Below are 72,089 nucleotides of genomic sequence, written 5' to 3'. Positions count from 1 at the left end.
TCATCTGAATCTATATGGCCTTGAACATATCTCCACTTGCCCAGTGTCTAACAGCTCCTTTCTTCTCACTATCAATACCTGTGATTTCCCCTACAGGCTAGATTAGAATTTTCATACACATTTATTCAAGTTGACTTCCTAATGTCTAACCCTCTGGGCTGCACTAGATAAGGATTAACTATTGGGAGAGCAAATAAGGAATTTATAAATGCTCGTCACTGGGCCAAAATCTCTCTCATGCTCTTTTATGTCTTTTTACCTAGCACCATGAGTTTTCACACAAGAGAGAAACATCTGTTTCCTGGGCTCATGGTTTTCTCTCCTGGCACCTCCCTTCACTCATTTATCAATAACTCATGCCTCAAGGTTTGCAACTCCCCAATAATATCACACTCATGGATTTTTAGCACTCATAAAATTATATTTAAGGGAATTTGATCAATCAAGGTTTAATTAAATTTGTTAAAGTCATATGAAAGACAAGGTGCTGACTACTGATTCCAAAAATCTATTCCATATCAAAGTTTCTACACATTGTTATAAACAAAACATATCAGGCAAATAGTTTCCAATACCGGATCTTCAACTTAACACATTGCTATTAATTTATGATAGTGTTGTCATTTGTTCTGGGGGTAAAGTGTACATCATCCAGAGAGTCTTCAAGAAAACATATTCATCCCCTCTGCATAATTCTTCCTTTCTGAAGCAACTTATACTTAATTAGTTCAACATTTGAACTCCTTGGAAGACAAGGGAGAGAGACAAATATGAATAAGACATGATCTCTGGATTCAAAGACTAGAAAATACATGTAAACAAATACTAGCAAGAGAGATTAATGGGTACCGGATTAGTCTTTTCTTGACAGTAAATGGGAATGTGGTAGGTAAAGAGAAGCAGATAGAAAACTTCTAATCTGAATGCATAACAGGTGACTTATATTATTCACAAGTACAGGAGCTATCTTCCCAACCATCCCATAGGCAGACTTATTAGACTTGTTTTGCAAAACTGAGGCTCAGACAAGGGTTTAGCTTAGTTAGTGTTAGTAAGTGATAAAGCTGGGATTCAAACCTATATCTGTTTGACTCTAAAACATATACTTTCATCCATATATTAGCCTATAATTTAGTGATTATAATTTGGATTGTTAATTTGTTTAGTTTAATACGCACCTAGTTCTTATGCTACATTTATAGTTAGTGACTCTTAACTAATTAGTTTGTTGTCTTCTTTGCCTTGAATTAAAGACCTCAGTCCGAAGTTTTTAGGGTTAAATATTTTACCTGAGAATCTGTGCCTATTTCAATCAAGTTATTATTGCCCAAATGGATAAAACCATATGGGGCATTATTTAATTTAATAGGGTTTCTTCCATCTCTCGTGCTGCATTCTATATATTTAGTACAAAATGTAATAAATATATATATAATCGATACACTGCTTAAAGGAAAAAAAATTTTCATGCAGTTCCTCACATAATTGGAAGAAATAGGCAACCCTTATAAAGCAATAGAGAACAGATTTTATAACAAAGTTTAAAATTGAGTTGCAAAACAAGGATGATAGCCAGAGTTGACAGAGAAGCACTAATGTTGGGAGAGGACTGAAAAATCCTGAAGCCCAGGTAGTGGGAAGAGCTTTCTGATTTTAAAAATGATCTCATTAAAGACACAAAGATACAAATAAGCAAGCCAAACCCATGGAACAGGAAAGAGACCAGGCATTCTCAAGCAGGAAGGTACATTTAGGGAATAAAGCAGGATTTCCCAACCTTGGCACTATGGACATTTGGTTGCAGGGAATGGTGTTTTGTGCTTGGTTGTATGTTTAGCAGCATACAGCTGTGAATAACAAAATTATCTCCGGACATTTCTAAATGTCCTCTGGTGGACAAAATCACCCTGGTTGAGAACTACTGGAATAGGGTGAAATAGAGCCTTTAAATGTGTATGCTTACTCAGTTCTCTACATTGGTTTTGATGTCATAATTGTACTGTTTGCAACCCACAATGCCTAACATTCTCCCCAAAATCTATATTTTAAGTAATGTATAGATGTTTGATAGGCATGAATATAAAGTAAACCAATTGCATAATTGAGTTTTTTTTTTTTAACTACCCACTCAGTCAAAAAAGAGAACTACCTGTTACTCCAGTCATATATCCTTGTGCTCACAGAAAGCAGATGAGGGGACCAACTGAATAAACTCGCTGGCTTGGTGTGATTTGATTCCGTTGCTGGGCCCCCAGAATCAGAAATATTTCCATAATTAAGGACTTATCTGAGAGTATGTGTTTCTATTTATAGAAGTAGGGAATTTAGAATTGTCGAAGTGTTTCAAATTTTTTTCTTTGAGATTGTTAGCCATTTTTTCTGAGTCACTTATTTTTTATTTTTGAGGTATTTAGGTTTAGCTCTTTATCAAATGAAGATTTATCTTATTACCCTAGGAAATTTTCATTCAAATTAGACAAATTAGCCTGGTACAAAGAGGTTCCTGACTGTGATTGAACTTTGCCTACCATCTTTGTGAATGAGAATGGCTAGAAAAATCTCTCTGCCAGTATTTAATCTTCTTGCCCAGAAACACCAGTTTGAACGTCTGTTATTCTTTATCAGAAACAAAATTTAATAGGTCAATAACATGCTTCTATATTGTTTTAGTGAATTTCTGTAAATTTCTGCATGATTACATCAATATTTCAGTCAAATAAGATATTTAAACACTCAAATATTTGTAGTTAACATTTTCCTAAAATGACTTTTAAAAGACACCTTTTCCTTAGTGGAGTTTACAATGATGTCATATTCTGAATAATAGTCTAACCTTTGTTGCAAATTAATATTGATGTCATTAAATTGGCTGTACTGCTGACTGTGAAGCAGAATTACTAATTATTACAGAAGAAGGGAATGCAAATGCAAATAAGAGGAAGTGTTTGATCTCAGCTAGTAAAATTCAAAATAATCTAGCAACAAATAATACTGCATTGGCAGCTGTTAGATATGGAGATTTGGGGCTTACACTGAAAGCATATTTTGAAATTTCTTGCATATAGTTCCTAGGACTGCTAAAGTCCTTTGCGTTGAAAGACATAATGAGCTTTTTATTTTGATTCTCCAGCATTTTGAAATTAAAACTGTATTTCCTGCTGAGTCTACATAAATGGGCTGTTATGCTTTAAAAAAAAAAAAAAAGAAGAAGAAGTAGAGATATACGAAAAGCATTTGGCAGAGATAGGTGTTATGTTATTTTTAAGGCAGATGAAAATTCATGTCTGTTGCAATTAACCCTTTATCTCTCAGTTTACCCCATAGAAAATATTAGCCCTCTCCCATGCAATGGAAAATGAAGTCTCACTGAAACAAATCATCTAGAAAGAGCAAGTTCCCTGTGCATGTTCTGAAATGACTAACTTTGAATCCTGTTCCTTAAGATGATTACCAAGAAATATTTGATATATTTGATTACCAATGACATCATGGAAAAAAATAGCATATTTAATGATCACGATTATGTTCTTCAACTATTCATGGAAAAAAAAATTCATATGCCAAAAAATATGAAAAACTATCCAAACTCTAAATGAGCAAAGAAGGGGAATTAAAATTTCTCACCTATCAAAGTGAATAACACTTTAAATAATCATACTAAATGATGTGAAGTATGTGGTGAGAATGGCACTTTTATTCATTGCCACTGCAAACTGCACAAGCTTTCTGGCCTGGAATATTATTTCAAATCAATTCTAAGAAAATAATCAGAGATTTAGACAAAGATTTTTGTAATAGATGATCAGAATAGAATTATTAACCCAAATATCAAATTATATTTTGGCTTACATATTTTGTAATATATTATTCATACATTAAAATAATAAATTCAAAGTATATTTATTCTTATGGGAAAATGTTAAGGATTAATTTTAGGTGACCAAAACATGAATAAATGCCTTTGTCCCAAGAAGAAAGAAAATTCACTAATATTTTATAGACTAAGAGAAAAAAGAACGTCCATATTTGATAAATGAGTTAGATGATTTTTCATTTTTGTACTTTATTTCTTAAGATTTAGATAAATGATTTAATATTTATAAAAGTTAAAGTAAACATTTCAATAAGAAAATAAATGTATGTTTAAATGAAAGTCTGTTTTTTACTAGGCAATCTCCAGGCAGGGTTTAAACCTGAATTTAAGATTTAAAAGTCTTTGCAGAATTGAAGGCAGAGTCCCGGTAGGAATAATTTGTATCCTTATAAAAATAAACAAACAAAAAATATCCTACAATATGTACCTTTAGGGTACACCTTAGGAATAAGTATGGGGTTTCGTTGTCTGTGATATTTCTACGTCTAATGTTTTTATACTGTTTGACTAAAATTTATCTGTATTCTGTTTCTAATTTTTGTAAATGTAAGTACTAAGGAATTCAGTTTATAGAAATATACAGTTGAAAACAGAACATGTATTCTTACACTATTATCATTCAATTATTTAGAACACTTTTTTAATTGCATGCCAAAAATCACAAACTGATTTGCCATCAAAAAACTATTTTTAGAGGGCAGGCAGTGTTGTCTCAGTCACCTGCCACACCAGAGGCCCAGGTTCAAATCCCAGTGCCTACCCCTGCAAAAATATATATATATATTAAATAGATAAAACAAGTACTTTTAGAGATCTATCACCTACTAATTTGAAGGGGTCTTTTCTCAATATTGTTGAAAGCAGAGTATTGGAAACCAACTGAAATAATACCAAGCATTAGACTATCAAATTGGACTTATGTGAATCAGAGATCTAGCCAGTCTTAAACTTTCTTAATAATTTCAAGACTACTTCCCTAGCACAAAACAGGGGAGTAGCCCCAGATCCCGAAGTGATTCCCCAGATTCCTTCTGCACCTGACATTCTGTGTACCAAAATAACATAGGAGGTTTATAGGAAGGATTAATAGTCACTTTGCTTACACTGAAATAATCATTTGGTTTTTACAATTCCCTTTATGCTCAGATAGTACATGTTTATGTGAAAATTTTCCAGAGCCTTGTCCCATAAAGCCATAGATTCCAGATTTCTTTGCCATAAGAACTCCTAGACAACCAGGCACATTTTGCTAAAAGCATTTTGTTGTTAAGACTTCTACTAACAACATATATCTAGTTTATCTGTTGATTTATTTATAAAGAAATCAGAGTGGGTTACCTAACTTTTCATCTTTCTCAGGGCTCATCCACCTCACCCCTATAAAGAGAATACATTCTGCTTTAGTCATATTTTCCTTTGTTTAGCATCTGGCCTTGGTCAGTAGCTTCTTGCAACATAAATTTCAGACATCTTTTATTTTTTTGTCCTTCAGTATTTATAATGAAATATTTCCTTCAGTATTTATAATGAAAGTATAAGCCTCCTAAGACCGTGATGATTACCAGGATTTGAGTCATCCAATGAAGATCATGAATTCCCTCTACAAAGCATTACTTTCAACTGTATCCCTTCACAGGTTTTGACTGTCTTTTACCAGCTGAAATACTCTTTTTCCTCTATCATCTGCAGTTATTTGAAATTTGTAAATTGTGTGATGGAGGAATTTAATTGAGTGTAAAACTTTTTTAAGGCCAAATTCACTTCTTTTTCTGGCCAAAAGGCTTTTATCAATTAGAGGTTTCAAATCACCTTCCAAAAATATTTTTTTCACTTGGCACTCCATTGTCTTGTTTATATTTAATTCTACCAATGCACATACAAACGCATGCATATACTACACAGCAGTGGTAGAGGAATTAATGTATTGTTTTTTATACAATACTTTAGCTAAAATTACTCTGCCTTCCTAATTTCCAGCCCAACTCTTTTCCCGTTTACCACATATTCCTAGTGAGTAGGGATGACTAAAGACCAATTTTGAGTAAATTTTGGATTACACCTGGTTATGTGAATGACCACATCCCTAATTTCACACAATTTCTATAAACATCAGCTTCCAGGTATCATTATGTAACACTGCTTCTACTCTCCATAAGGACAACATGGTATTGTCCATTATCCACTAAATCCTGTGATAGTTAATTTCATATGCCAACTTGGCTAGGATATGGTGTCTATTTGCTTTGCTGAGCAACACAATCTTCAAGGGAAACTGCCCTCAGGAATTAGGGGAGTCCTTCATCCAATCAGTTGGAGGCTTTATAGCCAGAACTGAGGATTTCAGAAGTTGGACAGAAGAATTACTCTCTCTATTTCAGCCATCCCACTTCTCCCAAGGAATTCAATTTCACCTACATCAGCGTTTACAAATTGTGGCCTACCCTACAATATTCAGGCCTGCCAATCCATACAGTCACATGAGCCAATTCCCTTCATATATATACATACATATATATGAAATGTATATATACACACACAGAGAGTCATGTACATGTATGTATACGTGTGTGTGTGATTCTGTTGGTTCTGTTTCTCTGGAGAACCCTAACAAAAATTCTAACAAAATTCCCAGCCAACTCTGCTGCAAGAAAGATGAATTACCTTTTAATCTGTTTTTTCTAGTCTGTCGAAAACCAAAGATAAAAGCTACACAGTTCAGATATCCTATCATAACTTATGCTTCCACAGTGTTTCCAGACATAGCCTAACTTGCTAGCAGTCCTGGCCACCAATACTAAAGATAGCAAATTCCACAGAGATTAGAATGTCCAATAATCTTTCCTGTGTGAAGAGCAAGTCCCTTCCCAACACTGTTGATGGTATAATGTTTCATTTGATTGATTACTCATTTAGTCTATTCATATATGTCTAAGTTCTTCCTCCAAGATGATTTCCAGATATGAAAGAAAGTTCCTCCTATATATCTATTGGGGTTGGCAAGTTCATTTTCACTATGATAACAAATGCCAAGGAAGATAATTTCAGCCTTGTACTTCAAGAGTAGCTCATAAAATGCCTGCAAAACAAGCACACAGAGCCAGTGCTAATCAAACCGCCATATATGATTTGGTCATTGTACATTCCTCAAATTTATATTGTTTAAAATAATGATCGAACTTCTGGTAGACTACCTTGGTGGTATGAGACATGCCAGGGTGTCATTCTCCAAGTGACTCTTTGAATGGCTAGCAAAACTGGCAGAGCCATCTTCTTCAGAGTCCAGAAAACATTTAAAGGGCTTCAGAAAATGGATGAGTACCAAATTAAAAAAACACAACTTCTCAAACAAAAGGAGAAACTCTTGTCACTTTTGTCAACTTCTTCTGCACCCATCCCCCTTGAGGAGCCAGCCTACTCTCCCATCATGGGTAGCTGGCCCTGTTACAGAGGGAGTAGACTAATTCCTATACACAAACTGAGGTATTTGCATGTTGGTACCAATCTACTAGGTGGCAGCTTGAAAGACTGAGCCAGGAAAGTAATCTCTGGTTTGCCCTCCCAGAACTTACCCTGCAGACAGAAGCAGCTGTGGACAGCTAAAGCAATGTCGAGAAACAATGAAGTCAAAACGGCCTGGGCAAAGGATTACTAGCTTTGAGACATATGATGCTGCACCTAGGAATTGGGAGAAAGTCTATATCATAGGGAATAGAAGAGACATTGGGATTCCTGTAAAACAAGATGTTGATATTGAATCATGTGACCCACAAAATGTATGTTCAGGTTCCAATTAGATGTCCGAAGATGGTTAAGATGTGCCCAAATTAAAAAACAACCAATAAAGAAGAGTAGACTCTGGACATACAGGTCAAAGATACAAAATAACAATCCTCAGTATGCTCAAGGAGATAAAGGGAAATATGGAACAAGAAATAAAGGATATCAGAAAAACAACGAATGAACAATAAGAGAATCTCAATAGAGAAAAATTGTAAAAAGGAACAAAACAGAAGTACTGGAGTGAAAGATAATAACTGTCATGAAAAATTCCCTATAGAGTTTCAAAAGCAGATTGGAGTTAGCAGAAAAAAGAATCAGTGTACTTGAGGATAAGAAAATTTAAATGATTCAGGCGTAGGAACAGAAAGGAAAAAGAACTTTAAAAATTGTACATGGCCTAAGAGACCTCTGGGATACCAAAATACATAGGAGTCTCAAAAGGAGAAAGAAGAAAGAAAGGGGTAGAAGGATAGTGAAAGAAATAATGACAGAAACTTCCCAAATTAAAAAAAAAGACACGAATTTGTATACATTTAAGAAACAGTGCTGGGAAAATTGGGTATCCATGTGCAAAAGAATGAAGGTGGACCTCAACCTCACACCTTATGCAAAAATTACCTCAAAATATATGAGACCTAAATTTAAGAGTCAAAACTATAAAATTCCTAGAAGAAAACCTAGGATAGCATTTTCAGGACCTTGTGTTAGGCACAGCCTCTTAGACTTCCTACCAAGTGCATAAGCAACAATAGGAAAAATGGATGAATAGAATGTAATCAAAATTTAAAGCTTTTATGCATCAAAGGACTTAATCATGAAAGTGAAAAATAACCTAGAGAATGGGAAAGAACATTTGGAAAGCACACATCTGATAGGTGTTTAATAGCCAAAAAGAAAAAGGAAAGAAAGAAATCCTACAACCCAAAAGGAAAAGCACAAAAATCCAATTAAAAGATAGGCAAAAAGATTTGAGTAAACATTTTTCCAAAGAAAATATATAAATAGCCAAAAAGCACACATAAAGATGCACATCGTCACTAGCCATTAGAGAAATGCAAATCAAAACTACAATACAGGGCAGGCCATGATGGTTCAGCAGGTAGAGTCCTCGCTTGCCATGCCAGAGACCTGGGTTTGTTTTCCAGTGCCTGCCCAAGCAAAAAAAAAAAAACTACAATAAGATACGATTTCATACACACTAAAATGGCTGCTATTTTAAAAAAAAACAACAATGTTGGAGAGTGTTCTAGTTTGCTAGCTGCCAGAATGCAATACACCAGAAACAGAAGGCTTTTAAAAAAGAGAATTTAGTAAATTGCAAGTTCACACACAGTTTATAGGCCGTGGAAATGTCCCAATTAAAGCAAGTCTATAGAAATGTCCGGTCTAAGGCATCCAGGAAAAGATACCTTGGTTCAAGAAGGCCAATGAAGTTCAGGGTTTCTCTCTCATGTGGAAAGGCACATGGTGAACACAGTCAGGGTTCCTCTCTCATCTGGGAGGGCACGTGGTAAACACGGCATCATTTGCTAGCTTCCTCTCCTGGCTTTCTGTTTCATGAAGCTCCCTGGGAAGCATTTTCCTTCTTCATCTCCAAAGGTCACTGTCTGGTAGACTTTCTGCTTCTCTTGGCTATGTCATTCGGCTCTCTCAGAATCTCCCACTTTCTCCAAAATGTTCTCTCTTTTATAAGGTTCCAGTAAACTAATTAAGACCTACCCAAATGGGTAGAGACACATCTCTACCTAATCCAGTTTAACAACCACTCTTGATTGAATTACATCTCCAGAGAGATGATCTAATTATAGTTTCAAACATACAATACTGAATAGGGATTAGAAGAAATGGTTGCTTTTACAAAATGGGATTAAGAGTAAAACATGGCTTTTCTAGGGTACATATATCCTTTCAAAACAGCACAGAAAGCATGTGGAGAAATAGAACTACTCATTCATTGTTGCTGAAAATGCAAATTGGTGCAAATTCTGTGGAAATCAGTTTGGCAGGTTCTCAAACATTAAGTATAAAATCACTATGTAATCCCGCAATCCCATTTCCAGGGATATACCCCAAAGAATTGAACGGGACTTGACAGACATTTGCACACTGATGTTCAGAGCAGCATTATTCACAATTACCAAAAGATGGAAGCAACTGAACTGTTCATCAACTGATGACTGGATAAACAAATGTAGTATAAACATGCAACAGAGTATTATTCATCCATAAAAATGGAATGAATTTTTTAAAACATGGATGCTTCTTTTACACATCATTTTGAGTGAAGTAAGCCAGACACAAAAGGTCAAATATTGTACTGATATTGAATAAGCAAATTCATAGGGTCAGAAACTAGGATACAGGTTACAGGGACCCCAGGGTGGTGGTAGGTAATGGGGAGTTAATGCTTAATTGGTTCAGAGTTTCTGTTTGAGCTAGTGGGAATATTCTGTTAATGTATGTAGCAGATTATTGTGAATGTAAATAACACCACTGAATTATATATTTGATTGCGTTTAAGATGGGGAAAGTTTAGGTCATATATGTTATTAGAATAAAGACATTTTAAAGTCCACGGAACCTTACAACACAGTGAATCCTATTGTAAACTATGAATTATAGTTGATAATATAACTGTAACAATATTGTTTCAACAATTATAACACAATACCACACCAATGCAAAGTGTTAATAACAAGGGAAAACTATGAGTAAGGGAGAATAGTATATGGGAACTCTGCATTTTCTGCATGTTTTCCTGTAAACCTACACCTTTTGTAATAAAATAAATGAATAAATAAAATAATGGTCTACATGAAAATATCACAAGCCCCATTCAATTGTTATTTGGGTATATTCTACCTCTCCATATAGTTCTCTCTGTTATACCTGTAACTTCCCATAAACATCTTTCACCTACCTCTGTAAAACTTAGTATTTACAACATCTGGCCACCAAATCACACCCAAATATGTCTCCTTCATGGCTGTCTGGTTGCCATTTCCACTTATTTAAATAAATTCTGCCCACGTGGATAATTTCATACTTCCAGAGAAGAAGATCAAGCTGTGATATATAAAGCAGGGAAACATACCCTTTTTCAATTTTATCCAAGCAGCTTTCTTAGCAATGTATCATTTTGAGTTATGGTAACAAAGAAGGCAGAAACTCTCTGCTGGTTGAATATCCTCCATCCTATACAACGTATTGGTAGTATTTTTCTCAGATCGTCTGAGAAATAACCAGAATACTAAACCATTAACCAAGTGATGGCTATAGTTGGCAATTCCTAAATAAAGTCATGGGAGAATGCTATTCTAATGCTTTTCTCCAGATTATCCAGAAGTTGTTAGATGGGGTGTATATATCAACAGATGTCCAACTTCTCATTTTTTGGAGAAAAAGGTCTGGAGGTTTTTAACCTATCCCAGCCATTAATGAACAACAGAAATGAAAGAGATAGCTAAGAGTATTATTCTCTTGCTCCAAGGTACTCTTATGAAAAAAACATGATTCCATTCCTGCATGCAATTGTTATCTACTTATGAGCATCCTTCAGTTTGATATGATATCTCTGTGTGAATTTATTATATAATCTCTCCCATTGTCAGGTTTCCTGGCTCAGCAGATAAAGTATTTACTCAAAGGGTTGGTGATAACAGCAGCCTTATTAATGTTTCTCCCTAGCCTTACCTCCAAGCTGAAGTCAAAATATTTGACAGGTAAAGGATTGCAGGATCAGAGATAAAATGTGCAAAATGTTAGCCTAATTTTGATACATGGAATAAAATTATAACCCACCCCACAGTGGTTTTAGGAATAGGAACCATCAAACTTTATAGTATTATTATAATTTCCTTTGTGCTTATATCACAATCCTTGCGTACAATCCTGGGTCTGGAACCACCAGATCAAGCAAAATGAAAGAAAAATTATTTGAGTTGTGAGAGGTATAAAGTTGTTTTATTGTATCTCCCCTTCTTTCTCAAAACTATCTCCTAATCCTGAGACCTTTCCAGAGAACACTTTCCTTATTTCCTTTCAAACTCCAATTGACTAAACCAACCCTTAAATGCTTTTTTACAAATGGACCTTTAATAGTAAAATTCTGGAAAGGATGCCATCCCACCCTAACAATAGGAATAAAAAATCCAAGTAATTTACAAAATTATATGTTCTCCAGAACCCATCAGAGAGTTGAGGTCACAAGGAAGCCTGAACCTTAAATGGAAGGAAAGCTAGGTCCCTCCAAGCAGATATGGGACCTGAGTTCATCTATGGTAGAGAATGAGAAGAAGCTGCCATCAAAAGAGCAGGTAAGTTCAGTTTCTTTTCACATCTTACATGACAGTATAGAACTTCTGGGAGGGCAGCATATATTCATCTACCACCAAGATGCATGTGAAGACCTATTCATTGCTGCTGGGGGAAGGAAAACATGATAAAATAAAACCCTCTACTACTGGAAGAGGTACAGAAAACTGACTGGACCCAGGCCATTTAGAGTTCTTCAACTTCTACAGAGCGGCAGAATAATGAGTAAGTGCCACCTTCGTGACTAAGGTTTCCTTTGGCCGGGAAAGTAGACAATGCCGCCACCACACAACCCACAAGCTCTGAAAATAAGGGGTAGCACTCCACCACTAAGGGGAGGCAAGAGTGTGGGGAGACACTTTTGTAAGCCTCAGGTCCAGAAAGGAAAGGCCTAAAGTTGAGGGTGGAACTGTTTAAAACCCTGCTTGCAAAAATAATAAATGGCTACCTGACTTTTTCCTTTCAAAAAGGAGAGGATAGATTGAAAACCTCCTCAACCATTTACTTTCCATTACCTGATTTGGAAAATGATTTGTTCTCTACTGAGTGAAGACATTTACTTTCTTAATTTCTGAGGTTAAACCAAAATGGTCTACTAAGTGTCGCCAAATATGGTATTCTTTCACTTTAGAAACACCTTGTTTAACTATATATACTGAGACAAGACAGGAAATAAAAATATGAAATGTTTTTTCCTTTTGATGTATTTCTGCTGACAAATCACAGACTAGACAAAGACCAACACAGCTTGTGTGTGTGTGTATCTGTGTGTGTGCGCGTGAGTGTGTGTGTGTGTAAAATGGAGTCTATTAACTTCTCAGGGAAGGGAAAACATATCAGTAAAGGAATTCATTGAAAAGTTCACTGAAAGGGAAAAATAAGGGGAATTTAAGTAGTAGAAAGAGAATACTTATGGTGTTTATACTAATTAATAACATTAAAATCTAGTGCTCTGGATAGAGCAGAATGAGTTCAGGTCTACATGCAAGGAATTAAAATAAACAAACAGCAACGACAAAAAAAATCTTTCTTCTTGATTGGCCAAAAGAATTAGATGAAATCTCTAGTAGGGAATCCAGTGCCTCTCAAAGTTTATGGTCCCTTACCAGCTAAAGCTAGTTAGAACCACATATGATGAAATACAACAATCACTTTTGGTTTCCATAGTTGAAAGTTACTGATTTAGCACACTCAATAAATAGAAAATGTCTGAAAAAATTTAATTGGCAAGGCCAGTCGTCATTCTCAAAAGAATAACTCAAATTATTCTTTCAGAAAATGTGTGATTTACTTTGTCTGTTAAAGTAAATTAATATTTACATATTAATAGCATTCATCTTGCCCCCATCTCGCCTCCACATGCACATTATATGGATGCATGTTTAAAGCCATGTGCTTTAATGTATTTACCATTTTAAGGCAATGTCCAAAACTCCTGTTAACCTGGACTCAAAATTTTTTTGTAACTAAAGATTTCTAAGATTGTAACAAGGCTGCTTTGGGCTTAGTCATTGTGGCATCCTGGTTTTTAAAGATAAAACATCCAGTTTTGAAAATCCCCTCAAAAATTTTATTCCTAGGAGGCATGTTAAAGTAAAAATCAAATTAGAATTGATAATCTCTGTGCTGGAATAGTGCAAAAAAAAGTTTGAGTGTGACTGGAAATGCTCGTAAAAAGGTATGCACTAAGGGAGTATGATAGGAAATACTCATGGACTTATTAAACTAAAACATCTGTATTTTGTACCTTCAAATTTGGCACAATCTGCTCTATAACTTGTAAGTCTTTATGTACTCCATAACATACAGTGGTGCCCTTGAGAGCATATGTATCAGAAAAAGGAAAAACATAACACTCTAACCTAGTTTTAGTACATAGATTATAAAAACTCAGCTGATACATATATTTCAATTCTTTTTTTTTCTGGTTTGAAATACTGGTTATACAATACTGGGAAATGGACCATAGAAAATATAAAGACTGAAGAGAGTGTCCCTTTCATTGGTATAATGGAAGATGCAAGACAGTGAAAGAGAAGAGAGAAAACAGGATTCTCAAGACACCTCCATCACAGGTGTTCACCAGGTGAAGAGTAGTTTTAAGAAAGATACACATGGAGGTTGATGTTAAAAAACTATTCACAACAACATATTCTATTATATGTGCTGTGTTAAGTCCAATGACAGCTGAAAATCACTGAGTTAAAGCATTATCTAATTAAGGGTTTTAAAATATAAGTGTCTGACTGGATAATGCATGACCAACAATCAACATCTTGACTCAAATCTCTCTGAGCAGAGAACAGCGTTCTAAGGGAGTTGTAGCCTGGGTCTGGCTCTCTGCTATACAGAAAGGGCCGACACCTAGGAAAAAGGCAAGGGCGAGAAACAGTGACTGAAATGAAGGTACATGGCCTAAATGCCAAATTTACTCTACTCAATGTATTTCTGTTAGGAGACTAAAGCTAGCTAAGAATTTAAGGCACGGGTTTCCAAAGCTTTCTGATTAAAAAGAATGACATTAAATCTTGGAGTCTTAATCTTAGTATCTGATATCACACAACATAAAAGAACAGCACCGAATTTTTTATTACTAGCCCCAAGTTCAATAAACAAGGCCCATTAGAAATGTACAAAATTCTTTTACATACTCTTCGTTGGTATGAAAGTGTTGTACCCCAAAAAAGCCATATCCTTTCATCTTGATTCAATATTGTAAGGTAGAAACCTCTGATTAGATTGTTTCCATGGAGATTTGACCCTCCCAATTGTGAGTGTGGCCTTTTGATTAGATGGAGATCTGATTCTGCCCATTCCATGTGTGTTGATTAATTTACTGGAGTCCTTGAAAAGGGGTAACATTTTGGAGAAAACACAGTGGATTCAGAGCCCACAGAAACGCAGGTGTTTGGAAATGCAGAAGCCCCAGGAAAATCAGGAGCTGAGAGAGCTGACAGAAGCCAGACAGGAGTCAGAGCCCAGCAGACATCGCCATGTGCCATCCCAGGAGATGTTAAGCAAACCAGAACCCAGAGGTGTGTCCCAGAGGAACTACGTGAAGTCCCGCAGACGCTCGGAGAAGAAACCACAGGCATCAGAAGGTGAAAGCAATGGAACCTGGAACAAGGACCAGCAGACGACAGCATTATTCCTTTCCATGTGACAGATAGCAGCCTTTCTTGAACCAAGGTACCTTTCTCTGAATGCCTTACTGTGGACATTTTTACAGCCTTAGAACTATACACTTGTAATTTAATAATCCCTTTTTCAAAAGCTGTTCCATTTCCGGTATATCGCATTCCAGCAGCATTTAACAAATTAAAACATATTCCATGGACCATTTCTAGATATTACGATCTATTTTCATTGCCAGTGCGACTTCAGTACTTATTTCAATTAGAAAGTTTTTTTGTTTTTTGTTTTTGCCCAGTTTCCTCTTCTTCCAAAAAGAGATTGTATTTTTGGATGTATAAAAATAATTAATATGGAATATTTTCTACTTCTTGCTATCACGATTAGGCCAATGTTAAAATATGTGTTCTGACAACTTTAATTTGAGAAGTGATCACATATGAATTCAAGCTATCCGAATTGTTGCTCACTTGAAACAATTTATTTTTATACTGCTTCCTACAGAGAATAAATTTTTAAAAATGTTTAAAGAAGGCAAATTTCTACTCTTTAATGCTATTGATCTTTATTTTCCTTCAGAAAGAATACTGAAAAAATATTTGTTTTCCACAATTTTGAAGGATTGTGATACTTTTCTACAAGTAAAAGGAAGGATTTTGTGTTCAGAATCATTCACTAAAAAGGTTCTGGCTCTGCTTTCTTCAGATTAATCTTACGAGTAGTTATTTCCTTGAGCAGCCATCAAATACATAGTATTAGCATAAAACCATAATTTTGCTTTTCACTTTTGCCATTATTAAGATTGTGCTCCCGTCTGAATCATAGGCAGGTTTATATGCATCCATCCTGTCAAATATATTTTAAATTCTAAAAAATTACTCATCAGCTTTTTATTAACTCCTACATCATGTATATTCAGACTCATGGACACGTGGTAAAGACAGGCTGTGTTTAATCTCACAGGAACATGGCTTGTTTACACAGAACTTGTGTAAGATTTATAATATTTAGAACCTGGATATAGGAGTAAATACAATACTAAAAAGAAAAGAAAATATGGCCAGAGGATAAGGAAACATCAATGCTTTTTTGCAGATTACAAAGTTAATATGTGATAACATTTGAAGTAAAATAATTTAATTGATGGGGAGAATAGACATGTAAATATTTATTCTATGCACCTAATAGGAGAGGAGGAAAATCATTTAGCAGAGGTCTTCTGAAACCTGACAGCATTTTAACCTTCCCCAAAACTATGAGGTTGTTTCATTGCCTTTCGCTAATAATAAAAGTATGATGATAACTTCCACTTCTGAATAACAATGTTTTGGTCTTAAATATATTATGGATAACAACATTATATTTTGTTATAGCTACTTTTAAAAAATAGTTATATTTTAAATAAATTAGGTAGACATATACCATAGTGAAGAGATCTACCTGATTTTAACTTTACTGATTTTGAAAAATTAGAATATGTGAAGGGATTAATTCATGCGGTGATTTGATAATATCTCCTGTGTTTACCAGGCCCTTTTCTAGAGAGTATAAAATGGGAAAGATTCAAACCACTTGATACTATACACCACTGGACAAGACAGACAATAAACAGATACGCAATTAATATACAATGAAACTTCAAGTAGTAATAAGTACTATAGGAAAAAAATAAAGAAAACAAGGACAGGGAGAATAAAGAGAAATTTTATTTCAAATAGGGGGTGTGGTATTTTGGAGCTGTTATGTACCCCAGATAAGGTCATGTTCTTTTAATCCATTCCTATGGGTACAGAACTATTGAAGTGGGGCCTTTGGTTAGTTATTTCAATTGAGATGTGACCCAGTTCATTCCAGGTGGGCCTTAATCCTTTACCGGAGCCCGTTTTGAAAGGATAAAAGATGGGAGAAGCTCAGAGATAGCTTAGAGAGAAAACCCCCAGAGGAGCTAAGAGAGGAAGCCACTGAAGCCAGGAGCTAAAAGAAATGAAACCCAGGAGAGAAGGGATGGCAGACACCAGCCATGTGCCTTCCCATGTGACAGAGATGTCCTGGATGCCATTGGCCTTTCTTGAGAAAGTATTGTCCTGTTGATGTCTTAATTTGGACAATTTCACAGCCTTAAGAACTGTAAGTTTGTAAGCTAATAAATCCCCATTGTAAAAGCCAACCCATTTCTGGTTGCTTTAGCAAACTGAAACAGGCAGTCAAGACCTCTGAAGAGGGCTAAAAGATAAAAGCTGAAGGAAGGCATGCTACTATTTGGGAAGACTTCCGTGAGGGAAAGCAGCAGAGGGCAAGTGTGTTTGAAGAACGGCAGGGACATCAGCATAATTGAAGCCCAGAGAAAGAAAGGCAGAAAGGAAGAAAATGAGGTGAGCCAAAGGTAAGGAGCTGTGAGGCACTGTAGGCCACAGGAAGGACTTTGAATTTAGAAAGTGATCCTAGGAAGATCTTAAAGTTTAAACAACATCTAAACTAATAACCAAATTAAAACTTTATGAAATAAAGTAAAATATCTATTTAGTGATAAATTTTCACTTAGTGTCCTACTCTTTCATGCAATGGATTTGATAGATTTTGATACCAGATTCATAATTATTTAATATCTGGAGATATGATATGAACAGATGTAATGGCCACTTCTTTTCAAATAAATAGAGAAGGTAAACAAAGGTCAAACTGAAAATTAATTGACAAAACCTAGAACTATTTTATGAAGATTAATCAATTGCTTTAAAATGACTTGATTAAGCAGAAAACTAAACAGTGAAAAAAGCAAGATAGAAGAGACATTCCATGATGAGAGAGAACAATTCCAAAATGCCTACCAATTTTTTTTAAATTACTGGGAACTTTAGAGAGAGTAATCAAATGAAATTAGTTATTCATAAAGGCAATCTATCAATTTTTTTAAAAATGACAACGTATTGTGCTGTGTTTTTTTTTATAAAATGCCAAAGGTTCTTAAGTAATAAATATTCAAAAATAAATGCATCTTGTAAACAATTAAAATGTAAATTTCATTGAAAATTAAAGGAGAGTTAGATGTTGAATGCAATACCAGAATGTGAGTGACCTATAGCAAATCTATTACCCCCAAAGCTACTAGCATTGACATGATTATACTGCATAAAAAAAGTCAAAGAATAATTAGCATCAAAACTGTATTTTGGTTCTAGAATACACAATGTAACTTCTACGTTTTAAACAAGTCCAAAACACAGTATAAACTGTTAAGTAAAAATAACTTTCCATTTTACACTATAAAAACTTTTAAAGTAAACATACATTATGACCCAATTAATAGTACATACAAGGTCACATGGCATGATTGGGACACAACTAAAGTTTCATTTATAAGTTTCATTGCAGTCTATGGTATCATGAGATATCCAATTGCTATTGTGCTTCTATCTCAACAATTAAATAAGATCATTTTCTATATGCTATTTTCATTGCAATTTGTTGCTTTTCTCCATCCTGTTTAACCTATTGAATACCCAAATCTGTTAGAAGACAACTGTGAAGATAGGTAATAGTAGCCAAAATTTATTGAGAAACCTAATGTGTGAAATGCACTGTCCTAAATACAGCCTAGCATTGTTTTATTCATTTCTCACCACTACCCTGTGATTTTTCATATTATTATTGTCTCCATTTAACAGAAATGAAAACTGAGGCTCAAGAGGGAAAGTAATTTGCTAATGGTCAGAATTATTAGTGGATAGATTGCACCTGAATACAAACCAGGGCATTCTGAACTCCAGAGCCAAAGTTTAGGATTGCCTTTTGTTCTAGTTTAAAAGCTGCTGGAATGTGATAAACCAGAAACAGAATGGCTTTTAAAAGGGGGATTTATTAAGTAGTTGCCAGTTTACAGTTCCAAGGCTGTGAAAATGTCCAAATTAAAGCAAGTCTATAAAAATGTCCAAATTAAGGCACCAACAAGAATCTACCTTCACTCAAGAAAGGGCGATGAAATTCAGGGTTTCTCTCTTAACTGGAAAGGCACATATGGTGAACGTGATGATGTCTACTAGCTTTCTCTCCAGGCTTCTTGTTTCAAGAGGCCCCCCTGCCTGGGGGCACTTTCCTTCTTCATCTCCAAAGGTCTCTGGCTGCGTGGGCTCTCATGGTTCTCTTCAAAATGTTTCTTCTTTTAAAGGATTCCAGTAAAGTAATCAAGACCCACCTGGAATGGGTGGAGTCACATCTCCCTCTAATCAAAGGTTCATATCCACAATTGGGTGTGTCACTTGTCAGTGTAGATAATCTAATCAAGTTTCCAACCTACAGTACTGAATAGGGATTAAAAGAAATGGATGCCTCCACAAGATGGATCAGGATTAAAACACGGCTTTTCTACAGACATAATCCTTTCAAACAGCACAATTTGCTAAGCCACCTGGCAAGGTCTTAGGGCATAGAGACCGAGTGGTAAAGCTGGCAGAGTTTTGTTTCGCCATCATGCCCACCAGTGGTTACTCTCAGTAGGCAACAAAATTTCTCCACGTAATGAATTAATTGATTTGATGATGAATTAGCTTAGACCTAACTAAGCTCATTACAATATAATTACAGTAAATTAATGGATTATAAAAAGAACAATGAGTGTTTATAGAAAGTTGAATATATTTTATTTGTATCAAAGGAATCAAGGGTTTTATTTCTATACAATAAGTGAAGATCAGCTTAAATACTTCACTGTTTATGAGGTTTAGTAGATTTAAAATAAGTATTTGGATCCAGAGTCATTACAGATAATGATTTGTTCATGCTTACCAGTGCTCTCCTCACACATTCATCCATAGTTAAAGATTAATATGTTTCTTCGTTTTGAAGAATCTCTCTCTAGAAGTATTCTATAGAAAATATGAAGGACATCTTCATAAAATTAATATCATTGAGGAACTGAAAACAAGGATAATTTAATGTACTTCATTCAACTGAAGCACCTCTTATTACACAGCTGGGTGCTATTAGGAAAGAGCTTTATATGTGAGCCCATTCACTCCTTGGTACACAACTTTAATTCTATTCTATTTAAACTCCAGTTGTGCAATGTGTTGAATGTTGATTGTGAAGAACTACTTTACTATTTAATCTCAAAAGTCTGCAATATTTATTTTAAAATGATAAAGATTATCAAAGGAAAACAAATCTGAGAAGATAAACACCATTTAGTCAGATTCAGCCCTATTACATCTAACTATATTGGTTATTTCAAAAAGCCAAGTGTTATGTTTAGGAGTAACATAATGATGAATTTCATACAACACAATGTTATGTGACAGAATCTCAGTGGCTTAAAATATAAGCAATTAATTCTTGTACATAGGTTCAGTTGATTTAGGCTGGGTTTGGTGACATTGCTTAGGCTTTGGAGCATTTAAGACTGTCCCCAAACCTTGCATTGGAATCATGGTTAGGACACAAGGTTGTATGAGCTCCATTGCTGTCTCTCTGTATCCTTTCACATATGGTCACCTGGGGCATGTTCTTCTCATGGAGAATGGCCCCAGTGCAACAGAACAAGCCAAAATAATCAGGCACATTAAAAACTTTTGCTTGCATCAAATCTGCTGGTGTTCTGTTAGCTAAGGTGCATTGGAAATAAAACTCTTAAATTGGCTACTTAAGTTAACCTGAGGTTGGACTTTACTGTATAGGCAAAAGGGCCACTTTTGAAGGTCCTTGCTTTTCTTTCTCTCAAACCACCTCTCCTACATTGGCTTCTGTTTTAAATGTCAAAAAAGAAAAATTATCAGTGCCCATTCTATGATACCAATTAAGTTACATTTACTGGTGGTAATTTGGTTAGACACTTGGTATGGCTCCCTCATGCACCATATCCTATCCAATTCAGCCTAGACACACCTTATTTTCTAAGATCCTTGTACCTTCCATTCTCCTATGGAAGGTTAAATTGACCTAGGAAGATCCTGCTCAAATAACAGGATATATGATGTCATTTATCCTCCCTTTTTCATTCACTGAATTTGTCCATGAATGGGGCCCAACAGCTGGCTAATGGGAAGATTTAAAAGTTGGATATTAGAGAAGAGCTCCTCCCTCCACAGGCAGATGCTGCATCAATATCAGAGAATCCAGGACTAAAATCTCAAGCACAATTCCAGACTGTAAAGCAATACTTTGTTACCATTTGCTGTTTCTTCTCCTGTATATAACTCTTTCAAGGAGATTATGAGGATAAAGCTAGATATATAAAATAAGATTTAGTTATTCCTGTACTTTCTGTCTATATGTTCATGTTAATACAAAATAAAACTCACCCTTTTCTTGAATTATTTTAAGTAGAGGAGAGGCAGGAGCTAATTTCTCTTTAAAACTATTGACATTAATAAATATAGGACAGTATAGAAAGTGGAGATTTGGGAGGCAAGTGGATCATTTGAAGTGTAAGAGAATTTGAACAAAAGTAGGAATAATGGATGGAAATAAAAGAACATATTTTTAAAATGTTTAAACTAATACCACTTGGAAAAAATGGCTGGACTGAGATATGAAGCATTCCAAATGTTAAATGAGGATGGCTAGGTCAAAGATTAACTCTTTTATATTTTTAACAGTAAAATATTTTGCAAAAGTCCATTGGGATTTGCTATCCAAAATGATGTTATCTTAAGGGTAAGAGGTACTCTTAGAGGTCACCAGCTGAATATCTCACCAATGCAGAAATTCATTCCATAATGTCAAGGACAGTCTTCTTTCTACTAAATGTTTTCTAACGATAGGACTATTTCCTCTTTAAATATTGCTTTCCAGTAATAGGTGGTTTAATATCTAATGATAAAATAACTATATGAAATGATCTGTTCTTTATATGATATGTTTTCTCAATCTACTTTTGCCACTTTTTTACATGTACACTCCAAGCTTTGCTTTTTGTTTGTTTGGTTTTCACCCCTACATTAAACTACCGATCTTAGCTTTATGTCAACTACCATTTTTCTATAATTTTTTACATAAAGAGAATTTTTTTCTCCAGAACCCAGCAAGAGGGTTCTTCTTACCCATTATTATGAGTGAATCTTTGTTTTGTTCTAAGATTCCAGTGATGTAGCCACTATGCCTCCTGAAGGTTTGGTCTTGTATTCTTTATGGGGAGCCTCACATTTGTTTAACTGCATGTTCAACTCTCTTCCTTCCCTTCCAGACTGTCCTATTAACGTTGCTGGCATCTCCGATTCCTTAAAAAGTCCATGGTATTTTAACTCCAGGTTTGTTTGTTTTATCCATCTTAGTTGTTAATTTTTCAATCTCTCTAGTAAGCCCAATGTAAAGTACTAGTTTTCAGATTCTATCATATTTTCTTTAGAAAAAGCGATGTCTTTAAATTTATGACACTTTTGCTTGTATACTAACAAACACCACAGATCCTGCAGCCTGTTCATATCAAGTATATATTTCTGAGGTTTTAAGATTAACTCAGTTTTTCCTTTTCCACCCTCTAAAGGATCACTTTCTTTTTTTTGCATGGGCAGGCTCCAGGAATCAAACCTGGGTCTCTAGCATGGCAGGCAAGCATTCTGCCACTGAGCCACCCTTGCATCGGCTTGACCACATTTTTGACAATGGGTTTTTTAGTTCTTTGAAGGCTTCTAAGAAAACCTCCTTTCATTAATTTACCCCTCTTTTCATTCACTCCAAGCATATTATGTACTAACAACAATGCTAGACACTGGCACAAAAAGCTAGTGATGCTCTGCCTTTACACTAAGGGAGCTCACATCTTAATAAGACACAAGACACAGGAACTTAAATGTATGATAGCAAAACAGGGTGGTCAGTTCTACAACAGAGAGATGTACAGACAAAAGGATCAACAAAGTCTTAGCAGAGGAGATGCTTACCTGTAAAAATAAGGAGTTTGTCAGACAGACAGAGGAAGAAAGAATATTCCAGGCAAGCTGACTAATTTGCATTTTCTAAGTCTTAGTCTCTTTTTTTCATGCAGCAAACTCCATCTCAACTTTTAAAATAATATTTTAAAGATCTCACTTTTTTCTTCCTATTTTGCCATACTGGCTCTGGCCCATTTTCCTATTTTCACAGTCATTATCTGTTTCTTATAAACAAATAATCAGAAATGTTGTATATTTTATTGAATTTATTCACTGTAGTTCACATCATCTAACTCATAATATCATAAGATATCTCTCATAACCAAAGGTATTCACGGAAAGATGTTTAATTTGGTTTGCATGAGAGAATCAACTTTACTTTGATTACATTTTTGGACAGGGTAATGGAAAGATATTAGGAAAAGTATATTAGCTCTCTTTCTGAAATAAATATCTCCAAAGACAGTGATTCTCCTCTTTAAAGTCTATGCTGACGTACACATTTTTAAATGTACTTATTTCTTTCTGGATGAATTATGACTGCGGAAGCTGAGTCTACTTAACTGACTTGCTCACGCATCATAATGAAGAAAGGAATGCCAGTTACCAGAACAAAAAAGCCTGCCTTTGAATGTTCATGACAAAACAAAAGCAACTAGAAAGCAACATCAGCAGAACATACAAAAGTAGCAAGAAAGAATTGCCAATCACTCCAAAACCTTACGAAAATTTACTCATTGAAAATAAAATGAAAATCCATCCTTCGTGCTGGCAGAAAAGAACAGTGCTCAAATTTGGTCCCCTATTGGAATGAATGCTTTCCTGACAGGGTAACAAATGAAAATTGGATCAGGGACATATTTTCAATGAAAAAGACATACTGCCAGATGGCTTCTTGGCAACGGAAAAGGAAAAGTTGATTAAACCGTCATGTGATAACTTCAAATTCAGCAAAGTACAGCTTAGTAACTTCTCCTTGAGAAGGATAAAGGAGCACATTCAGGTACTAGGTATGGTTTTGACATGATTAAGATTTAAGGTTACTTTGCAGTTCCCTTGTTTTTTTGCCATTGTTTTCAATAAGGTGAAACACAAAATTAATCTTCACCAAGAAAAAAAGTTCAGCTGAAGAACATTTCTCTAGACTAAATTTTGAAATTTTGGTGCCAAGCACACTCCTCATAAAACACATTTTACTTTTCAAGAAAAACATAATGTGTGTGTTCATTTACAGACTCTGCTATTTTGAGGTGATTTAGGATTTTGCACCCCTTATCATTTGTGATAGCAAGGAGAGGAGCTATACGACTTGTAACAAAATTCAAACATGTTCTCTAAAAAAACCTGCTGCCTTTGCCCAACTATTATCTCTTCTCTACTGGTAATAGATTACTATTTTACTTTCAAAACTGCATTGGCTTATTGAGGGAAGTTGTCAATTACGTAGTTCCCAACTCAACTGCCTTGGCAGATGAAACACAATATCTATATACTTGGATTCTGTGATTGGTCCTAAAGTGTTCATAGAACTCAACCAAAGCAGTTTGGGGAACTAGTATGGATGCTGGGAGAGGGTGTCTCTGCATCCCGTGCTCCTCGATCCTAAAGAGTATGTGAACCCATTGCTGCTAGATAGTTTGAAAGCATGCCAGAGACTGAGGCAAACTCAGGAAAGCAGAGAGAAAAGCAGGGGGAAGAGAGAGACAAAGCCCTGATAACATTTTTCCAGGATGGGATCCTGCCTTATTTAAAAGCACCTCTAAGCCTGTATTCTTCAATTATATAAGGCATTTATGATAGACAGATTTTTTTATATATAATTGTCGGGCTTTTGTCGTTTTAACTGAGAAGGGACCTAATAAATACATCAACAATCTGTGTTAGGAGGTGAACCACCGATGTCTCATGTAAAAGAAATAACATTCATGTTAAGCTAAGTAATTAACATCCTGGAACAATATCTCTAAAACAGCACCATCCAGAATTGTACGTATGTGGTCTGGAGAAACTAAAAGCTTTGAGGTAAGGGATTATATCATGCATAAATTCCATCTCTGAAAAGTGTAGGACTCCGTACCAGTTTGAATCTGTTACGTACCCCAGAAAAACCATGTCCTTTAATCCTCATTCAATATAGCTGGGTAGGAGCTTTTTGCTTACCCACGGAGATGTGACCCACTCAATTGTTGGTGGTAACTTTTGATCAAACAGTTTTCATTAGGTATGTCTCCATCCATTTAAGGTGGAATTACTTACTAGAGCCCTTTAAGAGGGAATCATTTTGAAAAAAGTTTCATAGCCATGAAGAGTCCATGCAGCAGTCAGAGAACTTTGGAGATGAAGAAGGAAAAACGCCTCTGGGAAGCTTCATGAAACAAGAAGCCTGGAAAGGAAGCTAGCAGATGTCATCATGTTTACCATGTAACTTTCCAGCTCAGACAGAAAACCTCAATGACATCGGCCTTCTTGAACCATCGTATCTTTCCCTGGATGCCTTAGATTGGATATTTCATAGCCTTGCTTTAATTTGGACATCTTCATGGCTTTAGAACATGTAAACTTGTAACTTAATAAATTCCCCCTTTTAAAAGCTGTCCTGTTTCTGGTATATCCCATTCTGGCACCTTGCAAACTAGAACAGACTGAAAGCTTTTTGAATATGATTGAACACTGTAAAATATTATATGCAGATTTATGGGGGAGCATTGTTTGTACCTATTATTAAGTCTCAAGAGTACTGTTTCTCATCCTCACTGTAGTTTTTTGTTTTTTAAATTTTGATGTTCTTGCTTGACTTCTCAGCAGTTGAAAAAATAACAATTAGAAATTCAATTAGGGAGTGTCCACAAGACGTAAATGCTTTCATTTGCACTCTTCCAGAGATGATTCAACACAAAACATAAATGAACATTTTATTCATAATTGTGATAATTCATGTTTGTCATCATTGTAATACTCTGCTCTCACTTTGCACCTTTTGCACCGCTTAAAGCCCTTTTTGCATATTATTTCATTTGCCCTCTGTACCTCTTTGCAAAGCACCTAATTGGTTTGTGAATAAAATCATTAGTTGAGCAAAACAGGGCCACAAAGTCACCCACAAATACACAATAATCGAAAAAAAATACTCTTGCAATTGTTGTTGCTTTGTTTCTTTATATTTTTCAGAAGTATAATTTGAAGCAAGTATTTTAAATAACAATATATTTGAAAGCAGCAGCTATGCCCTAAAGAATAGCGGGCCTCTGGGCATGGAGGCAATAACCTGTGCTATAGTGTACACTGCTAGGAAAACCATCGATCAGTTTTCCCAGTGGGACATGTGGGTTTGTGATCCACATCACATTTAAAGCAAGATTCGGTATTTATTTCCATTTATTATAAGGAATCCACTCATGACAAGGAATTACTGAACAATTTATTTTTAGTGAAGATTTCATAATGGAAATGGAAAGAAAATTTACATTATACAAAACTGACATTTTTTGACTAAGAAAAGCCCAGTGGACATCTTTTCTCAATTTTTAATTCTTTATTTTGAAACCACAGATCTCCTCTTTCTCCTCCCTTCACAGGACATGCTTTCCCTAATTCTTGTCTCACCATTCTTGTCTCTTCTCTGTCCCTTATTTATGCAGAGCAATTTAACTTTATTCCCACTCTAACTAAATCTTTCACCTCAATTAACAAAGCATCAACAGGGCTTAAAACAGCTCTTCTCTAAGTTTAATATGCATATGAATCACCTGGGAATCCTATTAAAATGCAGATTCTAATGTAGTGGGTTTGAAGAAAGAAACTACCTGGGATTCTGCCATTCTAAGAGCTCAGATAATACTAATGCTGTGTGTCTGGGTACCACCCTTTGAGTAGCAAGGCTTAGAAAACTGATGATGATCATTAATCACCAAAAACCTTTCTAATACCAGTTTTTATGAGTCTGTTTTCATGAGACATTATTTGCTTATCTATGAAATGAGAACAAGGATAATAATTTGTACACAATTGTGAAGTTTGAAAAATATTTTTTAGTGAAAGTGTTTTAGAAACTCTAATACATAAATATAAGGCTTTATGGTATTTGAATTCTATTTATGTATCCATGCATTCATTTAACAAACTGATAAAGAACTAATGGTGCAATACCCTGTGTTAGATGATGAAGGTACAGCAGCGTACGAACAAGACCATGCTTTTTCTCTTCTTAGAGAATTTAAATTGTGGTACAAAATCAAGATATTTAAAAAATAATGATTTAATTGGGAATTGGATTTGTTGTAACAAGAGAAACTGTATCAAAGCCCTTGACTGTGGCCCTTTACCTACTCCAGGAGTGGCATGCAAGCTGATCTCAAACAGCAAAGAGGATAGAAAGTATCTAGGGAGAGGAAACAGAATATGTAAGCATTCTGTAATAAGAAGACCCATAGCTTATTCACAGAACTATTGTTTTAGGTCCAACCTTCATGATCGGTCTTTCTTTCACATTTACTATTATATGTATTATGTAATGCATTTATCTATTCTTATTATTTTTTATTTTTCTAGGGAAGGGTAACTGTGAGGGGCAGAATGGTTCCCAAACCTTAATTTTTCACTGTGCACTATGATACAGCCTACAGTTTATTTTCTCAGGTCTCTTCTTTCAATGGAAGACTCAGTTTGAGACAATAAAAACTCACTGTACTGAAAGAGTCTTTGAAACACCTTTTTTTTTATCATGACTCTCAGCACCTAAGTTCAAAGTCCTTTCAAATTCATTTAGGTGCAAAAACAGGGAAGATGATATAGAGTTGGGAGAAAAAAAGACATTTATTGAGGGTTAGTTCCTATAAAAGATAAAATGAAGAGATATAGGAAGTGGCAGGGACTCTTCAGACCAAGACACAGGTGTGAGATTTGTGCAAGTAAGGTGAAAGGAAGGAGGATTTTTGTAGGAAGAGGAGCTCTAAGTTTCTGCCAGATCAATGGGGTGGTATGATGCAAACATTGCTTCTGTGCTGGGCAGAAATGGTGAGCGTTGTAACACTGTCATGTTTAGTCAGTACCTGAGGTGATGCAGGAGTTACATGGAAGCAGATGTAGGTTCAGAAGACATCTTCAGCTAGAAATTATCAGCTAACCTGACCTCTTTGCAACAATCTCTGCCTTGAAGAGATATCTGGGTAGCAACATCTCAATGTCTTCATTAATTTTTCTTCTGTTTAATTCACTTCAGCTTTATGGCTTTTGGTGATTTTGGATAGTGTCAAACTTTGTCCTTTTATGTGTCTTTTGGCTTCTCACTTTATGAATGATGACTTTATTTTCCCCCAACCATTGTGCTTTTCTTTTGGAGTGTTAGCATCTCTACTTTTGCTTAAGACAATCCTCCTACTCCAAAATTTTAGTTTTTAGCTAACATTATTAATTATAAATGATCAATATTTACATCTTTGATCTAGTGAAATTTATTATACTATGGTATAAATTAATTGGAATAGATTATTGTTTTATCTTTTTCCTTCCAAAAGAATAGTCAATTGGGATATGCCATTTATTAAGTAAACTATTCTTTAACTATTCATTTTAAGCAACACTCTCTCATATATTAAGGTTCCATATTTTGTTTATGCACCTGTGAATTATTTCTCCCCAAGGTTCATTAGCAACCCTACATACAGCAAGTTTTAAATAAATAGTTACAGCAGGTCTCCATTCAATATTCTTTCTTTCAAAAATGCACTGTTGTTGTGACAGAATGAATGGGTCAGCAAATTCTCTTCCCCAAAATAGCCATAAAATTGAGAAAAGATAGCTCTGGAATCTACTATAGGCAAATACCAAAGTGAAAAGTCTTTTTCATGAAAAGCTGCTGGAACATGGGACAAGATAAATGGAAACTGTGTCCTTCTTACCTGTCTCTGCTCCCATATGTACCCCAGCTCGGTGGGTATGGTACTGTCCTTAAGTCCAGGAGCTCTGCTGCAGGAGGGACTACTGTGATTTTCAGCAGAGGAAGAAAGCACAAGCCAAGTGGTGTCATTAGGAAAAACAGCCAACTCAGTAAGAAACACATGGGAAAGTACTCAATACTGCTAACCAGGGATAACAGCTTCATTTGGAGCAAGCAATGGACTGCCATATATTTCATACGGAAATCTTAAAAATGAAGAGAGCATTAGAGGAATTAAGTAAGTTCTCAATTTATCTCTGGCTCCTGGAAGACTACATTCACATGCAGGGGAGATCTGAGAGAACCTTGTGAAATCTAAAAGAAAAACATATTTGAAAATGTCCTGAATATTAAATGTGCTCCCCAAACAAATTTAAATCTATCTGCCAAGGATGGAAACGTTATGGGCCCAAAGTGTTTGTGCAGAATTTCCAACCAATCACTGAATGACCATTAGATATAGGGGTAGCCCCTAGGATACCTGGCTAAAAAGTAAAAATACATTAGAAAAACATGTGCTGAAATATAAGCTGCTGTGTAATCCAAAGTAAGTGCAATATGTTAGTTAGCAGGTACAGTTTTCAACAAAATATTATTAGACATGCAAAGAAACAGAAAGCATGACTTCAGAGTCATGAGAGACACCAGAACCCAAAAGAATGGACAGAGCCCCGCGAAAGCTGTTGAAAATTCCTGGAGAGAAAGCTAGCAGACGTTGCCATGTGCCATCCCAGCTGAGAGAGAAATTCTAAACCTTGTTGGCCTTTCTTAAGTGAAGGTACCTCTTTTGGTGCCTTAATGTAATTTTCATGGCCTTAGAACTGTAAACTTGCAACTTAATAAATTTCCCTTTTTAAAAGCTATTCTGTTTCCGGTATATCACATTCCAGCAGCTTTCAAACTAGAAAAATTGGATATAAGAAAGATTTCAGGGTGGGCCGCGGTGGCTCAGCGGGCAAAGTGCTTGCCTGCTATGCCGGAGGACCTCGGTTCGATTCCCGGCCCCAGCCCATGTAACAAAAACGGAGAAACAGAATACAATAAAACAAGAAAATGTTTAAAGATGTTTCCCTTTCTTCCTTTCTTCCTTCCTTCTATCCTTCCTTCCTTCTCTCTGTCTTTCCTTTAAAAAAAAAAAAAAAAAAAAAAAAAAAAAGAAAGATTTCAAAGAAGCTATTATAAAAATGTTTAACAAATAATAAACTATTTTTAAAGAATTAAAGAAACATGAAGTCAATGATCCAACAAATAAGAGATCTTAATAAATAAATAGAAACTATTTTAAAAGAACAAAATGGAAATTCCAAAGTTGAAAAATACTGTAACCAAACCAAATAATTTAGGCAAATTGGCTCAACAGCAGATTTTAGATGGTAGAAGAAAACTATAGAATATAGAAGATGTGATCAACACAATTGACCAAATGGATCTAACTGAAGTTTATAGACTATTCCACCTAACAAAAGCAGAACACATATTGTTTCCATGTAAACATTCTTCAGGACAGACAGTATGCTAACTCATAAATCAGGAGTCAAGAAACTTAAGAGAATTGAAATCATTCAAAATATTGAATTTGAAATTAGAAGTAGAAAAAATGGAAAATTTCCAAATATTTATAATTAAAGATTACACTTTTAAATAATGTATGTGACAAAAAAAACTTAAAAGAGCAATTAGAAAATGTTTGAATGATTGAAAGTGAAATCACATCATATCAAAATTGATGGGGTACAGTTAAATCAGTCCTTCAGAGGAAGGGAAAAGCATAGTATGACATGCCTATTTCAGAAAATAAGAAAGGACTTCAATAATCTAAAATCCACTTTTAAAACAAACTAGAAGAACAAGAAATTTATCCAAAATTATTCAAAGGAATTGAATCAGATGGAAATCAATGATATGGAAAACAGAAAAATAATTAAGTCTTTGTGTAACTTTATTTGCTTTTCACCAACATTCAGACTGAAATACAATACATCTTTAGAATTATACAGAATTATTTAGAAACTTTCATAGAAGGAATAATTCCACAGTAGCTTAACAATTTTTAACAGCTTTATGGAGATACAATTTACATTTATAAAATTCCCCTATTGCAAGTTTTAGTCAGAATAATCTGCTACCTTCTCTCTTTACTGGAGAGACCTGAAGTAATTATAATACTTATATCTATATAACTGAATTTGTGGTCAGGAATATTTTCCTTAGTTTTGTGTAAAGATGTGCTTCAGTAATCCATATAGAGAGAAGAAGAAAAAGTGAGTGATTTCTAATGGAATTAAAACTCAAATGATGATTTTTATCTTATTTTAAAAACAGCTTTGATGATAACTATTCAATACTGTAATAAAAATGTTAGGGATGTGGAATTTTATTTTCAGGATTAATTCTATTTTTTAATATCAGTGGATTACACTTTATAAACCAATGCAGTTTTAGAATACTATTATCTCATGATTAGGTTCACAAGCAAGTATTAAAAATGTGTTCCTAGGAGTACCACTATGTGCTTAGGGATGTATCACCCCATTTTCTGAGGGAATAAAAAAGAACACCTGCTTTGGTATTATACTGTATCCATGAACCAAATGTACATCCAAGAATTGAGTCTACCTTAGCCAACTGACACTTTAGAATAGGCAATCATAGTGATAGTTTAAAGTATTTACGCTAAAATCAGCTGATATAATGATTCCACTGAATTTTCTTTTACTTAACTCAATATTTCAAGTCCCTGGTAATTAAGCATGCCAGCTGTCCCCAAATGGAATAACGAAATCCACGACTATGCACACCCAGAGTCCTGAAGTACACACCTATTTTGATGGTGTGAAAGCACAAGGAATACAATTCTGGTATCTAGAAACTACTCATTTACAGAATATTCCCACATTCCAGACATTCTTCCCAGAAAGGCAAAGTTGACGCCTCCTCTTGTAAATGGATTATGTTTTTAATCTGTCTAAGCCTCTAACTTTCAGGCAGGGAGAAGGCATGGTGGGGTGGGGAAAGAGGAAAAGCCAGTCAAGTCGTGTCAATCGCAAAAGCATCAAGTCAAAACCCGTGTGCATTGAAACCACCCCCGGCTGTGACTAGCCCTCAACCTTTTCTCTTTTGTGGTTTCACAAGCAGTTCGCTACGTAAGAATTGACAATTCACTCATAATTAGCTTATTTATTCCTTATACTACACTCTTAGAAGTGAAAGAATAAGTCTTTTGGTTAAATTGCTTAATTTTGCCTGGTATAGCAAATTTTACCAAGACCGGAAAGAAAAAAAAATGTCATTTGCTTACTAGCAGATTTTACCCACTCCACTCAAAGGAGGACATTCCAAACATTTTAATTTCCTTCTCTTTTTCACCAGGCAAGATTGCAAAACCAAAACTATTTTTAAAAAACTCCATATACTCATCAACCCATGTTTGTTTCCTTTCCTTTACGAGACTACAGATTTTCTCAGAACATGAACATTACTACCCAACTATTACCAGATGGTAATAGTTCTTCTTTATTTTCTCATTTTTCTTTAGTAGCATTTATTGGTTAAGAAATATTCATCAGAAAGTGAATTAATAGGATGATATTTTATATATATAAAAAAGAAATGCATTAAGTTTAACTCACAGGAATATGAATTCAATCCATAAATTCAAGAGAAAATTTTCAGGTTAGCTAGATTGTAGGGAGAGAAATCAAAGGAGAAGAGAAAACAGATAGTATTTTAGAGTAGTTGTTATCCATCTAACCACAAAATGTGAAGCCAGGAGCCTTGAAGGATCAATCCAAATAAAGATGTGGTGAAATCTGCAAATGTGCTTAAACCACCCCTGGTTACCAGAGAAATGAAAAACCCCTCCTTATAGTACTGCAATTTTAGGGAGAAAAATAAAGTATGCAAAATGTTTTCAGTAGCAAAACCTTTCTAAAAATAAATCTTTCATTGATGCTCAATATTTAACACAAGTGAATATTAAGCCACTCTCACGGAAATGGAGCAAAAGCTCAGGTACCATCTATTGTCTGTCCTTCCAGCATTCTACCCTCTAGCATTAAGACACTTCACAAAACATCTTTTCCCCTCCTGACCTTTTCCATTACTTTATGTCTTCTGGTTATAATAGAATTGTGGATATATATTTATTTACGTTTCCTTTAGGCGCAAACACCAAACATTACTAAAACTAGAGTAAAACAAAAATTCATTTGACGATAATGTTAAATATGCTTGGTGAAATTAAATGATTCTTAATTTTAGAAGAAAGACATACACTAAATAGGTACTATTATAAATAGTGAATTGGAATACTTTTCACTTCATTAGAGCAATGAAATTTTTAAGACTTATTACTTTATTTTTTTGCAGATTTAAGTCTTCTGCCGTTGGTATTAGAGAGTTAGGCACGTTGTAACTGTGTTATGAGACACTTACCTTCCTTAGGTTGGAATTACACTTTTTCCTTCTTCCTAGGGAATTATTTTTATTTCCATTTCTGTCTCACCTCCTAGTCTGTGAGTTCACTGAAGGCAGACACTGTATTCATGTACTTCTTGCAACTCAGAACCTAGCAAACTGTCTGTTAAAAGGTAGGTGCTTCATCAGTATGTATCAGTAAAAATGAAATTTGGAAAGGACATCTTTCCTTTCTTTATAAAAATAAAGCTGGTAATTTTGCAGACATATTTTCAAAATATCCTACTTTTTAATGATTGTAACAGTTCCTGCATATGTCCTAGGATTTTTCTTTTTTTTGACAGAAGCAGAGGAAAATCACTAAGGAAATAGCTAACACTTATTATTATCTAAAGTAATGGATTTTGCCATATAATTTGAAAGTAGACTGATTTTCTTACATTCTCTGGGCTTGTTCCAGGCATAGAAACATATATTTTTAAAGACAACACAATTAGGGATTTTGATAAAGGAAGAAAGTGCTACCTTCGTTTTACTCTCTTGTGTGAGCTGATGCTTGGTGACAGCTGCTATTCTCCATGGACTTGTCTAACAATTCTGAGTAGGTTGCTCTATATTGGAACAGGGTAGGAATATAATTGTGCTCTTGTTAAAACATGTTGTAATGTCAGGCGCACTGAATTTTAATTCCCATGGTGGGTTCAGATAATCAGGAAATTCTCCAACTGTAGGAAAACTTTGAAATAGCATGTGACATTTCTACAGCTGGCCATAATTTCATGCACTGCCACCTTTGATCAATGTGTCAGTTTAAATGAAGGCAAGGAGACAGAAAATGCTGCTGTGAAATCCACAATGCAGCAGACTCATTTGAATCTGACGGTAAAGCCAACATACAACCAAAACCTTACATGCTGAGAAAGTCCAATTAAGTTAGAAAATTGTATAGCTAGAAATATATCTAAAATGTTCTCTACTATTATTTTTAAGACTGAACTTATTTCAAAGCCTGGGAAGCACAGAGAATGCATCAAATTAAGCAACAAATTCAAATTATTTATAAACTGAGTTACTCGTATGAAGCAAAAAAATATGGCTTTTGTGATAAACAATATATGGGTAAGGATTCTCCAAGCTACAACTGTTGCCCTGACAATCCAGCACCTGAGGAACAAGCAGCATGTATTGACTCCTTCCTGTACAAAAGTGGTTCTCACCGGGAAATGATCAAGTGTTAGTTTAGGAGAATCAAGTATTTAGGAGAGACAAAAATTTTAAGACACTGTACACCTTAGTGGTGGGAAGGAAGTTATTTGCTGTAAAACCTCCTAGGTTTAGTAAAGTGCAACAAGCATTTGTCTTGCATGAGAAGCTTTGACATTTTTAATAGAGTTGGAAACTATCTTAGGGATAAGCACTCTAATCTTTTAATTTTATAGATGAAAAAATTAAGTCCTACAAAGGTAATGAGTGACTTGATCAAAATTTCCATGCTGATGAGTGGTAGAGTAAATCTTTTTATCTCAAAATGTTTGATAGACAGCCTAGTATTCTTTTCTGTAAATACAATATGCGTCCTTCCTAAATTTTCTGTATTCTTATGTCCTTTCATGATCTTTACCACAAGCTAGTTCTATAAATGAAATTAACAAAGAACAATAATTATTGTTAAAATTAACCACAAATAATAAATAAAACTCTGGACCATTTAACTTGCTGAAACCACTATCTTCAGGTAAATCATTTTTGTGATTACTATTTTAATAGTTACTATCTGTAATATTGATGAAATAATTGATGTATAACTGTGACTGCAAAAAAATCTTCTTTCTTCACCTCTACAGAGTTTTATTTTCTATTATAATGTAACTAGCTACCTGAAAGCTTAGTGCCCTAATACTAAAGCTATGCTATCATAATTTATGACTTTATAGATCAGGAATTCAAACAGGATTCAGATGGGAAGTTCTCTACATGGCATTGACTGGGGTTATTCCTTAGCATTCAGCTGATGGATGGGCAGTTTTGGAAGGTTCAAGACTTCACCCACATTCCTATTTGCTTGGCATGAGTGGCTGGAAGGCTGGGCTCAGTTGTGCAAATTTCTCTCTTCATGTATCTTGCATGAAGGCCCAGGCTCCTAATGACCAAGGTAGAGGCTGCCTGTCCTAGAATAGTGTCACTTTCACCATGCTGTCATTATTAAGGTAGGAGGGGCAATAAACCCTAATCCTTGATAGGAGAAGTGTCAATGCCTTTGCAGTCATCCTTAATTTTCCACAATATGTTATACATAAAAATGGTATGTTCAAATATTTTTACTAATTGCACCCTTTCTTTGATCCTTCCAATTTAGAATTCTCAGTTTTCTTAATAAATATTGAATAGAAAATTATATCCATTTGAAGACATTATAAGAAAGCCATGTCAAAATATTACCAAAACTTTCCATTTTGCTTTAAGTTTATAAAGTATCAGACACTTTAATTTTATTTAAACTTTTACAAAGGAGATAGAAAATCAAGGTAGCCATTTAAAATTCCAAAAGCCATTCTCACCTTTTATTCATTTCAAAGATCAAGAGTTCTAGCTTTTGTAGAACTTTTCAGAAATTTTATTTGAATTAAAGATGTATTTATAGAGACTATTACTAGAACAACAATGTATAAGGATACTCATATCCTACACTAGCCATGCTTCATGATTACTTAAAGTCATAGAAACAGGTCATGTGGTATTTAGCATTCAAAAAGATTTATATTTTAGAAAAGAAGTAAGGTTTGACAGCAAAGAGTTCTTCATTTATATTTTTAGTTTTTGCATTGAATGAATGACAGGAAACCCAACACAGACAATGTGCCTTTTACAATAAAACAAAATTAACTGAGTACTAGTGTTTGCGAGCTCACCTCAATACACGTAGTAATCAGGCAGGTTTTTTGTTTATCACAGATTTGTTGTAAAACTCAACAAAGAGAAGCACATAAGGCCTGAGCAAAGAAAATGATTTAAGTCTCTAAGATTTCCTTTATCTTTTTCCTTCAATTACAACTAATTTCCTTAAAGAAATTTGTTTTTATGTTTTTCTTGTTGAAATAACAGCTTGTAATATTTCCTGAAGGTATCATTATGATCAGCTCCCTTATTTCACTCATCACAATGTCTTGCATAAAGGATGAAGATAGAATGGAAATAACAACTCAAGCACACCCAGTAGGTGCCAGGCTCCATGTAAGTATGGGCTACTTCATCCAATCAAATCACCCAGTGAGTTCTTGGACATCTAAAGAATAAAGTGACACATTTTAAAGATTTAGAAACTGATGCTTAAGAAATTAAGCAAATTGTCATGGTTGCATTCTAGTGTTTTGATGTCACTGCAAATCAAATTTAGATAAATTTGATCTGGAAAGCTTAATTTCCATTACTTGAACTTCCTGAATTTTTGTTTGGTTTTGTAAATAAACTATAGGTAGTAAGTACTACTAAACCTTGACAGAATGAAACCCACAGGGAAGGGGAAATAAAGGAAGGTATCTTTGTAAGTAGCTGCCCAATACTTTGTACATTATTAGACATGTAGTGATCACTGGCACATAACACCTTATTTAATTGTTGCAACAGTAGAGAGGTAAGCACAATTAGTTGGATTTTTATGGGTGAAAATGAAACCTAAGTTGGTAAAATGGAATGAAGATATATTTCCAACTCCATTTAAAAAAAATACTTTATGGCATTGGGCAATAATCTTTTTGCTTTAATATATGTTCCAGTCCCCAGTTCACCATAAAAACATTCAGTGATTTTGAACACACCTGAAAAGATCACATGCCTTAATAACATAAGTGTAAAGCTGGGTTAGAACAGGAATCCATATCTGCTTGTATTATACAACAGTTTAGATGGTAAGTGAAGTAGAATAGAGAAAATATTACAAGCACTTAAATTTCAGTGTTTTTAATTTTATGGATGTTTAACAAGATATATGTATTCAGATATTTTATCACAAAACCACAAACTTTGGATAGAAGAAAAAGAGATTATGCTGAAAAGTCCTTCAATAGAAGAGAAACCTGGAAACAGCTGTAGCCAAAAATATATTTTCTCACATGGAAGGATATAAAACCACCACAGAAACTAACAATATCCAAGAAAGGAGCCAGGTGATTACCAAGGTTAATTAGTATTCCTAAACGACTCTGATAAATCTGAGAATGTAATAGGATTATACTCTCTACTACTCAAGGCATCGATATTGGCAATATTAAATTTGTAGGGAACTGGGATGGGTCCTAGTCCAGATTTGTGGTGAAGACTGCAAAACCTTTTTTTTTTGACTTTCCTTTCTGCAAAGTCAAAAAAAGACAGAATAAACTTTATTATATGTGTTGCTTTGAAGCTTTATGACTCAGACTGACATCAAATTGGGGAGGGGGCATCATTCTAAGTGCTGAATGTTGCAAATTTGAAATTCAGAAAGAGTAATAGAAACTTTTTCTTTAAATTACAGTGTTGATAAAAGTTCTCTGTGACAGAATTTGGGTAAAAGATAGTGTTATATATTTTTACTAATAAAGAAGAAAGAAGGATGTTATATTAAGATACTACATAAAAACATATATGATTGTATTCAAATGCCTATCTTGTAAAAAATATTTTAACACACAATAACAACACAGGAAAATAACATGACCCATTCAATGTTATGAAGCCATTACTTCACAGTTGACCAGTTAGACTGCAGTCAAGCAGAAACATTTACCATTTTTAACTGATGATTATCTACATGCCAAGTTTGATTGCAAGAGTTAAATTGACATCCCCAAATAGACCAAATTGACTGACTGTGATAAATTACCCTAACCAGTTCTTGGTGTTGAATCACCCTAATTCATTTATATTATCTGCATGAAATAACCGTTTTGCTATATTTTAAACTTTTAAATTTAAAACAACATTCATTTTTCTTCTGAGAATAAATTCCAAGCACCGAAAAGAACTTTAGCCCTACTCTACCCATTAAGGTAGCCACTAGCCACACGTGGGTTTATAAGTTTAAACATAAATTAATGAAAATTAAATAAAATTTAATATTTAGTTACTTATTCATGCTAAAACCCATTCCAAATGCTCAATAGTCACAGGAACATTTTCATCATTGCAGAATGTTTACTGCACAGTGCTGCTCTTCACAATTTCTTTTGCTGAAGTTAAGCTTATATGTGCTATATGTAGAGGTTATCTAAATGTTGTCTTATAAAATCCTTCAAAGATACCATAATATGAAAAGATGATTGATATTACTATATTTATCATGGTCTACAAATGGGCAGGAAAGATAAACATTACTTTTTTTTAATTAGTCAAGAATAAAAATTGGCAGTAGCCTAAATGGTCAATTATCCATATGAAAATAAGCCTAACCTAATTCATAGTCAAATAAAATCAAAGTAATGAACTAATGATGACAATTTTTCTTTCATCCATAAGATTGTCCAAACTTTAAAAAATTGGCCTTCTTCCTTCATGGCTGGTGCAAGTGTGAATGAATTCAGCAAGTGAGTTACTATTATGATTTGTAGTTAAAAAATACACATTTTTGGCTGATCTCTTTAAATCTATACACTAGAAATAAAATATTTGTTACAGAAGGAAGTTTATTCAGAATAATCTGTAGTGGTAAAATTCTAAAAACAACATGAATGTCCATCAATAAAAAGTAAAGACAAGTGGAAGAACAAATGATGACAGACCAGATTATGCATCAGTGGAAGAATAATGAGGAAAACCATGCATAATTACCAAATACACAATGAAAAGGAAACTAGTTCAATATTTACATAATTTACATGATCATGAACAAAGTTGTGGAAGACTACAGCTAGGGCTCTTAACATTGCTTAACTCTAAGAATGAAGAAAAGAGTTTATGGGATAGTTAGATTTGTCTTTATATATTCTTGCATTGTTTATTTCTCTTGTTCCAACAGGCATCCCTCACCTTGAAGTTTAAAAATAATTACTTAAAAATAATTTATTGCTCATCTCCTATAAATAAGGCCTACTTTGCAAATCAGGGACCTAGCAATAAATATTAATATTTTAAATTTAGATAGTATTTCATAATTTATAAAGTACTTTCATACATATTTTATCCTTACAATGACCTTGTCAGGGAGGCTGGGAAGATAATGGTGTTTCCTTTTGAAAGTACATCCAGCTAATAAGTGATTGAGCTAGGATTAGCACTCAGGTGTTCTGAATCACAATTGCGTCCTTTCCCATAGCATCATAGCTTCTCATTGAAGACTGAGTTTTCATGCTCAAAGAATGAATTTTATAGGTGAAGAAATTAAGGCCTAAAAAAGTTGATATGTCAAGTCTTTCCACCTGTACTTTACTGTTTTAGTGCTTTCCTTCAATATCCTCTTTTCTGCAAACTAAAATCACTTTTTAAAATTTGTAATATATTAAAAAGTAGGTTTATATTTGGGATTTAAGAAATCACCAGTGTGAAGAATTACAGCCTCCTTTTATACCATAAATACATGTTTATATGTAAAATAATGACTAAATTTTGGAAAATTATTTTTTAACTAAAGTATAATGCTCATTACTTTATTCATTTGCATCACACAGTTGCACACTTTATAAGAAATGATGCATAGATAAATTTCAGCCTAAATTCCTTCTTATTAATCACAAAATACACCAACACAATCATGGCCTGTTAAAGTTCGGAGTAGCCTTAGATATCAAGTACTACAGTAAAGCACGGCATCTTTTCCAAAAATTAAATATAATAAAGGAATAATAATAAGCATTAGCAAAGCTAGAAAGACAAAGGTACAGAAGAAAGTACAGTAATAAACAGATTAGCTGGCTAAATATCTTCATTTTATAGGAAAGTAAAATTAGTCTAGGATAAATGAAGAAAATGTACCAATAGTAGAGTATTGCTGTATGAGGCATTCTGTAATGAGTAAACTAAAATAAATATGTCTCCAGAAACAATAAATACATATTTTAAAAGAGCAGTGAGTGACCAGTGAACAGCAGGAGAGGTATATAAAATCTCGACTATACTAAAATGTATAGGGTAATGTGATGTCTACATGTTCAGATAAAAATTATTATATATTTTTAGGTTGGCCTCTGAAAACAAAGGACACTGAGCATGACCCATTCAGAACTTCAGCTTGGAAGGACTCTGAAACAACACTCAGTGTTTTCCATACATGAGCCATTATTTTAGCTTAGCCTCTTGTCAGTTTGTTTTCAGCTCAGGTTCCCATTTGCTTTTCATCTTCACAGTAACAAGGCATATTAGGAAGTTCAGCCACTTATAAACATTGCAAGCCAGATGCTCTCCTGCCCACAGGATTTTGAAAAACATCCAATTTCCCACTGGAAATCCTATGGATAGGGCCAAAACCCTGTGTCTGAATTAATAGATATAATACAAAATTAAAACTCAGAATATAGAAGAAAAGAAAACCAGGATATTTAATTTACCCATAGGTGCTTAGTAAATTTAAAATCTTGATTTTAGAGTTTCAGTATGGACTTTTGGTTGATTTATTTTGTTCTCAAATCTGTTTCCACAGGTGGATATAACTCATAAATTATTTTCAAAGAAACACCATATGATATGTCTTAAAAATTTTAAAGGGAGAAATGGTGACTACATGAATAAAAGAGAAAGAAAAAAGTGATCTTTTTCTCATGCCAAAAAGAACATCTGAGTGTGCGCCAAAGAGTGAGAAAAGAGCTGAGGTTTTCAAATGTTTATAGACAGACCAATGTGTGCCTTTAACTACAACAGAGAAACAGTTGGAAACACAATTAATCTCCAATGCCAGTATCATGTCCCATGGAGCACATGACTCTCATTTGTACAGATTTCCAAATTAAGATAGGAACTCTGCAGGTGCCAGTAGAGAAAGAAAAATAAAGTCTGGAAATTATCTCATAGACGTTATGATAAGTTATTCATAGATATATTTAAGATGCAACGGTGAAAGGTAAATTTTAATATCCCATATACTGAACATAGTGCCAAATTCCTACTTCTATAAGTATAGAAGAGAAATCGTAATGTTTTACAAAACTACATGAATATTTTGCTAGAAGCTTTGATACCTACTCTCAATGATATTATACTATGTCAACAATGTTAGAAGCGAATAAACCTGTGGAAAAATATTAACAATTCTTTGATTTTAACAATGAGAGGTGAAATAATTTACATTCTAATTTCAATATTCAATACAATTCTACAATAGCTTATTGGTGCCTATTGTCATAGATGTGAAGCCCCACTCTGTTTCAACTGCTATTGGGTCTTGGCTGCAGTTTGGTGCCACTAGATGGAATTTGTCCATTCCAACTTCAGTATTCAGAACAGATTTTTGGGTTCTGTGGCTGACTGGGACTTTCTAGACTATAGCTGCAATTCTAAGAATCTCTTGATTAGTGGGCTTTTGGTTGTGGAGGACGCTGGGGATACAAGAAACTACCCCCTGTTTCTCTAATTCCTGAAATTGAGTTGCTGGTCAATTACCTGGTAAGATCAAGCCTCACTTCAAATCATCCCCACTCTTATTTGCTCATCCACAAGCAGAATATAAGAAGGTCAGCCTCCCTGTTTAAAAACAAGGGCAAGGGAAATATAAGAGCTAACATAAATAATACCCTTTTATATTACGGTGTTTTTTTTAATATGCTTACATACATGGTCACTGCAAGCCATCTGGTGGGGAAAAGAAGCAATGTTTGAAAAGCTTTTTGCCCCTCCTCTCAATGCACAGCTTATATAGATGAATCCACAATCTCTTTGATTTTATGCTTCAATTAGAGAACCAAGGTATATACACATGAGTAAAATAACAATCTGATGCATAACATTCAAATTTGCCATAGATTGGAACTGACAGTTATTAATAAGGCCCATTCCACCACTCCTATCCCTTTAATTCCACTTATTGTGATTATCAATATCTTGATATATATTTTATATTCATGCATATTAGTTGATCATTTTATATCCCCCTATATTTTTTCACGATGACATAGGCTTTGTCTATCTTACTCACATGCTTGGTAATAATATGTACTCAAGAAATAGTTGTTGAATGAGTGAATTTAAGGAAATACTGTGTTGTAGAAAAGCAGAAGAGAATATTACAATTAATGCAACACTTGAGGGAAAAAGGCAGAGATTTAAGTTGTTTTATTATTATTTTTTTAATCTGAAAGACTGTTTTAAGAGGAAAAGTAGAAATACAGGAATTTTCATAGTGTTTTAAGAAGGCCATAATGAGAATAACCTGACTTGAGCAGAGGTTTTCAGTAGGAAATACCAGGAAATAGAATGGAAGAATTAGCATTAGTGTGCGGCCAGACTACCCAAGGCTTTGAAAGTCAATTTAAACAACTCTGGTTGGATTCCCTAAAACTAAGACTAGAAAGTAACTAGGGGCCAACAGAAACTTGTATGTGTAACTTATCTCCCATTTTTGGTAAAATAATTATTAAATATATTACATGTAAAGTAGAAGGCAAAAAATAACTTTTCTGATAATCTTCACTTTTATATTAAATCCTCTGGCTAAATGTGGAACCCAAAACAAAGCCTCCAAAGACTCACAGAACTTTCCAATAATCCTGTAGCAATAAAAGACAAAACTAAGAAAAAAGAAAAAGGAATATATTGTTAACACTTTCATACCATAGTTCATGGTCAATATACTTATAAAAGCATAATATCTTCTGAAATCTACATAAACATTAAAATTGAGCTATGGAAGCTGGGACAGACCAGGTTAGGGAAGGCTGTAACCTGGAGACAAAGTATTCAGAGACAGCATCAGCAGCACAGGGGCAAAGGAGCAGAACAAAACATTATTTGAGAGATTACTATGGGTATGGGAAGAGTCCTGCACTTTAGATACACAACTTCAGTCACCCGGGCAGTTGGTGACCTAGGCAAGTAGGTCACATCTGCCAAGAGCTCTGAGGAGAACTAGAGACTCAAGACACTTTTGCAAAGCTAATAATCAAGATATGGGCAACGGGGATAAGTCAATAAGTGATAGATCTTAATGTAAAATAAACAGCTATAATTTCTACCATTTATCTTTGAGTCATACTACACATTTCATTGATTTTTTCATAAATGGCGTATTTTGTCCACATTTTAATTTCTATAGGTTTCAGCCAATTTGTAAAATAAATGGCATCTTTCCATCGCTCTCAGCCAAGTGGCAACTGTGGCACACTTATCAATTATATATGTGAGAAGTTGGTTAATTCTGGTGTTGTGACTAACCAATTGCAATTACTCAACAATTCTATCAAAAGAACCATTTAAGGACCAATCTGAAGGAAGAATGTTAATTCTGCTCATAATTTGAAAATTTCTGTTGATACCTTCTAATAGAATAATAATTATTTAACATCCAAGCTGGAAAAATAAAAGTCACTGACTTGAAAAATAAACACCCAAAGCCAAAAGTTAAACATTCCTTTTATTAATGTTTATATAACAATGCTTACAGAACAGAAGATGAAATTCTGAGTTGCAAAGATATAAAGAGACAATCTCAGAAGATCTAGAAGATTTATAAATAGCTTAATCTGTTTTGCTCATATTTTTTAATGTATGCAATTAATACTATATGAAAAGATATGAGTCTAAAAGAGCACTTTAATAACTATAAAATAAAATTCTAAGTGATTGGAAAACACTGTTGTAATGTGATTGCCAGAATTTCTCCTTTCCTCCCACTATATGTCAAATAATTTTAAACAATTGGCATCTTAGATTTGAAGAAATATGGTATGTTCCAGACACTGTACTGAAGGATATAGAAATATTATTGTACCCTCACATCTAGTATAAACTACTAATACAGCAATTGAACAGACATTAAGTGAGTTCAGACATTAAGTGAATTAACACATGTAGAGTCAATTTCCAAAATCTTACACCTAGTAAATAGTAGGGTTGTATCAGAGTCCATATCTGACTGATCCCAGAACTCTTGCTCTGAAGTATTGTGACAGTGGATCTCAAACTTCCGTGTGCATAAACATCACCCAATGAGCTTGGGAAATAAATTTCTGAACTACACCCCAAGGTCCTCTTCTTCAATAGATATAGTATGGAATCCGGAATATGAATTGTTAGCAAACATTTACATTGACTTTGTAGCAGGAGATCTGCAAACTTCACAATACCCTTGTATTTTTGCTGATGGTCAAAGTACACACAAAAATGAACATGGTGATTGTATCTGGGACACAAGATCAACAGTAGACAACAGCAGGCAAATTGGAAACTCTTTCTCCTTGTCTTTTGCGGTTGAAACATTTCAACATATTAAAATAGGAGTACAAGAAATTGGAAAACTATCTGCTTTCCACTGAAAAAGAAAATTCTATTCAAAAACTAACAATAGCAAAAGCCTGACTAAACATGAAAACATACTGCAATTAAATAGAAATGGATTTGTAAACTATCTTAACAATATTCTTATGAATCAGAATAAGAGGAACAAGAGAAGCTTTAGAATTTTTGTAACTACATTATCAATGATATCCAAGGGCAATAGTTTCTGTACAACTAGACCAAAAAATCCTGATTAGGAACCATGCAAAATGAGGAAAAACTGAGTGAAAGTTAATGGAGAAGTTAAACTAATGTGGAAGGAGAGAATTTGGTTTGAAAGTTGAAAAAATAAAAAAGACTCCACGAAGTGGCAGTCAAGCTCGAAACATTTTTCTCAAAATGAGAAGGGAAAAGTATAAAATGATGAGAAAAACATTTTTAAAGTACTGTTGTTTCCATCAATATAATGTGACTGTTAATTTAGGAGTATGCTTCAGTTTGCTAAAACTGCCCGTATGCAATATACCAGAAATGGGTTGGTTGGCTTTTACATGGAGATTTAATAATTTAAAAATTTTAATTCAAAGGCCATGAAAATGTCTCAATTAAGGCATCAACAGAACAATACGTTCTCTGAAGAAAAGCTGCTGGCACCTGGAGTTCCTCTGCTAGGTAGCAAGGCACATGGCAGGCCTTCATTCCCAGGTTTCATTGCGTTCAGCTTCTGGTTCCAGTGGTCCCTCTGTGAATCCTGTTAGCTTTTCCAGGGCTTTTCTCTCTAAACTCTCTCCAAACTTTTCTGGGTGTTTCTCTCTGAATCCTGTCAGCTTTTTCTGTCCTTTACCCTCTCATAAAGGACTCCCATAAAAAGGATTAAGGCCTACCTTGAATGGGGTGGGTCACATCTCAATTGAAATAAAGTAACCAAAATATCCCACCCACCATTATTCTGCACCCACAGGGATGGATTAAAAGAACATGGGCTTTTCTGGGGTACATAGCAACTTTAAACCAGCACAGAGTAAAAAATCTTCATCAAAGCATTGAAGAACTGGCAAAAGGGTATATTTAGACAAAATCCAACAAAGCAGAAAAGTAAGCAGAAAAATGAAGACAGTTGCACTTTACTGGTATTTGCCAAGGCTAGTGAGCTAGGGCTCAGATTTATAAAGCAAGTAGTAATGAAAATAAACTCAGAATTATGTAAGGTAGAGACCAAATAGTAGACTCATCCACCCCCAAAACCAGGATTTTAAAGATCTATATCCACATGAAGGGGTGATTCAGGAAGAAGAAAAGTAATGCCAGATGTAAAGGTAGAAATTCAAGGATTGGAAAGTGCTCTCTATCTCAGAAATTGTGGAGCAAGTAGTTTGGAATAATCTTCTGCTCAGACCATTAACTAGTAAAGCTTGATAAAATATTTTAAAGTCATCTCTTTAAGGTCAGCTAAGTGTTACTCAAGAAATGTGAATTTGTTTAACCAGTATCTACGAGAAATATGAAGTCAAAAGAAATAAAAAGGACATGAGTGCTGTTTTTTCCCTTGAAGTGATTAGTGATTTCAAATGCTAGTGATTGAAATGTAGACAACATGGGCAGAACTTTCTGTAGTTTCATGGGATTGAGGGGAAAAATAGAGATCAAGCTGGACAATGAGGAAGAGCCCTGGTAAATAGTCTTTGGAACCTAAAGGGCTACAAAATACAACCAATGGTGAACTGAAAAACAGCGAAACTAAAGATCAGCTTTGATAATTTCAACTGCTGGTTCTACTAACTAAATCTGTCACTAGTATTAACTAGATCTGTCACTAGCCTACCTACCAACCAGAAGAAAAACTAAATCTTTTCTGTAGAAAGGTAATACTATTAAGAAACTCAAATTACCTTTAAAATGTTTCACATGCAATGTTTAATGGCAAAAAAAATCAGAAATAATTTGAATTATTCAAATTATTAAATAGTAAAAAATTTAATAAGAACAATATAAGCATAAACAGAAAATAAAAGAACCATGGATAATGCATATACCAGATTATCACGCATAAAACAAAACTATGGTTAATATAGTCAGGATATAAAAACACAAGATAGAGAATTTGGCAGAGAAATGGAAAATATAAATAAATATCACATAGACATATTACAAATGTATGAAACAACCTCACTGAAGGTTTGGGAAAAAAGTGCTACTCTAGGCAGTGCTGGAAATGAGAGGAATCTATATGGCTAAAGGCAAAGTAAATTGTACATAAGCGTTGTACTCTATTTGATAAAGTTGTTTCTTCAGGGGGTACTAAATAAGAATTCTGAAAACATACATACATATATATGTATATACTGTAATTGAACAATTAAGTGAATGGATAGAGGATATTGAAAATCAGATTTCTAGCCATTGGAATAGGAATGCTTTGAGAAGCAAAGGGAGAGGTCTAGAATGATCCACGTGATAATGCATAAGAGTTAGAGATATCAGAATGAACTCATATAAGCTACAGATGATTACAAATAGCAATATTTATAGATATGTGTGTATACATGTTAGTGTATATACACATATTCCCTTGCTTTGTCAGCTGAGAGGGCCTAGAAGCAATGAGCGCACCCTCCACCAAGATCTTGGTTTTGTTACCATTCTAAAATAAAATGTACCAAGGCTCCTTGGAGACATGACCCATTTTAGGGCTGTGGCAGGAAACATGCAAGATGAGCCTAGACCATCTTCAAGTGCCAGAAACTAAGGAAGTGCCCACCCCCCAAAATGCATACACACAATGATATGGGAGGCAGGAGCTAGCTGAAAGAGCCACAAATGGCCAGAGCTGGCAAAATATGAGCAATAAAATGAACAAAATAGTAGGGGATTATAACATAAATGTTCATGCAACCATATTGATATAAAATAAATATTCATACAACCACACTGACATCAATAATGATTGAATAAACATATAAATGGGTTAGACTAGACAAATCTCAAATGCCGAAGAATTCCAAATATTTTACACAAATTCTCCACCCTTAAAAGGATGGAGCATCACTTCCTACTGCTTAAGTGTGAGCTATGTATAGTGACTTTCTTCCAAAGAGTAAGGTTGAAGATTTGGGAAAAGAATAATTTTACAGTGGAGAAACTTGACCAAACAATACCTCAACCAGGTGACAAATCATGTTGATATTATGTGCCTTTGAGATGATGTAATGAGAATGGTACTTTATCTCTGTTGTTAATCTTCCAAAAATGCAAAATCCCAATCTAATCATTAGAAAAGCATCAAACAAATCCAACTGAGTGGCATTCTGCAGAATTCCTGAGGAGCTTTCCTCTTAACTGTGAAGGTCATAAAAATAAGTGAAGTCTCAGAAAGAGTCACAACAAAGAGGAATCTAAAGATACATGATTAAATGAAATCGGGTATCCTGGATGGGATTTTATCATTAAGTAAACAAAATATCCTTAGGTTAAAACTAAGAAATCACTGCCAGTTTCAAGGTTATAATGGTTTTCCACTATGTTTTCTTCTAAGAGTTTTATGATTTTAGCTCTTTAAGTTTTAGTCACTGGTCCATTTAGAGTTACGTATGTATGTGGTGTAAGGGTTGAACTTCATTCTTTTCCATGTAGACATCCAATTTTCTCAAAATCATTTGTTGACGAGACCACTTCTCCCGTAATTAATGCATTTTGCACCCTTGATAAAATCAGCTGGCCATGATATATGGGTTCATTTCTGGACTTTGCAATTTCATTCCATTAATCTGTATCTGTTTGCCAGTATCACACTGTTTTCATTTCTATGGCTTTGAAGTTAGTTTTAAAAATGGGAAGTGAGACACCTCCAAGTTTTGTTTTTTTTTTCAATATCAGTTTGGCTATTCAGGAACCTTTGTGATTCCATATGAATTTGAGGATCACCTTTTCCATTTCTATAAAAAGGCTACTGAGATTCTGAAAGGAATTGCATTGAATCTGCAGAAAACTTAAGGTTGTATGGACATCTTAACAATATTAAGAGCTGTATACATAAACATGGAATGCCTTGTCATTTATTTAGATGTCCTTTTATTTTTTTTCAACAATGTACTGTAGTTTTGAGGTACATGTCTTCCATGTTAAATTTATTTCCAGATATTTTCATTTTTAGATGCTGTTATAGTTTGCTAGCTGCTGGAATGCAATATACCAGAAACAGAATAGCTTTTAAAAAGGGGAAATTTAATAAATTGCTAGTTCACAGTTCTAAGGCTGAGAAAATGTTCCAATTAAAACAAGTTTACAGAAGTGTCCAATCAAAGGCATCCAGGGAAAGATACCTTGGTTCAAAAAGGCCCATGAAGTTCAGGGTTTCTCTCTCAAGTGAGAAGGCACATGGCGGACACAGTCAGGTTTTCTTTCTTGGCTGGAAGGGCACATGGCGAGCATGACATCATCTGCTAGCTTTCTCTCCTGGCTTCCTGTTTCATGAAGCTCCCTGGAAGGTGTTTTCCTTCATATCCAAAGGTCGCTGGCTGGTGGACTCTCTGCTTCGTGGTGTTGCAGCATTCTCTGCTCTCTCTGAATTTCCAGCTTTCTCCAAAATGTTTCCTATTTTATAGTATTCCAGTAAACTAATCAAGACCCACCTGAATGGGTGGAGAAACATCTCACCTAATCTAGCTTCACAACCACTCTATATTGAGTCACATCTCCAGGGAGATGATCTAATTACAGATTCAAACATGCAATACTGAGTAGGGATTAGAAGAAATAGACAGATTTATAAAATGGGACTAGGATTAAAGCATAGTTTTTCTATGGTACATATATCCTTAAAGAGGCACAGATGCTATTTTGCTAAAATTATTTTATAATTTACATGTATGATTGTTCTTTAGTAGTGTGTCAAAATATGACTAATCTTTGTGTATTCATCTTGTAGTACACAACTTTGCTGAATTAGTTTATCAGTTTTATTATTTTTCTAGTAGATTCTTGGGTATTTCTACACAAACAATTATGTTATCTGCAAGTGGAAATACTTTTATTTTTTCCTTTCAATTTGGATGTCTTTTATTATTTTCCTGCTTAATCACTCTGGCTAACACTTCTAGTACAATGTTGAATAACAGTGACAGGAGCAGTCATCCTTCCCTTGTTCCTAATCTTAGAGGTAAAGTTTCTCTTTCATTGCTGAGCATGATTCTGCTATGTTTTGTTGTTTTATTAGAGAAGTTGTACATTTACAGAACAACAATGCAGCTGTGGATTTTTCATATATACCCTTTATCATGTTGAGAAAGTTACCTTTTAATCCCAGTTTCCTGAATTTTAATTTAAAAAAAAGTTACTGGATTTTGTCAAATGTCTTTGCTATACCAATTAAGATGATCATGTTTGTTTGTTCTCTGCTTTCTGTTAATGTGCAATACTACATTGATTTATTTTCTTTTGTTAAACCACCATTGTATTCCTGAGATAAATCACACTTAGTCTTGGTATATACTTCTCATGTACTGTCACATTCAATTTGTTGGTATTTTTGTGGACTGTTGCATTTACACATATAAGGAAAATTAATCCATAAATGAATGTCTTTATTTGACTTTGGTATTAGGGTAATGATGGCATTATACAATGTATTAGGAAGCGATCCTCCTCTTTGAATTTTTCAGAAGAGTTTGAGAAGAATTGGTGTTAATTCTTCTTAGAATGTTTGGTAAAATTCAACAGTAAGGCCGTTTGGTCCTGAACTTTTCTTTGTTGGCAGGTTTGTTTACTGATTCAGTCTCTTTAGTTGTTACTGATCTATTGAGATGGTCTATTCCTTCTTTTTTTAAACATAGTTTTATTCATACATCATACTGCCCATCCAAAGAATGTAATCAATGGCTCTCAATATAATCACATAGCTGAGTTTCCTTTGCCACAATCAATTTTAGAGTATTTACACAGTCCAAAAAGAAAAAAAAAACACCCTCCATATACTCCTCTATGAATGATGCTTAGATTCACTGTTTCAATTGATGGAAGAACACTGAGATATTAGTGTTAACTGAAGTCCATAATTTGCATTAGGTGCATTTTCTCCTATATACCACCCTATTATTAACAATCAGCAGTTGTGATAAACTTATTCTAATTCATGAAAGAACATTCTTGTATTTGTACTATTAATCACTTCCATCATCCACAACTGGGATCATCCTCTAGCTTTCCTTCTACTGACATACAACAACCCTAAACTTTCCCTTTCAACCGCAATCATATACCCAGTTATTTACACACTCAATGATGTATTACCATCATGTATATCCATTTCCAACATTTACAATCAACCTTATTGAAAATTTTGCACAAACTAAATACCAGTTCCCCATTCTCTATCCTCTTTCTATCTTCTGGAAGCCTATATTATAGATATTAACTCCATGATTTTGCTCATTATATTTAGTTTTATATTGTATATATATGTCCACTCAACAACTGATGGATACTTGAATATGAATTTTTGGCAATTGTGAATGATACTTCCATGAACATCAATGAGCAAATGGCTGTTTATGTCCCAGCTTTCAGTCCTTTTGGGTATGTACCTAGTACCGTGATTGCTAGATAATAAGGTAGTTCTATATTTAGCTTCCTAAGGAAATACCAAACTGTCTTCCCCAGCAAGTACCACTTTACCAGTAGTGCATAAATGTTCCTATTTCTCCGCATCCTCTTCAACACTTGTAGTTTTGGTTTAATAATGGCTATTCTAGTTGGTGTGAGATGATATCACATTATGGCTTCATTTACATTTCCCTAATACCTAGGGAAATTGAGCATATTTTTTAATGTGCTTGTTAGCCATTTGCATTTCTTCTTTGGAAAAATATCTGTTCACATATTTTGCCCACTTTTTAATTGGGCAACAGTAGGGCCATCTGGTCTTGAAAATCCAGTCCTATATATCTGTATATTATCGAGTTGTAAGAATTCTTTATTCTGGATAGCAAACCCTTATCAGAGATGTGGCTCCCAAATATTTTGTCCCATTGAGTAGGCTGCCTTTTCACCCTCTTGATAAAATCCTTTTAAGTAAACAGTATCCAATTTTGAGAAGGTTCCATTTATTATTTAAATATAATATTGTATATTTAAATATAAATATTTTATTTCTTTCATTACTATGCTTTCCATCTAAGTAAGGAAGGTCTAATAAACCATTGCCTAATAAAAGATCTTGAAGATACCTCCCCACATTTTCTTCTAGAAGTTTTATTGTTCTGGCTCTTATATTTAGGTCTTTGATCCACTTTGATAGGGTGTGAGACAGAGGTCCATCTTCATTCTGACAGACATAGATATAGTAAATATGTTGTCCCATTGCCTTCTCACCTCCAAAGTTTCTCATGAGATGAGCATTTAATCTTATTGAGGATCTCTTACGTGTGATGCATTGCTTTTCTCTTGTTGCTTCAACTACCCTAGGTTCAAATTAACAGATTCTTTCTTCTGCCTGTTCAAATCTTCTGTTGAACCCACCTAGTATACTGTAATTTTTGTTATACTTCTTTTTTTTGTATACTGTATGGCAGGGGTCACATTTCATTATTTTTCCATGTGAGCATCCCTTTATTGCAGCACCATTTGTTGAATTATTGTTTGGTTATTTTTGTTTGTTTCTTTGTTTTTGGGGGAAGTGCATGGGCCAGGAATTGAACCCAAGTCTCCTGCATGGCAGGTGAGAATTCTACCACTGAACTACCCTTGAACCACCCCCCATGCCCTCCATTATTGTATTTTTAATTTCACAAATTTCTGTTTGGTTCATTTTTCAAATTTCAAGTTCCTGGTTTTTTACCTACATCATCTTCCTGATTTCCTTTAATTCTTTGCCAATGCATTCCTTCAGCTCACTGGAATTATTTAGGAGAACTGCCTTAAATTATTTGATTAATTCTTCCAATAGTGGAGTTTCATCTGTTATTTTATTTTGTTTCTTAGGATGGGCCATCTCTTCCTGTTTCTTTGTACGTACTGTGATCTTCTGTTGACATTTGTTGACACCTGGACATCTGAATGTTTTGGTGGGCTAACTCTGGAAGTATATTCTCATTTCCCCTCAAGGTTTTAGTATAGATTGGCTCTATGTCGAGACACTTCTTCAAATTTAGCCCAGTTTATATGGAGCCTATAGTTGAGCTTGTGGTGAATAGGTTCTTCTCAGAGCAGGTGTCTTGCTCTGGGCATGTGTAATAGTATTCAAGAATTCCCCAGTGTGCTGTTTCCCTTCCATAAAAGTTTTCCAAATTCTTCTCCTGGGGTCCTGGCTGTGCTCTTTGTCTCCATCAGACCCCCTAAGGAAGCTGAAATCAGTTAGATCCCACTCTGGCAGTCCACTCTACCTTTCCACTCTGCTTCTCCAAAGCTGATAAATTCTGGACACTGGTGGTCCACACACATGCACTAAATCAGTCTTCTCAAGAATGGGTTGGGGCCGATGTACACAGACGCGATTTGTTCACTGAGGTAAGCTAATAATCAGACACCAGTGACAGACACTTGCATGTGTTTGGATCATCAAGCTCCCAAGCTGTCATGAGTCTCACAGACTGACAGGAGGGATGGGTAAGACCTGAGCAAATAAGCCTGTCTTGCAGCTTTCCTACCATTTTAGGCTTTCTTTTTCCTGATTGTTATCTATCCTTGATTGTTTTCCAGAGTTCTGAGAAGGTTCACTCTTATAGAATCTGCCCATTTTTTACTGTTTCTAAGGAGGACGATTCACCAGGGATATCTTAATCCACTATCTTCTTGACATCACCCTTCAGATAAGAATTATTTTTTCCAGTAAAAATATCATTTTTAAAACAAAATCAACTAGCTAATCAAATGATTAAAAACTAACTAAACTCGGGTTTGATTCCTGGTGCCTGTCCATGCAAAAAAAAAAAAAAACTTAAAACAAATAAATGCTAGTTAAATATAAATAAAAACAAATGTAAACTAAGAGAATTTATCACCCGTCAAATCACACTAAAAGGCTAAATATAAATTTAAAACGTCAATATAGAACAAAAAGTAATGTCTTTTGAATTTGTTTTAAAAAACAGGATTAAAATACATGCAATGGTAGCAATTATGGTGAATGCCAACAAACACAGTTAAGGTACTTTAATTTCCTTACACAGTGTACAAGAAATAATAAATCTGTATTAGATTTTGGAAAGTAAAGGATATATATCGTAATCATTTGGGGTAAACATTTCCACCAGGAAGCTATTGCAATTCTAAATATTTTAAACCTAATATATGCAAAATATAAAGTGGCAAACTAAAAGAAGCAATAGAGATAAGTCCTGAAATCTACAGGGCCCAGCCTCTCCAGAACATCAGATAGTTCCATCTCCCTACCCCATATTAGTTACAGACCCTTCCAACATGAAAAAGTTAGAATGGTCCTAGTCCAAACCCCCCTAAAGAGAGAGATAGAAAGATCAAAGGTGATGGTGGAGTTATACAGAGAAGATAGGATTTAAAAAATGAATATGATTGCTGAATCATTAAACTGATATCTCTTTTAGTCTTCAGTATCTTAGAGCAGCTAGAAGTAAAAACCTAAAATTGTGGAACTGTAACCCATGTCAAACTCTGAAATCTGTTCTATAGCTAATTGTTGTGCTGTGCTTTGAAACTTATTGCTTTTTTGTATAATTGTTGTTTTTCACACATGAAAAAGTCGATTATGGTGATAAAAATATATTTATGCCTTCTAACCTCCCATATTCTGGAGCAGCCAGAAGGAAAAATCTGAGAGGATCGTATGGTAGCCCATGACAAACCCTGGGATCTGTCTCCTAACTATTTATTGAGGGGCGCTTTGGGAGCTATTGTTTTTTTTTATTTCTTTGCTTTGTACATACATTGTACTATACAATAAAAAAGTTTAAAAAAAAAAACTAGAATAAACACACCAGCTAACAAACAGGCATTAAATGCTTAACATACAGATTAACAATTAAAGAAACATCAACTCTTACTATAACCAGGTGTGCTGGTTTGAAAGGATTTATGTACCCTAGAAAAGTCATGTTTTAATCCTAATCAACCTTGTGGGGGCAATCTTTTCTTCTAATCCCTATTCAGTACTATAGGTTGGAAGCTTGATTAGGTTTTTTCCATGGAGATGTGACTCACCCAACTGTGGGTATTAACTTTTGAATAGAGGGAGATGTGATTCCACCCATTTCAGGTGGATCTTGATTATTTTACTGAAATCCTTTAAAAGAATGCATTTTGGTGAAAGCTTGAGAACTATGGGAGAGCAACGGAGCAGAGTCACGAAAATGATGAGAGAAGCAGAGACATTAGAACTACAGAATCCACCAGCCAGTGACCTTTGGAGATGAGTAAGGAAAATGCCCCCAGGGGGGCTTCATGAAACAAGAAGCTGGGAGAGAAAGCTGTCTAATAGAGAAACGCTGAATGTCTTGGCCTTCTTGAACACAGGTATCTTTCCCTGGAGGCCTTAGATTGGTCATTTCTACAGACTTGCTTTAATTGGATGATTTCACAGCCTTCAAACTGTAAATTTGCAACTTAATAAATTCCCCTTTTTAAAAGCCAAAAAAAAGAAAAGAAGCAATAGACCAATCTGAAAAGAATGATGAGGTATTTTAACAGATTGCTCTTTGTAACTGATACAATATATAGGGAAAATATCAATAATACAATTATAAAACAGACATAAATGACATATTTAAAATACTTCAACCAAAAAATACTGCAAATATACTATTTTCAATTAGTATATTTATCAAATTCTGAACTGTAAAGCATATCCAAAAAATTTCCAAGGACTGAATCATACAGAATTTATTCTCTAATCATAGTGCAATCAAGCTAGGAGGAATAAAGGTAATTAGATAATCTTCAAAATGTTTAGAAATAAAGACATATTCATCTAAACTAATGGGTTAAAACCATGAATTATATGAATTGGAAAATATTTTATTTGAATAATAATAAAAATAGCATAGTAAATTGTTATAAAACCATGCTACGAAGAAATGTATACAGCCAGGCTATATACATTACCCATTATTTCCCCAATATATGTAATTAATATATATATATACCATATATATAAGACAAAGCAAAAATTAAGTATTTATTTCAACATGATAGAAAAAATCAGAAGTATAATCTCAAAAGATGTGAAAGATAGGAATTATTTAAAATAAACTCAAATCTAGTGAATTTTAAATTAATGAAATAAAAAAACAGACACTAAAAAGTAAAAGATATTCTATAAAAAGACTAATAAATTTTATATGAAAACATGGTAAGACTAATGAAGAAAAATAAAGTAATGACAAAAGCTTTGCAATATGAGGAATAAAAAGATGAGTTATGCTGTATAACCTGCATAACCTGCATAAAGTTCCTGTTAAAACTTTAGAAAAAGATATAAAAACAAACTTTATGCCAATTTTTAAAAAATATAGATGAATTTGATAAATTATTAGGAAAAAAGCACATGCTACTAAAATTGTCATAAAAAGAAACAAAATTAGAAGTGTTTACTATCGCTCCAAATATAAAGCTTCCTATTAAAAACACCTCAAGCACATCTGGTTTCATATGTAAATTTTTCCAAACATTTAAGGAACAACAAATGTATACAAACTCTCACAGAGAACAGAATAAAAAGGGAGAAAAGATATTTCCTGACTTATTTTATGAGGCCAGCATGCAAAATATTAGAAGTAAATTACAAGAAAGTAAAAAAATCACAGGCCAGTTTCTCTCATGAATATACATGTCCCAGATTCTTCACATACTCTGCACTGATTGCCAGAGGGAGAGAGGTTAGCTGTGTATTGCAGGCAAAGGGCAGGTATAGTGGAGGCCCCTGGACCCCAGGCTAACAGGAGGAGCTGTGGCTGCAGGCACAGCCTGGGATGTTCTGCATCTGGCCCTTGCTGAGCTCTGATCCCTGTCCCGTCCTGGGCTACCTCCACGCCACTGTGTCCTGGCACTGCTCACCAAATGGGCAATCTTCACTAGCCCTGACAAGGCTGCTAGCAAGTAGGAACAGAGAGTACAGCTAATTGTTCTGGTAGTTTTTGGTCAGAATTGAGGTGTTTTAGGGGTTGCTACTATCTCCAAGAGTTATTGGTAGTGTTGATTGGATTTGCAACAGTGTCCCATTATAGGAACTTTATTGGCTCATTGATATATGGTGTCAAGAGAAGTGGAAGACCAGTGAGTGATAAGAGGTAGGCTTGGGCACACTTACCTTTGTTGCATTAACACCTGAGATATTCTGAATTCTGAATATCTTCTAAGAGGATGTTCTGCAACAGAAGAACCTGAAATCAAAAGGCAGAAAAATTCAAGAGTTGCTTTAGTGCAAGAAAATCAGAGTGGGAGAGTGCCGCGGTCCAGCCGCAGCAGAGGGAACGGGCTTGAAGGTGTGGAGGGTCGTCGGCGCGAGAAGAACACCAAGAGACAGCTTAGAGAATTTTCTTCTGAGAAGAGTTGCTTAGATTTATTTTTGCTTAACTGATTTTATACCCTTATTCTTGGCAGGGAAACAGGTATCACAGAATCATGGTTGTGTCATGGCTTACGTTTTAGGTAAAGTTACAGGTTCAGGGAAGCAAAGCGAAAGTACACATTCTGATTTTCTTAGGAACATTTACACAAGATTTTAATAGCAGCAAGATATTGGCTTAAACCGCAGACATTGTGTTTGCAGTTTTCTGAGTTTAGACTTTCTTTTCCTATTATTCTACAGGTGAGGCAATATATCAAGACCTATTTTAATCTGGTTAAAGGTTAGCTTGTTTTGATTAAAAGGTTACATTGTTTACTTAGATTTTTTATTGTTTTATAGCAATGGACCGGTGCCGTGGTGGGGAGTAAATTTCTAGGATGGCTCAATGCAGGGTTTTTTAATTGTAAGTGTTTACTTTCTATGGGGTACTTTTCTGTGACTTGTTCTAAAAGCACTTCTGCCTGCTGCATCTGCAGCATGACTTGCTTAATGGGGGCGTCCCAACCTAATTTTTCCCAAACAGTCATTAACAAGGTTTTGCAATTTGTACAATTTGTATCATTTTTTCCAATTCTTTTGTTTTCTGATTCGTTTTGATATAATGCTTGGAGCACAACCAGCAACAAGAAACACACAATTAGTGTCGTTAATCCCAGTATTTTTCTATTACACCATTTTATGCCTCGTCCTCTTTTGGGGCGTTGAAGGCCTTGCCTACCACCCTTCCTTGCAGGGAACCGTGTCAAACCGGGGAGGAAAAAGAGGACACGGCAGGAGAGAGTAGTAGCAAGTATTTTTCAAAGATACTACAGTATGTAATAACTGACAAGCACTATTGAACTACAGGTCACCTCTCCTTTCCTCATCCACAAAGACAAGAAATACTGATGCTGGTAACTTAACATCTGAAAATAGGTCTTTGGATCTTTTATTTTATAAGTCATTTTTTGATTCATAAGCACAAAACTCAGGAGTCTGACAGCCAGCTCCAAGAGTACCTCTTTTTCTAGGAGGGCTGGAACCCCTAACTCAGTCTACTCCCTCTGCTGTCCTTAATTCAGGACATTTCATTTTTATTTAGTGGCACACAGCTATTCCAAATGTAGACAGAATTTCATCTTTAAAGGATGAATATACTACATGATCACCAATGGCTGAAGAACAACACTTAGCATTTGACTCACTTCTGAATCCGGGACCATGGAGAATGCTGTGCGTCATGCTCCTTTCATTTAACAAGTATCGCAGCACTCTGTCCTTTATGGTGTTTACTTTTTTGATATTCCATGCAGGAAAGGGTTTGCATTTCAAAAACTTAAAAATCATTTCCTCAAACAAATAAGAGAAAGAAACAACCCAATAGAAAAATAGGCAAAAGAAAAAGAGTCTATTCACGGAAGGGAAAATCTACACTAGCAAATTAACTCAAGTCATAACCAGCCTCATCAGTAATCAGAGATGCTCAGAAGAACACTATAATGGGCAAACTTTTCACTCTCAGATCAACAAACAGAATTAAAGAACAAGGTATATCAAACATGGTCAGAATATAAAGCAAAGACACCTCTAATATGCTACATGTAGAGAGAACTTTGTCTACAAAGATAAAACTATGTAACAATTACTCAGCAATACCTCTCCTAGATATGCAGTCTATCAAAACTCTCACAGAGATGCACAAGGACACATATATGAGTATTTATAGCACCATTGATAATAAGCAAAAAAAATTTTTGAACTACATTTCATCAATTGGATAATGAATATTAAGATATATTCATAAAAATTAATGTTATATAAAAGTTTATATAGAAATTGAAATGAAAAAACCTGGAATTATTTATAGCACTATAGATATATCAATATAGATAAATCACAGAAGGTTAAATAAATTGACAGAAGTCTATAAGGGCTATGATACCATCTATAAAAATTAATATGCAAAAAGATATTTTATGTAGAGATATATCATTCTGGTTCTACAAAATGTCCACATATTCTGTGATAATCTCCCCTTCCAAAGATGCGCCTTAGTTTCCCTCCTGTTGAATAGGTGGTAGCAAAGCAGACACAGTAATTTGTTTCTAAGGAACAAAATGTATCAGAATTGACAGTGCCTGACTTTTAGGGCTACAGCATAAAGGACATCATGGGACCGGCCTTGCTCTCTTGGATCACTCGATCTAGGGGTGAGCGGCCACTGTGTCATGAGGACATTCAAGCTGCCTGTGGAGAAGCCAATGTGGAAAAGGTCCAAAACCTCTTACCGACTACCAGCATCAACTTGCCAGCCACGTGAGTGAGTCAAATATGAAAAATAGAAAAAACAGGGGAACTGTGTTACTGTAATACAATACATTAACAATTACAATTCAACACTGCATAAAATTTTTTAATTGCCAACCTAGTATCAGAAGGCAACTTGATTAGCTGAGATACAAATATTGGTGTGAATAATTAAAAATAACAATTATTTTCAAATGCAGTAATTATCTACAGTAAAAATGCAAGAGAGTTCATCTTTCATATTTTAGAACTAATAGTATTGCTAACTAGGTGGCCAAATTAAATAAAAATCAGAATCTCTAAATAATTTCCTATCTATCTACCATTTTTATTAAAAAATGTAATGGAACTAATTGTAAATAATAGCCATGCATGTACACCCACGCAAATCACTCTAGAACTAACGTAGAAAAAAAAAACCCTGCCATATCTAAATGAAAAGACAATAGAACTTTCCTGAAAGACATCAAAGAAACCTTAATGTACTAAGAGAGAATATATTCCTGTAAAGGAGAACTCACTATTGCAAAAATGTCATTTTTCTTTCAATTACTCTATAAATCTGTACTGGACTTCAATGAAACTTGTCAAATAGTCTTAAATGTCTCTGGAAGTGAAATGTGCAATACTAGCGAAGTAAATTTTCAAGAGAATAGTGAGTGGAGACTTCTCCTACACAATAACAAAACATACAAATTATAGTATTTAACACAGAGTTATATTATCAAAGGTATATGTGCACTTAATCCCCCAGCACTCTGCATGAAGAATATGGGTTTGTTGTTGTTGTTTTTTTGCATGGGCAGGCAACGGAATCGAACCCAGGTCTCCAGCATGGCAGGTGAGAATCCTTCCAGTCACCAACCATCGCACTGTCCCACAGGAGTCAATGTGTTAACGTGCTGGTTTTCCTGTTTATGCCTCAGCTGCCCTATGAACAAATTCAAATAGATACTTGACCAGTCTCAAAAGATGAACATTTTTTACTACTTGTCTGCTCTGCTCCCTTACACGTTAATTCTTCCATCCCAGAGCTCACTTTTAGGAATCTGTTGACTTTATTTTGTGGAGCTCTTCCCATGCTGCCCATCATTTGAATGCTAAGAGGGCTTCTTCAGCTTCTTTAAGCTTGAATTTAAGGAAGTTTTGCATCCTTACAAAAATGCTGCTACTATTAGGCAGCAATGGCCTCCCTTTAAATAAAATGCTGTTAAGAATGCAGACATTCTCCAAATAACACATTAATTTTATACACAGTTTCTATGAAAACTATCATTGAATAGAGCTACATAAAATTTAAAGCATCTATATAACCCAAAGCATCATAAAAAATGTCATAAATGGCACAGCTAGATAGAGGGTCAATATACTTAATATGTAAGAAATTCCTATTAAGAAACAAGGACAAAACTCAAACTACTAATGGAAAATGTTTCAATTATGAAGAACAATATACAGAAGAATAAACACAAACTATCAAAATAAAAATATCCTTAATATCTATACTTAATATACAATTAAGCTGGCGAATACCAATTTCAAACATAATATGAAAATTTTAACTGATCAGATTAGACAAAAAAGTAAATTATGATGAACAATATTGCTGAGGATAAGGAAACGTATTTTCATCTATTATTACAGGAGATACAATTTGACACACGTATCCTAGAGGTCAATCTGTCAGATTCTACTGAAATTTAATCTATTTATAACTTCTGAAGTAGCAGTTCTCAGAATTTCTTAGGCAGAAATACTTGCATAGGGATGCAGACAAGTGTGTGCAAGGATATTCACTGCAACAAAACACTAGAAACAATCTCAAAGCCAATCAATAAAGGAATTACTAAATAAACGATGCTACTTCAGAACAATGGACTGTTGTGGGGAAATTAAAAATTATATATATATATATATATATATACATATACACAGATAAAGACACACCACCAAGTTAGATTGTCAAATGAGTCCATTAAAAGAAAACAAAATATTTGCCATGCCTCCCATGGACAAAGCATAATATGGTGGTCTGGAGTCAAATATCTGGGTTTGAATCTAATATTTAAAGCATTGTCTTAGGTGAATCATTTTAACTTTCCATGCCTACGGGTTTAATCTGTAAACCTTGAAGGGAAATATTTAGCCCAAATGTGGATGTCTCCTTTTTGACTCATTGTAGAATGTAAACAAGGTACTGAGAAACAATTGGTCTTAGCTGTGCACATTAACCAAAATTCGTGAACCAAGGGAAAGTTCCCACAGGGCAGAAAAAGTCTTGAAGCATATTACAAACTGCTAAAAGGGTATCTTCGAAAGAGGTGTCAGATTAAAAGGTAGCATTAAGGAGACTTCTAGTGCTTATCTTCTGTAATCTGTACTCTTTGAATATCATTATTAAGTAATATAATAAAATATTGTGTAATTTGTTTAGATGTTTTAATCAAGGAACAAAAACACATTAATAAAAACAAGAAGTAAATAAAATGGAGTCTCCTACTACAGGAAGTTTGTTTTTATTAGCATACCAATTTTGAGTTTTCTGCAGTCTTTTTCAAGAAGTATGATTTGGCTGTTAAGCAATGAGGTTAATAATACACTGTAACGACTCCTGTATGCATTCAGATGCATAATTAACTCTTCTTCAAAATCATTTTATATAAGGGACTTCAAAGTTCAGTTCAAGCTCATTTAATATACTAAATAAATGCTGATGAATTTTTCATTTTTCCAGTCTACAGACTTTAACCATTAGGGTTATTTTTCATGAGGAAAGAATGCTCATAATAAATAATGCAAATGTTTGGAAAGTCATATTAAGGAGATCACTGGCTAACTGCTATGTTTATAAAGTCAAAAAATTAAAACTGAAGATCTTCAAAAGAAACACCAGTGAACTAGCAAGTGAGTTTTATTAGTGCTAATTTTACAAGATCTTTTAAAAATATAAACATCATTTCCCTGATATTGAGCAATCAATAAATGAATTATGCAATTTCATTATACAGGCATTTATCAGGCATTTGTTTTACAACACCAGTGGATCAGAAATGTAAAAAACTTCCTGTTATACACTGAAACTTTATTCTATGTTAAAGTTAAAAAATTTAAGCTGTCTAATGAAAAATTATTATTATTTTTATCCCCCTAGTAAATATGTGTATGAATAGTTGTGTGTTTTTATGAACCTCAAGTAAGCTATCACTATATTTAAAACTGCTTTTGAACAAATTAAAGGTAAAACAGAAATGATCAATTTAAATATATTAGTATGCATTGATATATTTTATGAAGCCTAGAGTAATATGGTCTTTGTTAAGAAATAAATTATTAAACGGTTTTGATTCATGCGGTATTTTAGTGCCAGAAAGCAACGTAAAATCTGAAGATGTTAGAGTAATTTCATAAAAGCATTTGAAACCTGAAAATTGGAAATTAATGAAGGTTAAAATTAATGACACAGAGATATAATAGATTAAGACATCATCGTCTCTCTAAACATCTGAAATGTTTACCAAATTGATGATTGCTGAACATGATTGATAAACTCAAACTAGACTAAGTGTTTCATTTTCAGTAAAAATAAGAGAACATGAATTGTTTAAACAAATGCTAAAACAAGGGGGCACGAGGGTAATTCAGTGGTAGAACTCTCATCTGCCATGCAGGAGACCCGGGCTGGACTCCCAGCCCATGCACTCCCCTCACTCACCCTGCCAAAAAAAAAAAAATCAACAAATGGTGCTGCAATAACAGGACAGTCACAGGGAAAAAGAATGAAATGTGACCCCACCACACTGCATATGAAAAAAAATGCTAAAATATTTAATCACTTTTCATTTTAAGTCAATGCACTGAGTATTGTGCTCTTTACATAGCCTGTGTCTTCCTGTAATAGAATGCATATTTTAAAATTTATTATTTTTATCCAGTCCTGACTACCAGTTTTATTCTATCCCCCATATGATCCATGAAGGCAAAGGCCTTGACCCTCTTATTCTGTATATCATCTCTCTTATCACTTACTGCCAAAATATACTTTGTGTTCAATATATATTTGTTGCATTTATAATATTTTTGTCTTTATTTTTATTTTTACATTCTTTTATTCTTACCCATATATTCAATTAATCTTTCTCCCTCAACTCTCTATCGTCCCTATTTTTTGCTAAGTGTTCTGACAATAGTTCACACTCAATCCTGATTATTTTAGCAACTCATTTTTGTAAGGCCTATGTCTTTTGCTCACATATAAATTTTTAAATCTTCTTCCATTTAATCAAGTATCTAGACTGCCAGTTCCCTTTCCCTCCACAAAAGTTACTGGCACAGGTCCATGACCAGTTCTCCAGCACAATTCTGCTCTCACCAACACTTCCCTAAAGTCAGTTGTATTTGTACTCAAACAAGATTGTCATATTTTTTTTTACTAAATATAACATAATAATTGTATTCTATAATTGTATATTACCTTAACCATGAATGTAAAAAGGGAGATTTTTTCCTTAATTAAATCCATGCTATGATTTACCTTGGGAACCTCAATAAAAGAATTGCTAAAAGGAAATGCTGTTGAATGAGGTAGGATTGAAAGAGGTTGGTTATCAATGAGCTACAAAATATCCTTACAGTACTGGTTAGCCCAGTACTTGACTGACCAGACAACTGGGCACCATCACCTGGCCAAGCTGGCATTTCAACCTAACCATCAAACCTTGCATATGCATTACACCACTTATAATAAATGTACATTTATATTCTTTAAGATATATAAAATATAATTCCCAACTTTACCCAGTATTTTAAAATTATTATCAATTTCAAATGCATCAGATAATAAGTCTTCTTAATACACAGGAAACATATGCTTCAACTTCTATACAAAATGACTATTCATATGCAATGTTGTTAGTGATAACAGTCTCATGGGCCTATGGTTTTAATTATTATGCTGAACCCTTTAATCTCCTTATCAGTACTATGCAAAAGCAGTAGTTCCAGCCTACAGAATCCCATAAAATGAACTTTAAGTTACATTTCATCATTAATAACTGAATATAATGTAAGAAATCAAGGAGACACTGAAATTCTTGAGAAAATCTTAATGCCTGCCTATTAGCTATTAATGTATGATATAAAATGTAATCATTTAAATAGGGTGTTACTGGCACGACACCAATAAACCAATGAAAATGAATTTTTAGTTATGAAATAAATCTCAAATATCTTTGTTGTTTAATATGTGGCAATGCTGGCATTTCAAGGGTGTGGAAACTGAATAATTCAGTAAGTACTGTTTGTGATAACTATCCACGAAAACAAAATGAAGAGGTAATTCAAAAATAAAATAAGCACACAAATCATTAAAATATGAGCGTTAAATTCCATTAATCATTAAATTTCGCTATAAATCACAGATATGAGAAGTAAATCAACAATGAAATATCACGTCTCACATAGACATTTTAAACTAAATGACGTTTCATAACATCAATAAGAAATTGGAAATTGGCACTTGTCTTGGGAGTTCCCAAAACCATCCCCAGGTACAATAATTCATTAGGAGGACTCATAGGACTAAGCGTATGTTAGAAAAAAACGCTGTACTTGAAAGTGAATAAACGCTCACCCGATTGTGGAGAAGATTTTATTCACGATCTTGCAAGAACGGGCGCCCATTGGAGCACAAGACTGTGGCTGGCGCAACTATAGAACCTGTGCCGAGTTCACAGACCCTCCCCTTTTCTCCGCTGATTGGATACTCCAGAGGTTACAGCTTATCTGGATGATCTAACTAATTCAAATTTCCGGTGGAAGGTTCCAGCTTTTGATTACGCTTTATTTTTTCAATGACACTGGCCATTACTTATCTAAACTTGTTTCCACTTGCTTGGCGCCAATTCTCCGCTTACATCAGAAACGCTCTTCTTCCCTGCTTGCAAAACATAGTTTTGAGTTATTCTGCAGCCCTCTCCTGGGCCATTTTGTGTGAAAGCTAAGCTTAATTTTCTTACAGCATATAAATGTACTCATGATTATGGTTTAGTATGCAGAAACATAAACAGTAAAATCAGCAAAGGGAAAAGGCTCAGGGGGAGAAGTCTGGAGGAAACCAGGGGCAGAGTTCCCAAGTTCCGCTACTAATGGATTCACACATACTTAATTTCTCACCAATGAGCTGCAAAAACTCATACAAACTGTTGCCTAGAAAGGAAACTCATTAGAGACTCAGAGCCCAGGGTTTATATACAGGGCTGGTCACACTGACAACCTAGCACATACCAAAATCCTCCAGTCCCAAAAGGAAAACAGCTGTTCAGCATAAGTCACATTGTTTGTAGAAGCAGTTGAAGCAACAGTAACTACTCTTAGCATTCCGGAAAATGAGAGCCCTCCTGAAATCCATGTTGCCAGATGTCAGCCGAGGGCCAACCTTGCAAGCTGGCCTTTTTCAGGATAAGTGTCAGGCCTGCTGTTGTAACTTCCATGCACAGTTTTAAAAGGCGTGACTTTTAGATAACATTTTACTTCTGGGAATATATTCTGATGGTATGACCAGCAAAATAAATACAATTATAATAGCACTTTTCACAATAAGTGAAAAGTAAAACATGTATCTACCTAAACTCCAAGGGATGCATGTCAAATCTTTCCTAAACAATTTCTAACCATTCTTGGACTTGCGTGTTTCTGGAATTCAGTCAGCATCTATCCATCCAGGGGAATTAGGTGTCAAGTTTCTTTCTTTCAGATGTCACCAATCTGGGTAAGGGCATTTTTTAGCATGGTCCCCAACCATTTCTTATGCTAAACTCATACATATTTGACTTTCAGGGCAGAGAAGGTATCTAGTTAAATTAAATGAAAACATATATTTTAATATTAATTTTACTGATGTATGACCATTGCTCCTCAGTTCAATTCAATTTAATGCTTTACAATGAAGCCTATATTTGGTTGGAGCTTACTTCACTCTAGACACTTTCATGAGTCGAGATGAGTAAGATTTATTTCCTCTCTCAAGGAAATTTATGGTCCAGTAAATATCAGAGTAATCCAATCTTTCCCTAGAATGTTTCCAGTTAAAATAACAGTTAACTATATCCAAGAAGCAAAAGTTTATTATGCACTACTAAATTTTCTCTTCGGTTAGTACATGCAATATTTTCTTTCTTTATTCTGTATCACTTAACCTACTGAATTCCTTTGTATATCCACATTTATCAGTGGAAATTTGGAACAGTCACTTGAGTTTTGTGGAACTTAGATGCTTCTTTTATAACCTCATTAGAGGATTAGGTGCACAAATTTAAAATCCTTTCTATCATGAAAATTCTAAACTTTGGAATTCTATTGTCACAGGAGTAATGTATTATCAAGCATAAATGATATTAAATATGCTGTCTTGATAACTCTCTTAATACAATGTTATTTTGTTTGATTAATCTACAAAGTCATAAATGTAACTTGAGTTTATCTGAGCAATGGGACAGAGGAAGGAGGATTTGAATTCAATTCTGCCTTAGGTTGTCTTGCTTTCCTCAGAGCAGATAATACATTGTTTCTATCTCAAAGGTTTCTTTTTTCATAAACATTAAATGGTTAATATAGAGACACTTTAAAAAATGGGCTAGCACGTAATATGATGCCAATACCTATATATCTCTGTTAAAGTTTGACATGAAACTCTACCTCTCCCACAATACTTTGTTACAAAAAATAAGACTCGCCATAATAATGACATATTCAAGTTATGTGAACAAAGTTAAATATAAAAATTCCTAAACTATTGGGAATTCTGATATGATTAGGGTGCTAACACAAAAGACCTTCCTCCATGTAATTATGTCAGGTATTATCAGAATAAAATAAACATAATACCCCTAAGACTCTCAGTGAGTGATGGACTCAAAGAAGCCTAGATAAATTGATTTCCATACAGAGGAACATTCCATAGTTAAACAGCAATCCAACGCAATTCCTTGAAGCAAAAAAAAAAAAAAAAAAATGTCTGAATTTTTGTCAGTGGAGGAGAAGGATAATTCCTCCCAAATTTGCCAGACCAAGGAGAGGCCAGCCAAGCTATTAGCAATGCTGGGGGCAGGGGGCTTGATCAGCTAACATCAATAATTTGCTTAAGCTAAATTTTATCTATACACTCAAAATTTCTGAGGAGAAAAGAGAAATAATCTTTGTAGTCTTGTTCATTCTCATGGTACCTGAAACTAGAGTATGTGCTGCTACTGAATTCAGTGGTGAAACCAGAGTCCAACTTCTCCAGGTTCAAAAACATACGTTCAAAGAGATTAAACCTTTGAAACTGCTGTTTTGCAGGATGTTGCTGATCATGTTAAGATGTGAGCTTGCTCTTATTCACTCTGAAACCCAAATCCACAACAACTTGACTTTTGATGAAATTTGAATGATCACCTTAATACCTTAGCTGCTAAAGAAGAGAAAGAGACATGTTCTATGGGGGAAAAAAGAAAGAGTCCTCAAAATATCACTCTCCTTTTCTACATAAAACCCCATCTAGATTCAAACATTTTCACTCCAAGCCCAATGTGTCCCACTGATTAACACTAGAAATATGAATTAGTTCTTTCAAGAACTATAATTCGTCTACAAAGTGATATGATTCATATATAAAGTCTGTTTAAGTTCAGGGTACAGGAGGAAAGCTGCTATTGCATACTATGGCTGTGTTCAAAAGGAAAACATCATCACTACTACAGCAACAGCAGAGATAAATAATGGGGGGGAGGGGCAAGAGTTAAGAGATGTAGATTTCCTTTTCAGCGAGGGTGTGTTTCCTGGTTTTCTTTCTGTTGGAAACAATGAAATTATCTAAAATTGAGAATGTTGATGGACTGTGGGCACTATATATGTTGAACAATGAATACAGGTGACTGAAGGATGCACTGACTGAGAAGTAGATTGGCTAATGATGGTATACACTTATGAGCGAAGGTTGTGCTGCTACAAAAAGGAACAAAGTCAGAGGCATGCAATGATGTGAAAGAACATGTGGGACATTTGGTGAGACAAAATTACCCAGAAACAAAAGAACAACAGGGGTATGGTCACCTTTAGAAAATGCTTGTAAGAAAACAGGAGCCTAGATTGTATGGTTTTAGATCAGACCCATTGATTCTGGAGTGGTGATTATCATTTCTGGATTTTGAGAGGCTGTTTATACATACATATAATCTGAAATTTAGAGATAAGAACAAAATCGATAAGGTTGGGGTTAAAGTAATTCAGAACAAAGGGGTAAGGAAGACAATGTCTTTATTTTAGAACTACACATACTCTTTAAGACCTAAGGAAGAAAGGTTTATTTGGTCTGGAACGGAAATTTTCTGTAGCGCATAATCTAATTCAACCTATCTATACAGCTCATTTGAACAACTGAAACACAGGGATCCCAGAATAAGAAAGAGGTCTTTTAATCCGACATAGATTATTGTAATGCCTATATGCATCGTAGCGCATATTAAGCAGATAATCAAAAAGAATTGGGCGGGGGAGAGAGAGCCAAGATGGAGGCTTAGTGAGGTGTGGGATTTAGTTTGTCCTCCAGAACAGCTACTAAAAGCCAGGAACAGTACAGAACAACTGCTGGGGCCACATCAGTGACAGGACACACAGTATACCCTAGTCTGGACCAGCTGAACCGGCCGCAAACCTACCCAGAACCATGAGTTCCCCAAGCTGCAGAGGCAGGTGCCCCTCCTCCACAGGCTGCTTCCCAGAGGGGAAAGAAAAGAGAGTTTACCAGCATCAGGGACTGAGTGCAACTAAGCCCAACTGTGGAATTAATTCACAAATTCTGACTACTAAAACTAGGCCTCCAGCTCAGTTGAAACTTGTCAAAGCAGAGGGTGCTGATTTTTGCCCTGGTGAGGGTGCAGGGCTGATGGAAAAAGAAAAAAGAAAAAAAGAAACAGAGGTTTTTTGGGATCAGACAGCACATAATACTTGAAAGGGTCTGGGACCTGAAGGAAAGGTGTAGGCATATAGGATCTGAAGGTCCATAAAGCAACATACTAACTTATGCTCTTGATTGGCAAACCCAAGGAATGGGGTCCTGCTCTGAGAAATATTTTTCTCTTTCTTTTTTGTGGCTGTGTTTCTACACTTCTAAACAAGCTTAATTGCCTTTGGATACAGCTGCAGGGCTTCTCAGACTGCAACTGCCCTAGGCATAGGGAGAAACAAGCTTGTTTGAGAGCTTGTCTAGAGCCTATGCCTTCCCCAGCAGAGGGGTGGGGTCCGGCTCAGGTAGATTCCCTCTCTCAAGGAATTCAGACCCCAGGGTTATGAAAATTGAAGCAGTTAAAGCCAGCCTACACCTCTCCTCTATTTCCACCATGCCCCACAGCAGGGAGAGTCTGCTGTAGTTAAAGGTACCACATCACCTTATGCTGGTGAGACCTGCAGGAAGAAAAGTGCCACATATTGGGGAGAATAGGAAAAACACAGAGTCCAGAGACTTCACGTGAAAGTCTTTCAACCTGCTGGGTCTCACCATCAGGGAAAACTGACCCAGGTGACTTTTTCCTCCTGATAGGAGGCCAGTTTGGTCTGGGAAAATCTGGCTGGGGTCTATAATATCTAAGTAGACCCTCCTAAGGGTGGGGAGGGGGGAAAGCACCATACAGGTAGGGCAAGAAACAAGAAAAAAAAAGAACTGAAAAATTCTGCTCTATTAAACAAAACCTAAGCTAGTGGTCCAGAATAAGCTGAACTGAATGTCAAAGAACAAATAGACAACAAAGTCACCAACAAGAAAATCCTAGGCAAAACAAATGAAAACAATCTCCAGAATAAACTAATTAAAGTAATTAAATGCCTGCACACCAGCAAAAAATAGTGAATCACACTAGAAAAATTGAAGATATGGCCCAGTCAAAGGAACAAACCAGCAAATCAAATGAGATACAGGAGTTGAAACAATTACTTCAGAATTTCAAACAGACATGGAAAACCTCAACAAAAATCAAATCAGTGAATTGAGGGAGGATATAAAGAAGGTAAGGAATGAACAAAAAGAAAAAATCAGAAGCCTGAAAAAATAAATCACAGAATGTATGGGAATGAAAGGCACAGTAGAAGAGAGAAAAAAACAATCAAACCTAAAATGTCAGATTTCAAGAAGCAGAAGATAGGATTAGTGAACTGGAGGATGAAACATCTGAAACCCGATAAGCAAAAGAAAATATAGGAAAAAGAATGGGAAAATATGAGCAGGGACTCAAGAAATTGAATGACAACATGATGTTCATGAATATACATGTTGTGGATATCCTAGAAGAAGAAAAGAGAAAAAGAGGAGAAAAACCAATGGAGGAAATTATCACTGAAAATTCTCAACTCTTATGAAAGACTTAAAATTACAGATCCAAGAAGTGCAGCATACCCCAAAGAGAATAGATCCAAATAGATGTATTCCAAGACACTTACTAAGCAGAATGTCAGATGTCAAAGAGAAAGAGAGAATTTTGAAAGCAGCAAGAGAAAAGCAATCTGTCACATACAATGGAAGCCCAATAAGACTATGCATAGATTTCTCAGCAGAAACCATGGAGGCAAAAAGACAGTGAGATGATGCATTTAAATTATCAAAGGAGAAAAACTGCCAACCAAGAATTCTATATCTAGCAAAACTGTCCTTCAAAAATGAGGAATAAATTAAAATATTTGCAGACAAAAAATCACTGAGAGAATTTGTGACCAAGAAACCAGCTCTGCAAGAAATACTAAAGGGTGCACTAGAGGCAGATACAAAAAGTCGGAGAGAGAGGTGTGGAGAAGAGTGTAGAAATGAAGACTAATAGTGAAGGTAAAAAGAAGAAAAATTAGACACGACATATAAAATCCAAAACACAAAATTGTAGAAGAAAGTACTACCTGTACAGTAATAACACTAAAAATGTTAATGGATTAAACTCCCCAATTCAAAGACATAGACTGGAAGAATGGATTAAAGAACAGGACCCATCTATATGCTGTCTACAGGAAACACATCTTAAGCCCAAGGATAAACATAGGTTGAAAGTGAAAGGTTGGGAAAAGATATTTCATGCAAATAACAATCACAAAAGAGCAGAAGGAGCTATATTTATATCCAACAAATTAGACTTCAAATATAAAACAGTTAAAACAGACAAAGAGGGACACTATGTATTGATAAAAGGAACAATTCAACAAGAAGACATAACAATCATAAATATTTATGTATCAAGCCAGAATGCTCCAAAATACATGAGGCAAGCACTGAAAAGAGAAATAGACACATCTACCATAATAGTTGGAGACTTCAATTCCCCACTCTCATCAATGGACAGAACATCTAGGCAGAGGATCAATAAACAAACAGAGAATTTGAATAACACAATAAATGAGCTAGACTTAACAGACATTTATGGAACATTACACCCCACACCAGCAGGATACACCTTCTTCTCAAGTGCTCATGGATCATTCTCAAGGATAGACCATATGCTGGGTCACAAAGCAAATTTCAATAAATTTTAAAAGACTGAAATCATGCAAAGAACT

At 34.7% G+C, this 72,089-nt stretch overlaps 1 protein-coding gene across 13 annotated transcripts; it reads left to right on the top strand.

Annotated features, from left to right (window-relative positions):
- The first annotated feature begins 22,172 nt into the window (after positions 1-22,172).
- LOC143686895 (uncharacterized) lies at positions 22,173-41,281 on the top strand. Of its 13 annotated transcripts, none has more exons than XR_013177293.1 (7): positions 22,183-22,202; positions 22,278-22,341; positions 33,412-33,489; positions 36,419-36,547; positions 37,312-37,479; positions 38,807-38,874; positions 40,923-41,281. XR_013177293.1 is itself a non-coding variant. In XM_077163320.1 (5 exons), the coding sequence occupies exons 1-5, from the start codon at positions 22,250-22,252 to the stop codon at positions 40,930-40,932; spliced, it is 396 nt and encodes a 131-aa protein (XP_077019435.1). In that variant the 5' UTR covers positions 22,212-22,249; the 3' UTR covers positions 40,933-41,281. The 13 variants fall into 13 exon arrangements, 1 of the variants encoding a protein (XP_077019435.1); XR_013177295.1 differs by having other exon boundaries at positions 22,186-22,202; positions 33,374-33,489; XR_013177297.1 differs by lacking the exon at positions 33,412-33,489 and having other exon boundaries at positions 22,173-22,202; positions 36,438-36,547.
- The last annotated feature ends 30,808 nt before the right edge of the window (positions 41,282-72,089 follow it).

The sequence above is a fragment of the Tamandua tetradactyla genome, chromosome 1 (assembly GCF_023851605.1).
Source record: "Tamandua tetradactyla isolate mTamTet1 chromosome 1, mTamTet1.pri, whole genome shotgun sequence".
Taxonomy (NCBI): Eukaryota; Metazoa; Chordata; class Mammalia; order Pilosa; family Myrmecophagidae; genus Tamandua; species Tamandua tetradactyla.
Note: the sequence above shows the minus strand (reverse complement) of the source record. Positions and strands in the feature narration are given on the sequence as shown.

Excerpts from the sequence above, each read along its gene's own strand:
- LOC143686895 (XM_077163320.1), top strand. The coding sequence starts at position 22,250 with ATGTTCAACTCTCTTCCTTCCCTTCCAGACTGTCCTATTAACGTTGCT. Across the intron at positions 22,342-33,373 it reads CCATGGTATTTTAACTCCAG|GGAATTATTTTTATTTCCAT; the intron begins GTTTGTTTGTTT and ends CCTTCTTCCTAG. Across the intron at positions 33,490-36,437 it reads AGCAAACTGTCTGTTAAAAG|GTATCATTATGATCAGCTCC; the intron begins GTAGGTGCTTCA and ends TATTTCCTGAAG.